The sequence below is a fragment of the Pyxicephalus adspersus genome, chromosome 2 (genome assembly GCF_032062135.1).
Source record: "Pyxicephalus adspersus chromosome 2, UCB_Pads_2.0, whole genome shotgun sequence".
Classification (NCBI taxonomy): domain Eukaryota; kingdom Metazoa; phylum Chordata; class Amphibia; order Anura; family Pyxicephalidae; genus Pyxicephalus; species Pyxicephalus adspersus.
This window is the reverse complement of record NC_092859.1, coordinates 107,440,073-107,512,161: the sequence shown is the minus strand read 5'-3', so window position 1 is coordinate 107,512,161 and position 72,089 is coordinate 107,440,073. Positions and strand designations below refer to the sequence as shown.

The 72,089-nt window shown below is 36.9% G+C and overlaps 1 protein-coding gene and 1 long non-coding RNA gene across 3 annotated transcripts; one reads left to right on the top strand and one right to left on the bottom strand.

Annotated features, from left to right (window-relative positions):
- Window positions 1-30,160: 30,160 nt before the first annotated feature.
- On the bottom strand, window positions 30,161-65,922 carry FAM107B (family with sequence similarity 107 member B). The gene is made up of 4 exons (XM_072401756.1): window positions 65,737-65,922; window positions 37,139-37,322; window positions 35,736-35,886; window positions 30,161-34,842 (listed from the first exon to the last, which is right to left on the bottom strand). Exons 2-4 carry the CDS (start codon window positions 37,264-37,266, stop codon window positions 34,726-34,728), a joined length of 396 nt encoding a protein of 131 aa, XP_072257857.1. The 5' UTR covers window positions 37,267-37,322; window positions 65,737-65,922; the 3' UTR covers window positions 30,161-34,725.
- LOC140324149 (uncharacterized) lies at window positions 39,786-56,632 on the top strand. 2 transcript variants are annotated; one of them, XR_011919497.1, is made up of 3 exons: window positions 39,786-40,008; window positions 52,271-52,515; window positions 56,291-56,632. It is a non-coding gene; the product is annotated as an uncharacterized lncRNA (long non-coding RNA). The 2 variants fall into 2 exon arrangements; XR_011919498.1 differs by lacking the exon at window positions 39,786-40,008 and adding an exon at window positions 41,860-42,028.
- Window positions 65,923-72,089: the final 6,167 nt, after the last annotated feature.

Sequence of the window (72,089 nt, the reverse complement as noted above, 5' to 3'; positions counted from 1 at the left end):
GGTTGTGTGCCCCCCTGCCGTTGATCATTCTATAGCCTGTATGACATTAGTTCTACCGGTTTAATGTCCCGGGGCATTGATGTGCCCAGTATGGTACCCAACCTCATTGTTGGCAGGTAATGACAAGTGTAAGCTTGATTGAATGGTACTTCTATTCACAGAAAATTGGGAGGTATAGGAAAAGTTAGGATTCAGAAAAAAAATTGTACAATGGAAACGATTGACCACATCATCTAAATTCTTACCTGGCTGGAAAACCCACAATGGATTTAAACTAATATTTGATCCTTGGGGTAGGCACAAGGTAACAGATTTTCCACCACCCCAGGAACTACCAAACAATCTAGGAGTTTGAGATTGAAGGTGCCCAAGCCAGGAATAATTTATTTTGGTTTTAGATTATTATTTGCACCTCTAAATTGATCAAAGTAAAAAAAAAAAAAAAAAAAGCAGAAGCTCTTAATTACTTTGTCTACCTGAAAAGAACTTGACTGTCCTATATAGTAGTGGCTAGGTGACTGCAGGGCTTAATACCTGAAAGCCTGCTGCCACCTGCAGGAAATATGAATAATTAAACTGACCAAGTGGAACTATTTACAAAATCATTAAACTTCTGCAATGGAAACTGCAAATAAAATTTGAATTTGGTCTACATTTTAATAATCTGACTACAGAACTCAGTAAACAGAAGTACTATTTACTGAACTCTGTACACAATCATTTAACTTTTTATTAACACAAATATTTGAAAAATGGTATTTACAACATCACTATTTTAATTTTAACACCGCATTATTTTAATGCCACATACATAGGAAAGTGATCCAATTGTTTTTTAGAATGAGTAATTCAGTGTGTAATATAAAGAGATGAATAGTGGGACAATACAGCCACACTTCGCAGAGAAGTAATATTTTCCCATGACAATTACTTAGAGTGGGGGAAGTGACACTTTAATAACGCACTACAACAGAAAACAACCCAGGTTACCTGAGTAAAATGCAATTATCTTCTTATTGCTGTTGTTTTATGGTCTTTGTCTGATAATACATTTAGGAGATGCATGCATTAAAGTAACAATGAATTGCTTTGACAGTAGACAAGAAGCTAAATCCAAATGCAACTATGTTGCCTATAAAATACACTGTTATTTATCTATTCATTTAAAATCACTTTGTTAGCAGTAGTACTGAATGTAGGGGTCTAACACAATTACTTTCAGCTTTTCAATAAGTTCTGCTTTGTGTGTATACAAAGTATCTCTATATATATGTTGCTCATATTATCAACCGCAAGGGCAAAATGCAGGGTCAGTTCTTTGGTATGTTTCTAGTAAAGTATAAATACTCTTTAGGTTCCATGATTGGAGGATTCCCTTGATGACATGGAGTATCCATGTTAGGCCTGTCAATACATAAACAGTATTGATTGCCTGACCTTATAAATGTATGATAATGGCTTGATATGGTTGTCATAAGTCTACATTTTCATACACATGCCTGATATCCAAGACAGGCAGTCAGCAAACAGCCATTAGGTTTTATTACTGTGTCTTTAAACCTCCAAGATCTAGCGGTGTTGTTTGTAACTGTGAGTTATATGGTGTTGGCTATTCCAGTGTGTAGTAGTGGTGTAAATTATGAGGCCTCAACATGTAAAAGGAAGAATGGATGGCTATGAATACACGTGATCTACATTTTAAATATTCATATGTCTAGAAATTTTTCAAGAATACTCTATGAATATGTTTAATCCAGAGACAGCTACCAGTCATTATAGAAATATTATATAAACTGTGAGTACCTGTCACTCTGGGCTTAAAGCGAGTTTTTGTTGATGGTGTTTCTGAAAGAAAATCACATTAGACATGAAAGAATGAGTGGAATTTCAAATTGGAGACAGAGCATAGGTAGGTGGTAAATGTAGCCACCAGTTGTGAATGACCAGAACTACTGATTTTATTTAGAAAAATACTGATTTTTGCATATAAATCACGTTTTTTTTTTGTAATAAATCAGCCAAAAAAAACACCCTCTCTCTCTCTCTGTTTCCTGGTCTTCAATTTGGATTGTTCAAACCCAGGTGTTGACTGGAACACTATAGCAAAAGCCATAATGATAGCCATAAGTGATGGTAATGGTAATAGTGTTACTTTATGAACTCATATTTGGTAAATACGGATATTTCATGCATTTATGTCTAATTTGGATTAACAGTCACCAACAACACAAACATTATATTTATAACTCTGAAAAAAATAAAATTACACTGACGGGGGCTTTGAACAAGCACATTACACCTTTGTTTTAGAATGGCTGTTTATTTGCCATGCTTTGCCTTGAGTAAATATTTCAGTTCATATTTATTGAGGTTTCAGAAGGTTCTGCTATTAAAACTTAAATCACCTTTTAAGGGACCGATAGATAATACACTTTAGTTGTATTTATAAAACACCAACATATTATGCAGGGCTGCACCATTAACAGGAACTACAGATAACAAACCTGCATATATAACAAGTACATCATTGACACAGGAAGGGAATACAATGCTGCTAAATCGAGATCACAGTTTCAGAGTTGGGGGTTATATTGGTTAGTCTCTACTAACTGGTGCAGCGATCGCGGCTCTGCCCGGCGCACCCCCAGCGGGGGGGAATGACCCCACTGGAGGGTGCACTAGCTAGACCTGAGGACCCGTCTCCCGCACGAATTGTAGACCTTAGGGTGGTGGGTCACTGGTGAACTGGTGAGTCACTTATATGGAACTAGCATTGAACTCCTTTTTGATCTCCAAGATACAGCAAATGATTTCGCCACATTTTGCCAGTAGCTTTAACCTGCTTGGATTTAGGGAAACATCCCATATTTGGAATTAACAAATCTGATGATTACTAAGTATTTGTGTATGCACAGCCCAGGATACCAAACGAAAGGAAAAAAATGGCAGTGTCCTTGATGGAACAGGGACAGGTGAGCCTACACAGGGTTTAGATGGATGGATGGCAAACTTGAAATGGATCTGGTCTAGGCTTGAAAACATTTGACTAACTAATAGCAAATGATTTTTAAGAAATCCATTCCAAGTTTGCTGGATCACCCAGGTTCTTCTTCTCCTGTCTTCGAGGGCTTTAATAAATGAAGCCCAGCGGTGTCCTTGACTTTGTGCAAACACAGCTGCTTAATCCATGACTTATGTTCCCAGCATTCACCCAATGCACCCACAATAGAATGAGGCAGCTGTGGGGTGGTTGGCACAGGGCTCCTCCACACTGTCCTGCATGCACATAACATCAGAACACATTCTTTTTGAATGGGATAATATGGCAACTAAAAGGGTCTCTTCTCAATGCTTGTTCTACAGAATTCATCTTCTAAAATTGTAGGTTTTCTATGCATTTTTCAACTGCATGATAATAGGCCTTGTTCTAAATATGGAGTTTTCCAAATGCTTTATCTACTAAATTGTCTGGCAAAAAGACTGCTTCTACTATGATCTTCTAATTGATGATCCAAGGCATTCTTCTTTTTATTTTTAATAAATATATTTTTATTGCAATAACAGAAAGACAACAAAACAAATATAAATTGCATGTAAACCTTACCATGATTGCAAACATCATGCTGGAGGAGAAATGTAAAACAATAACTAGGGATTAGCTAGCAAATTTATTAAATTCAGTCTCACGGCGAATTGGTCCATTCTCGCTTACCAAACATGTAGGCGAGAACGGCCTCTGTAAATTGGGCCAGTGAAACCGAATTTTTGGGACTAGCAAGACCAATCAGGGGAGCGGAGCTGTCAACACCGCTCCCCTGATTGCACTTGCAGCCCCGTACTAATATGTGACAGCCCAACTCCAAAAGGAGCAGAGTGGCATTCTTCTTAATAGGGGCCCTGCCAAAATATTTTCCACAAAATTCTTCTGCCAACAGACTGATAAAACTGTGTCTTTCTATTGGATAATACAGAGTCGTGTCCTAAATATGGCATTCTCCCAAATTTTCAGCTACAAAGTTCTCATGCAAAATTACTAAATTTACTGTGTCCCTCTGCTGAGTCTTTTCCTAAATATGGGGTCCTGGCAACATTTTATATACAAAATTAATCATCAAAAAGACTGATTTTACTATAATCTGATGTGGGGCCTTGTTGTTCTAAATAGAAGGCTCTGTCGTATCTTTATTTATTCACCTATTTTTACACAATTATGCAAAAAAGTTAATTTTACTACATACATCTAGCATGTTTCTACAACATTTTCCTCCAAATGAAATGTTGGACTAGACTCAATTGTGTGAAATAACACTTTTTCAATTCTTTTCAATAAATGATACTCCTTTCTGTGTAATTTCACTAAAGTAAGCTTGGTTTTGCAGGGAACCCTGCCAAAGTATCTTCTTCAAGGTATTCTGCAATAAACACGGATTATCTTGTATACTTCTGTGGGATATAGATAGGCCTTGCAAGCCCTCTTTTTAAAGATGAAATGTGTTGAGGGGTCACTTAGCTCAGGAGAAAACAGACTGGGTAACATTTTCTTCTGATCAAATATTTTCAAGTCCCTGAATTTCTCTAATTAATCAACCCAATCTTTTTTTCCCCTGGTAAGCTTTCTTAAAATTGAGGACCCTTTTGAGAGGATTGCTATAGATCTGGTCAGGCCACTGCCAAAGTCCAAATCAGGGGGCACCAATTTATAATGGTAACTCTTAAGTATGCCGCCGGGTATACAGAAGCAACACTTCTTCTATGAATTTAGCTAAATGTTTTCCCATAAGAAGGCTCATATGGTTGAAAAAACTGACTTCTTAATTATATTCTCTGTTTTCCTGTATGAACCTTTGTATGGTAGATGTTCCATGGACTCTTGGTTATAGCCCAGGAAATGTGGGAGCAAAATACAAAAGTGTAATTTAACATATATAATAATAGAGCAGTTGTGCTCATACTGTATGAACATGCGCATTACATAATGAGAGGAATTTATAAATGATCTGTTCAAATCAGAATCTTTACCTTGGTAGGAAACAGATTCCCAGTGTGGAGAGTAAATATATAGAAAAATGTCAGGGCCTTTCACAGAGAAAAAAATCAGTAAGTTCATCTACCAGAAGTAAAAGCTACTCCAACTAGATCATGTTTTTACTATTTAATATTTTTTTCTTTTACAAAAGGTCTACTTATAGCCTAAGCAAAATGTTGGTATTTGGTATTTGGAACATACCTTACTAATGTTTTTATTTATAGTTCATTTTAAAATGTTAGAAGGTATGAGCAGAAATCTTAATATTTGGAAAAAAATGTCTCAGTCTTCTTGTTCGAGCTTTCTTTAGCTTCACCTATTTGATCAACAAATTCTGTTCCAAGAGAAAAGTATCCAGGGAATTATAATTTATCACAAACGTCAAAAACAGAGCTCACAGAGGAAGCCCCCGCTGGTTTAATCAAGGCTTTAGAAGCAATATATTTGATTCATGCCTGGAGAGAGGAGTCCCAACATTTATGTCTAAATTGGCCAAGACAAAGAGGACCCGAGGACTTCCTTTGTTGCCTGTTTTTCTTAAAAGAATCACTATATTATTCATAATATGTAGCATCCAAATGTATATCTTTCATGTCGTTTCCTTGAGAGCTACTATTTTCAATAGTTTATTTAAAATAAATCCTAAAATGCTTGTTTTCATCTGTGTAATTTCTGTTGGTAAAAAAGTGATATTGTCAGCAGGATTCCCAAAAAAGGATCTTCCTTAGCAACTTCTCAAAAAAGTGCTTATGACAAAAAAACAAGGTTGGTTTGCAATATTAAACTTATGTAAGAAGCTGTTTTTATAATCAGAAATAGTGTTTGCTACATGAACCACTTTTTTATAATTTAATATCCAGTTTTTCTGACAAATTGTCATTTACTTTTCTCTGCAGAATTGGATGTGCCTAAATACCACCTGCCAAATTACTATATTACTTCATATAGCTGCAATTTGTTTGCAGCTTTATTTCTGCATGATTTACACCCCAACCCAGTGCTGCAATAAATTGCCCAAAGAATATACACCCCAGCAACAAGAGAAAATAAAACCTTCCATAAAAAACAAAAGTTCCATATGAATATCACTTTTTTAGATATATAGATATTTAGATATAGATTTAGAAATTTTTAGATAAGTTTTTAGATATGCATTCAGTACTGCATTGGTCCAACCCAATGCCTTTGGGTCTTCCAAATTTTTCTTGCTTCCTGTCACACCTTGGTAAAATTTCAGCACCTATTTTCTCACTGCCATCAATCAGATTCTTCCTTACAAGTATGAATCATGACTTGAGTTTCTGGAAGAACACTGTAAGGCTATGTGCACACGTCAGAAGATTCTCACCCGATATTAATGGTCATGCTCGTGTCAGGTGAGTCTGACATGTGTACATTGGTTGCCCAATGTCATTCATTGATCCACTTAGAACAGCCGGTATCCAAGTCATTGGAGGAGAGCACAGATGTTCCTCACTCTCCATAGAGGAGAACAGGTGCTGTGTGTACAGCGTTCGTTCGTTCATCTGCCAGGTGAACTTATTTGTCTATAGAGCTAAGTAGAGGATTACAAATAACTCAGACCGGTTGTCCACGAGAACAATTTGGGGGTCTGCAGCCCTGGCTAGTGCACCCCTGGGCGGGGTCAGGAGAAGGACCCCGCTGGGAGGGAGCATCGGCACCGTCTCTGGCACGCATCGCATGATCAGGGAAGTGGGCGAGTTGTGTCTCTGGGCACAACCCGCCCACTCAGGCCCATCACAGGCTGTGGGGGGTTCTGGCATCATGACGTTAATAAAAAGAGGAAGTTTCTTCCCCTTTGAGTGACACCCGGCTCCCTGCGCATGCACGGTAAGGAGCCAGTAAATTTAGGGGTCTGTCGGTCCAAAAAGGATGGGGACCACTGACTTGATATAAATAGTAAGGGTAAGGTTTCTGATTCTAACAATAATATGTAGATAGCATCAGTATGTTTCTAGATGTATGATTTCACTTTTTGCTGAAAAACTACAATAAAATTTGCACAAATATAAAAACAGCATTTATTTAAGTACAAATTGAAATAATAATTCTGATTTCTCCGATAAAGCAAGACACTTTCATAAAAAAAATTCTGAAAATAAAGATAAAATATGCTTTTAATAATAAATGCAGTATAAAATAGTTGGTCATTGACTCTTTGCTATTGCCATTTTAAACATGCCTTGATTGGGTGAATGTTTATGAGCGTGGGGAAATTTTAAAAAGGGAACATAGTAGGGATAACCTCCTAGGTTTAAAACTAGCAAACTATTTTTCCCCGCACATTTCTCTTGTGGATTTAAATTATGTTAATTACATAGAGAATTTTATTCAGAGCAGAACTTGAAGCTACAACTGTTTAAACAATTTCCCAAAGGTTGGTGCCAAATGTTTTTGTTTATTCCTTCAACTGACAAGATAAAGCTTATGTTTGATTTTAAAATGAGATGAGAGTTGATTTGATTCATCTGTATTCATAGTAGAAAATAGCGTAGCTACGGGGCAATGCATTCACTTCTAGAAATGCAGGAATGTACAATATATTAAAAATTACTGAAGGTGCTGGTTGAAGATGTGTATGCACAGTTCGCTTTCTCTCTTTTTTATATACTGGTATATATTTACAGACTGAACTATTGCACACTTTAAAGGTAATTAACTGTAACATCATAGGAAATTGGGTTCAGAACTTTAACATGCATTTGAATAGTATATTTTGCTGTGAATCATCATTCACTTTGAACTTAAATGTTTAAACTTTCCACAGGATTGTAGTTAAGGTCATCTATAGCCACCGGGATAAAATAGAATAACACTTTGGTATTTCATATCTGTAAAATATTCTAAACAAAGCTAGTCAGAGTGAAATAGCTTTGAAGTTGGCAGCCAGATTCTTTACACAAATCCTTCACTTTTGGCTATTCTTAGCTTTCACGTTCATTAACGCAAGATTTAAAAAACGGACAAAGAAAAGTGTGATGCTGTCCTAGTTTTAGCTGCAAAGTATTAAAAACGTAATCATGTATTTCAGCACATATAAAATAGCAAAGCTTAGAGTAGCTGCAAGAAAGAACTTTTGGAAGCAGCCATGACAACACGCATTTATTTGCCTTGTCATACAAGATTAATCACCAAACTTTTAAAACATTTTTCTAACTTCACTCAGAGGCAAACCTAATTAGTTCTTCAAAAGAATTGGCATTTAAACACTACAAAATGATCTTACATACAGAAAATAACAAAAGCTTTCAATTTTTTGTGTATGTGTTAGGTCTTTGTGCTTATCTGGCCGGCTGTCTCATGCTGTGCCCCATCACAATATCTGTTTATTCTGTCTAGCGATGTCACTTGCAGCAGCAAGGAGAACTGAGAAATTGGAGCAGCCCCTGGTTCCCTTTAGCCATGCATCCCAAGATGTATTTTGGCATCCCCAGCACACACTCTGAGGCTGTGCACAGCTGAAGGGGATTTTAGAGGATGATTAGTTCCAGACTCGATACTGCGCTGTTATTGGCTGTTAGGGCTTTATAGCCTTTCTGCTTATAGTCCCCAGTGTCTGTAGTAGCATTTAGCTAGGCTGACTTGCTGCTGGCGTGTGAATTCATATTAATTATTATTGCTGACCTTGCCTGTTTCAGACCCTTTTTGCCTGTGACCCCGACTCTGCCTTTGTCTTTTCCTTAAATACCTCAACTGGTGGACTGATGACCTGTGAATGACCTAGCTCTGTATTCTGGACTTGTCCCTGCTAGATTACTTTTGGGCTCCTAGTACTCTCCCAGTCCTTTGCTAGACATCATTCCTTGTGCACTGAAGTCCTGGAAGCAACTGTGTACTGTGACAGCACATCTAGCCTCCTGAGGCTGTGCTGGGGCTTGCTATAGCTTGCATGTGTGTCCCTCACAGGGGAAGAAACTTCCCCCCAGAGTGACCTCATAATGCCAGAACCTGCCCACTCCCCCATTCTGGTCTGAGCCTGAGATGGGAGAGTGGGTGGGTTGTGTTCAGATATAAAACCTGCCCACCGCCCTGAGCCTGCGATCTGTACAGGAGACACGGTCCGCAGCTCTGGCCAGTGCGCCCCCCCCCAACAGAATCCTTCTTCTGACCCAAGCCACAGCCGCGGACCACCCATATTTTCTCAGACCACCACTAGTTGGCGACCACAGCTATAGATGAAGAGTGCAGCGTTAATTTGGGGGACTGGTGTCCAGCCAGTACTGTTGCTGGACCAGGGTTCAGTATGACACTGAAACTATCATATTATTTAATATAACTTTCACTGTCAACATGGCCATGTTAAATGATTCTCTGGAGCTTCAGTCATAGAATACCTTATAAATAGCCCTTAAAAATATCAGAAAACTACAAAGTTTTCACTTCTTGTGACCAGGCAAATACAGCATAATTTATTAAAGTGAGATGGGTTTTACGATTATAATGTGGCTTTGAGTGTCAGTATGGTAAACTCTCCCTCTACACTAGTGTTTCTCAACCAGGGTTCCTCTTTAGGTTTCTAGGGGTTACTTAGGCAATGAGCAATTTGTGCCTCCTAGGTCAGATACCACTGACAGCAATGATCTTTTTTGGCTATCTGACATTCTTTCCATTGGCTAGCAATGTAATGTGAGCTGTTTATCATATTATTGTCAGGGGTTCCCTAAGACCTGAAATTTATTTCAAGGGTTCTACTTTAAGGGTTCTAAAAAGATTCAGAAAGGCTTCTCTACACAAGGAACACCATTATCACATTGCAGTATAAAGTCCATTTTCTCATCACATACAACTTCATCTTCTTTAGATCAACTTTATAATATTTTCATGATCAGGATCAATGATCCAAGACCAGATAATCTGGATAGTGTTCAAAATAAATGGATGTTAATAACAAGATTAACTGTGACACAGGAATAGAACGGATGACTGAGGGGTCCATTAGCCACAATAAGATTACCATATCTTTAAATATTGTATTATTTCTACTTGTGTAGTTAGTTAAAAAATTAAGTACACCACAAGAAAAATATGTTATTAGCAAGTATGGAATCTTTATTTAAATAGTGTCTACAGTTAAGGTCATATAGAGAGGACAAATAATATTGACATGGTGTAATAATATACAAACTCCAAATGAACGAAAATGCAGATTTCTCATTTGGAGAAACGAAGTACACCCCAACAATTAACACAACCACAAATTCATGAAAGTAAAATAGGGTGTTGCAGATTAGTTGTCATCATGTCATGATCAAAAAGCTCTTAAAAATTTGAGCTTTTTGAAACCAGTTAATCTAGCACGAGTTTTAAAAAGTTTTCCAAGTTGTTCACTTTGTTCTGGGATCTATAGAATAACTTGAAAATCCAACAAATATCAGTGTTTGATGTCTATCTTTGACAAATATGGAATCCAATTCTAAATACTGTACCAAAGAAGATGCTTTCTGACCACTATAAGAGAAAAGGCTTGCAGCAGGACTGTCCTCAATGTCACACTTAAAATGCCTGTGATCCAGTGCTGGGTCTCTATCCCAGTGTCCAGTTGTACATACTTTCAGGTTTTGGCCAGAATGCCCACCTGATTGGCTAGGGCGGTTATAGACATAGCAGCACTTTACTTTGCATTTTAGTAACACGTACCTATGGTAATGCCAAACATGCCTACTGTTTCTGCCTTTGCCTCTAGGTGCGATCTGTGGCCCCAAATATCTCTTTTGACCCCAAGTGCTTTCTGTGACCTTTTGTGTTCCCAGTTACCTTTCAGTTGCTTCACCAGTTACTGACCTCTGCTGCTTACTGACTTACCTCTGTTCACTACACATCCTGACCTTTGATTTTGACTCTGACCTCAAGACTGTTTTCTTACTTTGCTGTACTGTACTTTGCAAAATAACTGCCTTAACTGCCTGCTCTGGTGTGTTGTAGGTCCAAAGTAAGAGTGGTCCACAGCAAAGTCCTCCACTGCTTGCTGGGTTGACAATGTGCCTCAGCCACACCTTCTCTGACTTACGATACAGAGGACCTGCAGCCTGGACAAGCCTGATATGTTAGCAGTCTGCCATCAGGAATTTATAAGACAGACCGCCCTAGAATAAGATAAAGAAAAAGGAGTCAAGGAAGAGTACCTACCAGATGACAATATCATTTTTTTTATAGCCAGAATAGCCTTAAAGGTGCTCTATAAAGTATAATATAAGAGCTCAATGCAAACTTTAAAGGAACCGGTTTGCTAAAAGCCCAGAGGTGGTCTAGATAAATAGTGACTTCAAATATTAATATTATTAATATTATTAGTAGTATTTTTAGTTTTCATCCAGTATTTATAAAGCAACAACATATTATGCAGTGCTTTACAAAGGCCATAGTCATGTCACTAAGTGGCCCTACCATAGTCATATGTCAACACAGTCTAGGGTCAATTGTGGGCAGAAGTTAATTAACCTAACTACATGTTTTTGGAATGTGGGGAAAAACTGGAGTACTTGGGGGAAACCCACGCAAACGCGGGAGAACCTGCAAACTCCATGCAGATAGTGTCCTGGCTGAGACTTGAACCTGGGACCTAGATAAATTACATACTACAAATACCATGTTTTTTTAAATAAATACTTATATTACAAACACTGTGCTTTTTATGTTAGCCAGGAGGTAGAGCTACAGTCTACATTTTATGGTTAACAAAAAAATCCTGTTGTTTGCAGAATCTCGGAAACGGAATGAGGTAGAAACATGACTCATATCTAATTAATCAAATCTGTTTAAAGTTCTTGCCACTGCGTATGTCTGTGAAGGTTCTCGTTTATCTAGGTCAATGTAAATCAAGCAGTAATAGGTGACATTCAACTGAACTTGTTCATGTAATGTTGAAAACATTTAGCATTCTTCTAAGCTGATTCAACAGTTCTGTTATGATCAGAACTAATGAAGCAGCTTGGAAGGCTGTGAACTTCAAGAACAAGTTCAGTTGAAGTGACTAATTACTACTAGATATTGCTACTTCCACTTTTTGTATCTTTAGCCATCCCTTGGATCCCTAAAAATTAAAATGTTTATAAATCAATGTTATTGGTATGGGTTTTAAATTCAAACGATATGAGCACTTTCAAGCATTGAAAGAAATGTTTTTGCTTACATGCCACTTCAAAAAGATCATGTTGGAAAATTCTACCAGACATGCTGGAACCAAGGGATTTAGATTGTTTATCTAGTAGGTATCCATTTGGCAAAAAATAGCCTTCCAGGCTAAGGGAGCTTCCAGGCTACATTAATGGATTTCTGAAAAATGTTTGGGGATCAAATGATTTCTAACTCCTTTCAAGATTCTTTTTATATTCCCCAAAGGACAATCTGATGGGACAAGATCTATTACCAACATAAATGAGACCTTTTAAACAGATAATCCTATATACTACAAAATGTTGATAGGCACCACAATTTCTAACCCTACAAACCCTACATTTATCACCTACATTTAAAAAGGAATTAGATGATTGCTACTACTTATTTGAAACTTGGCTTAAAACTTGCTTAGGTCTATGTTTTCCATCCAGTCTCTCTGTCCAGAAGACATGTAATCAGGACCAAATATTCTTTTCAGTTAAAAAAGTATTTTTCATAAGGGCAGCCTAGTTATTAAATTTAGTACAAAAACAAATTTCTCTTCCCTCTTGTTCCTATTTTTAGCTCCATTCTTACATAAATACTGCATCTCTCGCAAATTCTTGTTAAAAGCCTTTTTTAATACCGATATGCCTCCCCTCATATACTTTATATTTTGAATTTAACTTTTAGTGTTTTACTTTGTTTAATAATCCTTAGTTTTAGTTCAAGTGCATTGCAATCTGCAAAAGTGCACTAAAGAGATATTCCATATCCAAATGGATGAAGCTCACTTGAAGACAAGAATTTCCTTAAGTGGTATTGAAATGGGTTCTTGATATAATTTAAGCAAAAAAGAAGTAGGAAAGCAAAGAGCATTCCTCAGGACTTTTTAGGCATCTCAAATAATTTGTAATAATCACAATTTGTAAAAAACCATAAAATTCTAATTTATTTGTAACATTATTAAAAATTTATAAAAGGTATATTTAGCACTGTGCAGCTTTTTCGGGTCTCTATTCTTTTGATGTTAAATACATATTCCACACATTTCGCGGAATGCAGTACGCTTTATCAGGAACATTAAAGACCTACAATGGTAAAATAATTCTTTAAAAAACAAAGAATGCATCAAACATACATATAAATACATGCAAATACATAATTAATTACTTAACAAAAGCCAATCATCAATAAGTTCAATCGAACTCTAACTATTCACATCCATATTGTGACTCATCATATACAGTAGAATAAAACAATAATAACATAAATATAAATCAACAAATAAATGATAAGTTCTTTTCCCTATTAAAAACTACACCAATCCTTACATTAAACATCAAAATCAAGTTAAGTCTATAAGTATTGCAATTTAATTTACCTTTACTATGTTTATGAGACACTGGTAATGTGTTTTCTTGTTGTTTTAATTTTCTGAAATGAATGGCCATGATAGTTATGATGTTGACCAGGCGAGAAATTCCTACTTAGTTGGATGGAGACCAGTGGACTTTTCCACTCCTTTCCGCTTCTTTTTTAGTATGCCTCCTGGGATTTTGTTGACTCACTACTGTAACCTCCATAGTACTTCATGCATACAAGCATTCTGTAAGTGTGTTTAGCATGGTGTTTGCAAATAACAATGTGTTGGTGTGTGAGCATAAAGTTCTTCTTTAGTATTTCAACTAACTGGTATGTTGCGTGTCCATGGATCTTCTCCTACCTTGATTTCTCAACTACACTTGCCTACCTCCTACATTGACCTCTGTTCTAAAATAAACTATATATTTGCCTTTTAATTTGATACTTTGCATGGCTTCCTTCCACAGCTCTGTAAAGTGCTGTGCAATATCTTGCTATATAAATACAAGATCATGATCCTAATATTAATAGTGGGGCAAACTATAGAGGTCATCCCCTCGGAGGTGCCACACAACCAAAATTTTACTTTGCTCAAAAGATGAACATTCAATTCTGTTCATTCATTTAGCAGTGCAACAAAAAAAACATGTACGCTCCTTTAACATTTTCTACCGGTTAGCAAAATAGGACATATCTGCGGGCAGCACAAGCATACTGAAAACATGAATTATGAACATCACTTTGGGTTTTGAAAATAAAATTTGAAAACCAATTTAAATTCTATTCCAGCACTCAGGTTTCACAGTTAGCTTTCATTAAAGTCTCAATTCAAGTGACTCATTCCAATTTATTCACAGAGATAGCAAACTTGTAGAATGTGAAAGACTTCTGGCTGACTTGATAGTATGCCAGGCTCGGTGGAAAGCTGCGTTATTTGCTCTTACTGCACTTCAATATTTGAAGTGACTCTGTGAGCGCAAGTGACATTTAGCACATCAGGTTCCTATTATTGCTACATAAAATGCAGATTGCCCGAAAGGAAAACATTTTGCATACTGAAAGGTCAAATAAGAGCTCAAAAAGATCTTTGTCAAATTCTAATAATGTATTAACTTGATTTTTTGGTACTGGGTAATAAATAGATAATTAACAGATCAGATGTTACTATTCTGATCATACAGTATAAATAACAATAAATCTAAAATACAAGTAAATCCCTTCATATGCATCATTACTTTCAAACTCTGCAAATAGAATGATACCTGCTTTGGATACTAAAAGACGGCTAGGTAGCCAAGATGGATAAACACCTGTTTTTTGCTGTATACGAACAATATCTTTATGAGCTGTAAATAAAGGATTGGTTCCAGTAAAATCACACCCAGGAATAAAATGAGCAAGTGTGCAAGTAGGCATGCAGATTTGCAGAACACTAATTATTGACATAAATGATCTAAAAAACAGTCATCTACCAAACATTACTGCAGGTGATTCTTCCAGGTACATGTGTTTTTAATTACACATTTAGATTCACCTCAAGTGAATGTCTGGTTACATACACTGATTTATAAGTATGCTCCCTAAGGTCCAAAACTTTTCTGTACACAATGAATTTTTTTTTACCATGGTTATGATTACTATTATATAAGGGGTATTTTTTGTCGTATATCATTATTATATTAGTTTTAGGCCTTGGCAATTTTATCATATTTTGAATTTTGCTTAAAGCACTCATTTGTACCTCACTCCAAGCTGCTCACTTAAAAGTGCCAGAAAAGCAGAACGCAACTTCCCTCTATGAAAATCATTTGTTGGGAACAAGATCCCAAGACTGCCAAAATCCACTAATTGGATTTCTTGGTTCTTGTTTCTTCCAGGTGAAAAAGAAAAACATTTCTCTTTCATTAACGACCTACTTAATATTTAATGTATTCAGAAACAATTAACACAGACTTCAAAAATGTACAAAAAGCGCTAAGAACAAAAGACATTTATAATACTTTCTGAAAGTGACCCATTTGATGCAAAATAGTACTGTATAGCAGAGAAGGGTCTAATTTATAGAATAACATACAAATACACATATTAGGATGAAATAAATATTTATGACATTTTGCAAAGGATTTTTAGGTGTTGAAGAGGTAACAGCAGACTAATGCCGTCATCACTCTCTGCTCTCATCCTCTTAACATGTTCCTTCTCCGCATTGGTACACTGTAGCTCAATACCTCTCTCCTAGTACCTGTCTTCTTTGACCAATACAAGAGGATGATTCTAAATTAAATTCAGATGTTAGGATACAGATTTTTTTTAATTGAAAGTGGTATTAATTTGTGTTTTCCTTTTGCGCTAGGCAATTTCTAAGAAAGTATCTCGTGTCTTCCCATGGCCCTTTCCTAAATTGTTTTAAAGGCGATGAAGAAGTAAGCTCTTTCAAAAATATCTGCAGCAAGAACTAAAATATGCACTCATGTAATAATAAATAAAAAATTCTAAATATTGATATTTCCTAATCTATAAACAAATGGAGTTTCTTTGTTCTTTTGACAGTTGTTTGTTTTGTTGTGTTGCTCTATTATACTTTGCAAGTTGGCCAACACTGTTGTATATTTTCCAGGGTCCTACTGATTTACTGGGTACGCATGGACATGAAGTCTCTGGGAAGGATATTTTCAAGTACGTATAAGCTCAATGCATATGCATATGCTCAAACTTATGAGTTAATGCAACACATAGACTTGATCATAGGTCATAGACTTGAAATGCTCTGGGGTATTCCACATGCCTAATTGAACCCCAACATGCACCTTACAATCACTCAACATTTAAAAGTGCGGCATACATTACATTTCTGTGAGCTGGGGTGCATTTGGCTGCCCTTTCAAATAAATGGGCTGCCGAAAACAAAGCATGGCTCCACGCACAGAAAAGCACATGTGTTTTGGAAATCCAAGCACACAGTCATAGTGGGAACAGACCCTTAATAAACATTATATTCTTAGCAGTTTTGCAATGGTTTAATGTAAACCTTGTGACACAATAGTTATGCTTTAAGCCATATTGGTACAATTTTACAGAACTACAACTCAACTAAGAGGTTCAATAAACCATTGCCTACTGTCAACTTTAATCTCAATTCTGAATAACACCTTCAAATTAGAACCTTTACTGCTAGGTGCAGTACCATGGTCAGTCAGTCTGAATCAGCAATCCTCCAATCTTCATTTTAATCAAATATTAAACATAATTCACAATATAAGGCTAATGGTTAGATGAATGATAATGTATGTTAAATGATTCATTGCTATTGCTTTTGAAAAATGTATTTTAAAATGCAGCAAATGTAAACTATTAAATTATGAATTATACAGTTTGTGAATACTCAAACAATCTATATATATGAAATTGGATGTTTGTGCGTATGCATGTATGTATGTATCTGTGTATGTTCCACCATCACTCGAAACCGAATGGAGACATTTCAACCAAACTTGCCTTACATATGACTGAGACTCATGTGAGTGCACCAGTCATCTTTGTACAGCGCTGTGCTATATGTCAGAGCTATATTTGGATGTATGTATGTATGTGTGTATGTCATCACTAGGAAACACATGGAAACATTTCAACCAAACTTGGTAGACATATGACTCAGACTCATGTGAGTGCACCTCTAATCTTTGTGCAGCACTGTGGTATATGTCAGAGGTATATTTGGTAATCACTAGGAAACGCAAGGAGACATTTAAACCAAACTTGCTAGACATATGGCAAAGCTGATCTTTGTACAGTGCTGTGTTATATGTTAGAGGTATATAAATGTATAATATTAGTGTGTGATTCTGGGGGGACATTAGAGTGTCAGCTCCTATGTACAGAGACTGATGGGTCTAGCTCAGTGTTTCATTGTACAGCACTTTGGTATATGTCAGAACTATATAAATCTATATATATAAAATTGTATGTATGTATGTATGTGTGTGTGTGTGTGTGTGTGTGTGAGACATTCCAACCAAACTTGCCATACATTTATATAATGGTTTATTCTGCTAACAAAAAGAGTTTGTTCTTGAGTCAGTGTGTTTTATTTGGCACAAATCTTTTCTATTACAAAAGCAGGACTTCCATGTCAAAATTTCATACTGAGCTTTGAATGTGCCCCTAGGAGATCAATTTTCTGCACAGACTTGAATGCAGATTGCAAAGCAGGGACCCTCAGGGGACAGTGTAAGCTGCGCCTTTCATTCATGAGGAACAAGGGACATGCAGCATTGTGTATGAAGTGTTATCAGTCAGTCCCAATAAATGCTATTATACGCTTTGTAAGAAACAAGGCCAGCATGAGAAAAGAATTTTAATCAAAAGAAAACACTTTTTAACATTCTTGGTATAATCCACGTTATATATTTAACTCAAATAAGCAGACATGAGGAAGTTTATAGTGTGCATACAACCAATGTATAATGTGATTTGGCAGTTGTTAGTTAAATTACACTAAAGTAATTTTGGTGGTACTTAAAGCATTATGTTGTGCATAGAATATGACACAAATAATAAAACTTGTGGGCCAAAAGCAAATTGTTTGCATGTATGAGAGAAAAATAATATTAGAGGATTGAGACATCAGGATCGTTAGTCTGCACAGCAGGCAATAAAGTAAATGGCAAGCAAAGGAAAACTGTATTCATTTTCATTATGGAATAATTACAAAGTATTACAGGTTATTTATTTACACCTAATTAACTGTAGTTTTTCTGTTTTTTGTTTGACTTTTAAACATCATACAAAAATCTAGTAATACAAAGCACACATTTTCACAATTTAAGTAAATGTTATCTATGCATTATTGAAATGATCATACACTGGCCAACAGGGTAGAGAGATTGATGGCCTTGCTATAAAGGGAGCAATTCACTCAGCAAATCTCTTAGTGACACTGACAAAAAAACACCACCAGTAAAGACTGCCCATATGATACTATCATTATTAAACAGCATTTATATAGCACCAACATATTACGCAGGGCTGTACATTAAAAAGGGGTTGCAGGCGCATACAGACAAAAAGGGACACAGGAGGAGGAGAGGACCCTGCCCAGCAGAGCCTAAGAGGTGGGTGAAGTAGCACACAGTAGGAGGGGGATATGGAATAGTGGGTAGGTAGTGGGGATTTTAAGAGACAGAAGAAAATGGGTAGTATATTTTGAAAAATCGGTAGTTGAGTGTACTTTTAAATGAGCAGAAAGTAGGAGCAAGCTGATCTAAAAAAGTCTTGGATAAGGTTATGAGTGAGGAGGTCAGTAGTAGGTCATTGGAGGAGCAAAGAGAGCGGCTAGGGAAGTATTTTTCTACCAGAAGTCAGAAAGTCAGAAAGTGGGACAAGAACTGTGGAGGGATTTGAAGGCAAAGCACAGGAGCCTCAGGTGAAATGGAAACCAATGAAGAGAACTACAAAGAGATGCAACATAAGAGGAGCGGTGGGAAGGATGGATGCAACATTCATATCAGATTCTAGAGGAGAGAGTCGGGTTAATGGAATACCAGAGAGGTTACCGTATGTTACCGTAGACGAGAGATAAGAGCATGTACAAGGAGTTTGGTGGTCTCTGGGGACAGGTAGGGGCGGATTTTGGAGATGTTGTGGAGGTGAAAGTGACAAAACCGAGAAATGTTCTAAATATGGGGGGAGAAAGAAGGTAGGGAGGGGTCTAGTGAGGGTTTCTTCAGGATAGAGAGAATACTGACATGTTTGAAAGTGGAGAGGTAGATACCAATAGGTCATTGCCGTTGCCAGGATAGAGAAGTGGGCACAGAGTACATTAGGGGGAATGGGGTCAAGCTGACAGGTAGTAGATGGACATAATGAGAGAAGAGAGGAGACTTTATCCAGGGTAACAGGGCTGAGAGATGTTAGTGATGATTTACAGGTGGAAGGGGTGGACAGCACTGTGAACAGAGACAACAACTCTGAGTGTGACAGTTTCATCCCTAAAGTAGTTGGCCATATCTTGGGCAGATGTAGTTGTAGGGGGAGTAGGTGTGGAGTTTAGGAAGGAGTCAATTGTTATGAAGAGATAGAGAGAAGACAGAAGAAGATGTGTAAAGGGCAAGCAGCACTTTTGGTACTCCACTGTGATAGATCATAGTGGTCACTTTGGTATGATCAGCAAACTTTTGAATCTAACCTGAGTGTTGAAAGAGTTTTTTTCAAGCAAGCTTAAAAGTGTGCTCAGGTTCCCTTATGTATTGCTATTTACAAGTTAGACTTTTATCTGCCCAGGGCCCCCATATCACTTTCCATAATATACAGGTGTACACAAAATGGCCAACCTTTTTTTCCTAGTGTTCCTTCTTCAGCAGCGCAGTCCATAAAGTCCACAATGCTGATAGTAACTTATGCCAAATGTTGCCATGTTCTACCAGTTTTGGGTCAAGATTCTTCACCTACTTGTCAGCCATGGATGACATAACTACTGCATATGTACATGGGTGTTAAATCATTCTAATAAGGGGTCAGCAAACTTTTTTGGCTACTAGGCCATTTTGGGAGCTCATTAAGGCACACTAGGCCAGACTCTCTCTCTCGCTGATGTCTCCGCCCCCCACCAGGAATCTGAAGGGAAATCTCTCTCCTCCCCAATGCATACTGAGGAGAGGGTAAGCCCCTGAAGGGAAATCCCTCTCCTCGGCATATGGAGGAGAGGGAATGTCCCCTTACCCCAGTGGCGGAAGTGTTAACACTGGCCGCGGTAAACAAGGAAAGGAGGCATAACAAGGAGGCTCTGGAGCTACGCATGCGCTCTGCATGCGGCTCTGGAGCTACGGGTCGCCAACCCCTGCCGGCCGGGAATAGGCCTATCGACGAGGGGGGCGTTAGGCCCGGAAGGACTACTGGCTAGGCCTTATCTGGCCTAAAGCCTGGAGTTTACTGACCCCTGTTCTAACACATGGTTTGCACTCCTGCCAATAGGCCAGGCATTCACCAGGTACAGCTCATTAGAAGTCACCATGGAGGTAATATCTAAATTCCATCAATCTGGGGGAAAATGGCACAGTTTGCGATGATTGAGGTTGTTAAATATGCCTCCTCTGTGAAATGAAAGAGGGGAGGATGAGTTAATTGTCCTTCATATAGAGTAAGTTGCTTAAAAGAATATGTTTTTATGATATTCTGGATCATGATGTTAGAACAATGCTCCAACTTTGAAATCAAGTATTAGCTTTGTTCACCTGGCACAGACTAATGTTCCATGCAAAAAAAGTTCAAAGGTTTACTACATGAGGTTCTGTCCATCCCATACGAAAGCAAAGTCAGGAACACCAGGGAGGGATGTGGCCCTATAGTGTGAGACTCATTTGCAATGCTTTTGGGGGTGTGATTATTGGTTTATATACTTTTTAATGTGATCTTTATCTTGAAAAAGTTATATCTCTGCTGTGTGGTCATCTTATACCTCTTCTGTAAACTACAAGTGGTATGTGCTAGACCAGGGGTCAGCAACCTTTAATATGAAAAGAGCCATTTTGCGCCCTCTTCCACTAAAGAAAAATATTCTGGAGCTGCAAAACATAATACAGCTCATAAACTTTTAAAAGTTTTAATCTTTTTTTAATTTTACGTGCTACAACAACAGAATACAAAAAAACAGAAGTGCAGTGTGCATGTGTAGGCCTAGTTTGAAATAAATTAAACACTGATATATGCAGGCCTTTTTGAGTTCTTCCCATGTTTGTGTAAAATTTAAATAAAACGTGACACACTTTAATATAAAAAAACATATAGTTGCAGCTAAGCAGTTTTAAAAAAGTAAACATAAAATTAGGAACGTTTTTTGACAAGTTCATTTCAGTATGCTCTCATCCTCGTCGGGTTTCTTTCTCAGCCAGCAATCAACCGAAGCACTTGAACATATAATAAAAAATTACATCAGCTCTGGGACTCTATTGCTTGCAAATTCAATATATGAAGTGTTAATAATGTGGAGCTTTACTTAAGTGGGATAGTTCATCTTATTTTATTATCAATTATTTTAATTAAATTCACTATGATCATAATCAAATTAATCCAATTCATATGATAATATACTTGTTTAAATGTATGTTTATCATGATTCATTATCCCAAGATCAAAGCATAATTTATCAGATGGCTAATATATGATTAGTTAAAATATAACTGAAAAGTCCATAATGTCAAATTTAAATAAAAATAAATAAATTCATGAGGATTGTAACAGCTGGCCAACAAAAACACATCGTTGTATCCAGGACGATAGGTACATTTGTCCAAGATACAGACATTATGCAGAATACTTTTCTGTTTGAGCAGGCAGTTTTCTTTCTGGCCAAGTGGTGGTGCTGAAGTACCAGGCTGAATGTCAATGGGCTTCTTGGCCAGGTGGGGGAGCTGAAGAGGCTTGGGGGATGAATAAATGTAAATTATCCCAGCTGAAACACAACCTTTGCAATTAGGCTGTGGATATAAACTCCCAGTCTGCGCTTTCCTGGGCTCCAGTTCTTGGCCTGTGAGCTGGGAGGAGTTCAGGCAGAAACTGTGAGTAAAAACAGAGTGTTTGCGAAAAACTGTACTGCTAGCCAGTAGGTTGGCCAGGACTGTTAGCAAGGGGGCTAACAGTCAGTTAGAGGCCAAGTGGCCAGGTTTTGTTTTATTGTTCTGTTTATTTTGCCTGTTTTGGTGTGTATAGGCTTAGTAAATAAACCCAAACTGAACTGCTCATTGCTGTGCCTTGTTCCTGTCTACTATACCTGTCCAGTGAAGTCACTCAAACCCCCCCTTGCTATGGGCGATCCCACAGGATTTATTATAAAATTCAGATAATAAGTAATTAAATTGAGGTGCATGATCAAATTCCTATACCTAAAGACATTTATAAAAAACAATTAATGCATTATGATATTGAAAACTTGCTTTTAAAATATTTGTTCCCATCATGAGCTCCTGGTTGTCTGTTAAAGAGCCATGCATCTTCACTCAATGAGCAGCTGCCCTGAAATGCATCTAGTCCCGTGTCCTACATGGTGCTGTGATGCGCCTCAATGTTAGTTTTTGGGTAAGCGCCCAGGAACACGGGACTCCTATCAGCGAGGGACTCTCTCGAGTCCCGTGCCGATAGCTCTCCCCCCCCACCAGGGACGCCCTGAAGGGAAATCCCTCTCTTCTGCAATGCATACGAAGAAGAAGGGGTGTCCCTAATTTACCCCGCCGGCCGCGGTAAATACCTGTTATTCTTTTTTTTTTCTTTTGTCTAGGCCGAAGGGAGCCACAACAAGGAGGCTGAAGAGACGTGGGTTGCAGACCCCTGTGCTAGACCCTCTACATAGAAATAAATGTGTGTGTGTTAGTAGAACTGGCATTATTCAGCTCGTATCAAGTATGGCAAACTTTGAAACATAGCTGTAAAAGGACAGATTAGGTCCCCAGCATTGACTGCAAATTCTGTCTTGCATGTAGCAGTCTAATTACTGCAAGGATCTATAAGCATCAAACTTTCCCCCTTGAGCCTGCTCAACCCACACAGACTTAGGATTCATATCTTTTGGGAAACAGATAAAATGAGCAATTCTACTCAAAAAGCTTATAGTATAAAAGTATTAAAAAAGAGCAGTCAGTTAAAGTAAAGAAGAAAAACAAGCTTATGTATTTGCATAACTTATTGTTCATGGCTAGAAATGTTTCTTCTCTACGGAATAGCTTCACAAATACATAAAAGAGCACAGATATAATAGTCTATAGATAAATGCATGCACAAAAGGGCTAACCACAAAAAAGTTACCAAATGCTAAAAAACATAAGGTTGTATTCAATCCTTTACTTGGTAATATCAGTTTCAAATATTAAATTAAATGAGAATAGAGCCTAATCCATCAAACATATGGGAATGGTACTTTGATTGTTTCCATCTCATTTTCAGAACTTAATACAGAATGTGAATTGTACTGCACATTTTAGGCTTCATGAATACCAATATGTGTTTGTATAAATTGCAGGTAAGATTATTGACACACAAGGGAAATAGTAATACCAGGTGCATCAAAGCAAATCTAATGACCATATGTACCAGAACAACACTTTTGCCTAGGGTAGCACAGTTTAGGAGACAGCTCTTGTTTATATTTTTGTACCCCTCTGGATACTTGTGGCTGAAATTGGACCTAAAATTGGGCATGTGCTATTTTTTCCAATGCACAGCACAACAATACTTGCTAGTGAGTGGCCATGTATTTTGGTTCTCTGCATTGCAAATAAGTTGGGGATGCATTCCTTTACTGCTCCCAAGGTGTCATTTAAGATTGATGTATGTGGCCAATCTTGTAATGAGGTGCAGTGCTATAAATCTATAAACCCTATAGATCTCTGTATCATTTAGTGATGCTGAAAGCCTTAGGCTTTCTACTTGGGAAAGGTCCTGCTAGAACTTTTTGACATTGGAATTGATTGGTACTTTTGGCAAACCCCACTTTAGAGGGAACCAGTCTATTTTTCTGAAGTTCTGATTTGAGAAAAATATTTTGCTCATTACTGCTTTAAAATTATGCAAGATATTTTCTCTGCCAATTTATATTTGATGAGCTGTTATTAACCACTTGAGCCATTTTTCGCAAATCCCTCTGATTTGCTCATAATATTACATACTCTGGCAGAATTTGTAAGATGTGTACCATTCTTTAAAGAAAACATTTATGATCAGACAAAACAGATTTCACTAACTTTTATTATGATCCAAATTAAACTGTAAGTCATCACAGTATGGCAGAAGAATACAAAAAAAAAAACTTAGCAATAAGGAAAAAAATGAGATGGTCCCTGTAGAAAAGATTTCATATCCTTAGTTAATATCACCATGTATTTAGCATGTACCCTTTAGCATCAATGATACACAACTGTACCTTGTATATTTCAATATTTAGATTCTACCTTAAAGCCTATCCAAACCCCATTTAAAATATTCCAGTTTATCAGTCTATAGATGTTTTGGCTAAAATTGTGTTCTTTTTCCGGAAACGTTTTCCTTTATTTTCACCTGTTGACACTGTTAGTACCACACCTAGGGCTTGTAGCTGGAGCCAACTAGGGCATATGGACAGCTGTACTGTAACATAACTGCATGCTTCATTGTGCGATGGCACTTAGTGTACTTTATTTATAGAAGAATACCGTTGTCATCCTGGGGCAGGATTTTAGAACTACATGACACTCCTCTTCTTATCTCCATAGCATTAATATGTTTTGTAGTTCAGAGAGTTAGGAACCAGGAGAAAGCACTGGACGCTATCAGATGAGATTAACAGTTAGTTTTTGCATGTGTTGAACCAAAGCAATTTCAGAGGATTTCTTCAGTTGAAGATCTTTGTGGGTTTTCCTGATTGAACTGCCAATTTCAAATTATCCCATAACACTTTACCAGAATGTAACTCAGGGCTTGGCCTTTAAGATGTATTTTCATGTGGGTACACATGAAACTTTTTTTCATCCACCCTCTTAAAGCTCATTCATAAAGTATAAAATACCTAAAGTACAACTTCTATTTCTCTTATAACAAGTTTTCTTCGTAAGACAATAGGTTTAAATCAGAGGTCAGCCAGGTCTAGCTAGTATTCCAGTCTGGCCTAACGCCCCCCTAGTAATTTATTGTTGGATCCAGCCTAATTGAATTGACGTGTTATCCCGAGTTCACGCGATATCATCAATATCATCGAGTTCCTGCACAGTAACCCCAATTACTATGCCTAACGCGCAGCTACCAGTCCTTGGAAGGTTGTCCTCTAACGTCGGGTCTTGAACCCCCAATGGACGGAAGAATTATTCTTTGTCCAATGCGACAACAAAGCCTTGTTTAGTGTGCAACAACACCAACAGCACTTTCAAGGGGTTAAATCTCAAGGGGCATTTTGATGCCAAGCACACGCACACGTACAGAGACTTTCATTGACTTCTACAGTCAGCTGCCACATGCTCAGTTTCCAAAGTTGTTAGCCCGTGCCAAGCGTGTGATCGCAGCACTTTTTCGTGCGAGCAGCTGTTCTCCAAGATGACGTTTTGTAACAACAAGCTGCGCTCTCAGCTCACTGACAATTACCTTAATGACATTCTGTTGCTGAACTCCTCATCATTAGAACCCGATATTGTATCTGTCTTTAAGAACATGCAAAATCATGTTTCCCATTGATCGTACTGTTTTTTTTAAATAAAAATCCTTTCCTTGGACACCTTGTTTCTTCTGGCCTAGTGTGCCTTCTTGACTTCCTGAAATGGCCTAGTAGTCCAAAAAGTTTGCCGACCCCTGGTTTAAATCAAGATAAAAAAATACAGATGTCATTATATTTTATTTTCACTAGATGGCAGCATTGTTCTTATCTAATTTCTGCCCACTGCTTCTGGAAGCAAATGTGATAATAAGGTTCAGATCAAACCACAAACATTATTTAAAAAATATTTGGAATATAGATTAGACACACGCAGGTCTCCACTGTTATAAACTAAATACCAAATATAACAATAGGTCTTTTTCCCTCTTTGCATGTTTTATGAAAATTCCGACAAAGTTAACAAAAATGTATGGCCATACATTGAACATAGTATTACTGAGGTCACACAATTCACTTTTCTAACTATATTTAAACTTAGATTTATAGAAAAACTACTTGCTTTGCCATTGCTTTTCTTACAAGTCCCCCTGACCACCCAGCACGTTTGGTGACAGGGGATTTGCAATTTTCTTGAACATTTGCTGCTTAAGGGTTTAACAACATTTGATCATCCCTACTCTGAAGATATCCTTGTGTTATGATATGCATTTTCCGCCATGGAAACAGGGCCTCCATCAATGGAGGGTGGCAAGGGGTACTTCTGTACTGGGTCCTATTAAAAGAGCTTTACTTTTTCAATGTTGCAATTTAGACATGGGAGTACATTTTACACTGGCAGTGGCAGTATATTTTGCATTTCTTACCATCAGGTGAATATCTTGCTGTTTCATCCTTCATTGTCCTTCTTTCCTGTTCTCGTTCCATTATATACAATTACATATTTGTCAAGATTTTAAAAGTACCTAATATATAAACATATATAATATGTGCTTAATTCGATTCCTGGTGCAGAGGGTATTTCATATACTGTCCAGTATACACCCAAATAAACATATTTCCACAAATAATGTATTATTCTAGACTTTTAAAGCATTGGTCAAAGTATATCTTCCGACTTGGTCAGTAGTATGTAACAGACAGTAAAGCTTTCAAAATGGTGAGGACAGGAATATGTAATATACAACACAGAATATAGAGCTCAAACGTTTGACCTATATAACATACAAAATACCATACAAAACGCAGTTGTCAAAGTAACATACTGCCCCTTACATTGCTAGTCAATGGCAGAAAATATATCCTGAGGTCAACAGTGTTAGATATAATATAGTTTATGATAAGGTGTTGATGTTCAATAGGTGAGAAAAATGCTGTGGCATCAGACAAAAAAAAATGGGACAGCCTCAGTGGATAGAGAGAATGTTTAGCATTATTAAAAAGTAAAAAGAAAATTGCCCCAGTGTTCCTGGACAGCAGGGGGAAGAATGACACTTTGGTTGTTTGGACGTCCTACAAGAGCAGCGTGATGTCCTTCAGTACATGAAAATGTAGCTATCTGAGCCAAGCTCTCCACCAAAGAATTCATAAGGGGTCCTGTCAGGCCCAGAAGCCTTCCTTAGAAATTAACAAGCAGTGATGTCTGGTGTGGGATTAGAACTTTTAGAGAAAACCGAGTTTTCCAAATTTATTTAGGGACTTTTTGAGATATGTCATAAATGCTGCTCATTTTCATACAACTGTTCAAAACAATAAAGTTTTAGTTCAAGACGTTCTTAAAATACATTCATTTAAAAAACAAGTAACTTAAAAGACCTCTGTTGTGCAAATAAGTAACATAAACCCCTCATTACATACATACATACAAGATTAAATTTGACCTTCTAGGACAAATTACAGTTATACTTATATGTAGTTTCTTTATTTCCGATGCGTTTCACAGAACAAAGTCTGCTTCATCAGGAGAGAGGAGGTAAGCATTCTAGGTCACAAAAAAAAAAAAAAAAAACTTTTACAAGGTAAAATAAATTATATTATTGAATGAATACTTTTATCAAAAAACAAGTGAGTCCATAACTTACATGCATCAGCATAAGTTCGTACATGGTATTCTATCAAGGAGACAGCAAACACAAAATAGAGGACAGAGAGGGGAGAAGGAAGGACACACTTCATCAAAAGAGAACCATACATCAGCTGGGCTTGTTATAGAATTACCAAGGTCACTTTATCCAAAATTGTATGAGGATCCTTAGTTTTCTCACGGCTATATAAACATATTGTAGATCAAATTATAACTGTTTTTAAAAGCCAGAGATTATCAAGTTATATTCTTTCTTTTCTATTAGGTATACATTGTATATTAGCACCAACTTAACCAAGACATCAATTATCCCACTTATTATCCTCATTATATACGCTTTAACTGTAGTGTCCATACACAATCAAGTTGCTCTCACATTTATATTTATAGCAACCAAACAGAGCATGATGTTGCCCAATTATAAACAATGGATAATTATGCTTCATAATAAAGCACATAATCTTTTGCAGAATGATATTCATTAGTCTACCTATAAGTATACCTGCATTACTTGATTTTATCCAATGTCTTCCCTATTGGTCTGTTCATTAAATAATTGTTATGATCCAAAATACCAGATAAAAGAGAGATTAGTTAGGTACATACATAGGAAGTAGGGGGATAGAAGACTAGTTTTCGGATAATTATTGAACACAACTACCAGCTCGAAGTTACATGCAGGTTCCTGAAAGTACGTCCCTGCCACTCACCCCACCAAACCTCCACTTATATGTCTGCCAACTCCATGCAGGGACTCGTGGGACAAACCAGGCCTAACCCACCACCATCCTTTCATCCTTCAAAAACCTCCAACACACCTTCCCACAGGTAAGCCACTAGAAAGTCCATGGAATTATGGTAAAATCAACAGGGATGACCTCTTTGTCAGAAAGAGAGTCTGTGTTTCATGGATGGAAGCGAATGGCTGCAATGACTTCTGGGAAGCTTTGCCTACATCCCCTGCAACTGGAAAATGAGGAATACAATATCTGGTAGAGAATATTCTATACCAGCCTCCCCAAACAGAAGCCGGAAATCCAGGCAGTTCAGGTTCTGACTGAGCATGGAAGGGGAGGAGGGTTCCAGACACAAGTGTTGAGCATCACAGAGGATGTCTGCAACTTGCACCTGTTGTGGTTAGCAGGTTTCGAACCATTAAGTTACTGCTAACCACCACTTAAACTGTAAGTCATATCAATCATAATATATACATATATATAAGTCATTATGGAATCCCAGCTGACTCCAGTTTGTAATGTTTTATTATAACTAGGTTGTATGTAAGTGTGAACAGTAATTATACAGTGTGTAAACAGTATTTCCTTGCGTGTGATTGGAAATCAGAAAAAAATACCTCTTATTCAGTAAATATATTAATTTTCTCTTACCTTATCTGATATGAAGTTGTGTTGACTCCAAGCATCCTATCATTTTTTCCTTGAACACGATTGAGTATCCTTTACAAAATTACTTTGCTTTACCTCAGTGAAGTATCTTTAAATTTACCATGCTCTGTTTATTTAGTGAATCAACTCCATATACTTGTCTAGTTATAAACCAGCTAAAATGGGTTGATTTACTAAGGTGAAGAGTTGTTTGCTTACTAACATATATATTTGGTTTGAAAAGTGATGTTAATACACAAGGTGAATTTTTTTTTTTACTGTGAATACCCAAACATGCAGGAGGTAAAAAGCAGAATATTTGCTAGCGCGATTAGTTTATGGGGAAAAAAAGCACAGCTTTACTTCATTTACTAAGCTCAGTGAATGATCATTTTGAAATGTCTCTATTCCTCTAGTAAATGAACCCCAATAAGTAATGACAGAGAAATAAAAGTTCTGATTAGGGAGGAGTGGAGGTTGGAAGAGTTTCAGCTTCTAAGCTGAAGGACCAGATTGGTTTATTGACTGTTGTATTGATTCTAAATACAGTTGTCCAATGGCCGTTAGGGGATTGTTGCTGGAAACTATCTTTCATGAATGTTTGCAGTGACAGGTTAACAAACGAGCAGAGTACACATAATGCTGTTCTGTTCCATAAAGAAGGGAAAGGAAAGGCTAGTGGCAAATCTCTGTACTCTCCTCTGTACAAGAAAACCACTGTTCCCAATTGATTGCCCATCAACCTGCCATAGGATGATTGACTGATCAACAGGATCTGTACAAGTCAGATTTTTGTCCAAGACCAGCATAGCCCTTTATCTCAGGTGACCAGGTGACTATTATCTGCGTGCTGGTAGAAGTTAAAAGACCTGTAAATTGTCCTACTGTGTTGTTAACAATATTTGCAGTGCAGATTTACTTTGTTGGTTCTTCCAAACAGGGTCATCGTTTAACTTTATGTAGCCAGTTAGTGCGCAAAAAGCACATTGTAGTACTTAAAATGTTTAAAGAATCTTTAGATGAAAAACTTCATGGTCCAATATTTCTAAATATTTATAAAACACACAACTGCAGACATAATGTGCATAGCTTAGCATACAGATTTATTAAGCACAAATTTTGGTTTAAGTATTTCGACCCTCATTTCAAAACACAGTAAAATTATACATAACAGCAAATACAAAACTGTATAATCATAAAAACAAAATAGGCTCCCTTTATATAAACTTTAACGAACATTTTCTTAGAATGCAATGAAAAAATAGATTGCTATCAAAGGACAAGGCAAACATTCAAACAGAAAAGACAAAATAGTACATATTTGCTCATGTCTATGAATAAAAAATATTCCTAATTGACCTGCTTGGTGGGAGTCCCACAAATGTGTGTATACATTTTCCTAAAGGAATGTAACAATCAGAAGCTGTTCTGCTTTTTCTAATAATTCAAATTGGTACGCTTTATTACCAAACTCCTCAAATGTCAAAGAATTGTTAATAACAGAAGAAAGAAAACTTTGTTAAAAGAATTTAAAATAATATCCTTGTTTTGCTGGGAATAAAAGCTTCAAGCCAAGTGCAGCGGAAACACGTTTTACCTTTTTTATTAGGTTTCCCTTTGAAAGTCCTGGGTATATTTAAAGTAAAAAAACATGTGACCTTGAAGGATTTATGAAGCATTTGTGTATCTTCAAGCATTGCTCTTGGGCAGTATTTAATTAGAGGATATCTGCGAAATAAGTAGGATGCCAGTATTGCTGGCCGTTTAATATGCTAGATGGCTGACTGATGCCCTTATGCTGATATATATGCTGGGTAAAAAATACCTATAATGAAAAATTTTTCTGGGTCAGTGACACAAAAAAAAAAAAAAAAATCAAAGCAATTGTATTAGTATGAAAGTCAGGGAACACGTGTAATCAGGATCTCAGAAATGGCATTGTACATCTATCTTTCAGCACAGGCTCATTCACTGCAAAGGCATGAAGTATAATTTAAGACAAGAACCTAGGAATGAGCACGACACAATGATATAGGTAGGCTCGGTGATTTTTTCTATTAGTAATTTTTTTTTTTTTATGTAGTTGTACACATTGACTTGGTTAATAAAAATCGGGAAGTTACAGTTTGTCCACTGTGAATTAACTGATGTGCCCATACTATACTGTGTATGGGCACATCAGTTAATTCACAATCTGTCAAAATATAAATATTGGAGCTGCCATGTTTCCTAGAATTGGAAGGCTCATATCCCAATGCCATCTTTACCCTCGGAAAGTTACTGACCTGATACGGACAAATTTATTCCATGTCCACGAATGCCAAGGTGAGAGTGAAAGTCTTGGAACATTCACCTTCAAAATTACAATGAGGGCAGCAACCATATTTTTATTTCTGCTTCAAATAATGGACAGTCCCTAATAGGTGATCAGCTATTTGTTAGCAGATAGCCAACATAAATGCAATATAATTATATGGCTATATCACCCATTATTTGCCTTTTTGTAAGATCTCCGGGATTTTTACAATTTTAAACACAGGTTAGGCATCAGACTTTGTGCCATACTTCATACTAGACAGACAGAATTCTTTAGGGTATCCTGCAGTATTAATAATTTATTAGTATAAATGAGAACAACCAGCTGTGATTGCTGCAAGAAACACCAGTGCGAACATGTTTCTTAGACTAACCTTCCCCAGTGCCACCAAACTGGGATTCCTTAACATGGATACCTCACTGGATGAAGAAGTTCACAGAGAAGATTTGTGTAGAATTAAGTGACTGGTATTTCACTTTTCTGTCATTTGATAAAGTGTTAATACATAGGGTAACTAAGATTACTCTGTAGCAGAACTAAACTTTAATGAAAACTGTACAATACAACAAATCAAAATATAAAAAGTCAGATACTGCCCTTTAACTTCAGAAATTACCTAGCAATTATAAATATATTTGACACACAAACAGGCATACTATATTAAGCCAATTTAAAAGCATGACAACAAAATTAACTTTCTGGAACAATGAGAAATTGATTATATTTTCAGAAGTTCTTCAAAAATTGGTTTCAATGACTTCTTTGCTATAGACATGAAGATGGCACAGAAAGTTACAGGAAGTACTAACCCGAAACATAAACAAAGATAAATGAGTACATGTATGTGGACAAATATGGCACATGGAAAATGTGGAGTTTGGTGCCAGTTTAAAGAATTTTAGATTTTATTGATCTTTTCACAAATTGCAAGAAGCTTAGCTGAGAATGTTCAAGTTTACAAGGATAAGTTAACACATTCCTAATCGAGTAAGACCTTTTAATACCTTGGTAACATTAGCAAAAATATTGGATTTCTCCAAAATTATTTGAAGACATTTATTAAACTTGTGTATATGGGGTCTTTCAATGTCTCTCAAAGAACATTTCTCCCCCCTCCCCATAGTTTTTACAACTCAAGCACACAGCAAAGGAAAGAGCAATAAGCAAAGTGCAGTGACCAGTTAGGAACAGCTAAGATCTTGAAGTCTTGGTGCTTTGCATTTTTGTGCGTCAACATGCCTATTCTAGTGAAAAGGCTGGCAAGACATTAGAAGACCAAGAAAACACCCATTAAGCATATTTAATGAAGTGCAGCAATAGATGGGATTATGATACCATTCCTAATAAATGTTACTTAAAAGAGCTAATGCATGTAATGTAACAAAGCTCTTCAGAGAAATCTGTTTTGGCCCTTAAAATGGATCAGTCTTCAAATGCCTATTTGTTCTGATCACTGCAGTTTTGCACATACTCAATGTTTAGGCAGCCTTATAAAACTATCCTTTCCTGTTTTACTAGAAATACTGGTCAAAAACTATCTTTGCTTATAGGAATGCTGGTGACTAAAGTCTTACAGAGTTCCTTTATGCATTAAATGTGAACTACTGTGCTAGTCCAGGGGCAGTGCATTTACTGTATAAAGAAAAATGGAGACTGCAATTTCGTAGGACCATATTCCTGAAACAAGCCCAAACCTAATTTACCAATATTTCTGAAATATCTATTGTCTCTAGGATGCCACAATTCAGATTCCAACTGTATAACTGACTTTTCTCTCTACAGGAGAAATATGAATAATTCAACAAAGCAGTACACCCAGTTCTAAATTAGGATTAAGCTTGATAAATGAGACCCTTATGGACATTACACCATACCTGTAAAATATTAGTCTTGTACAAGTGTTGTTCAAGTGGAATGCAATCAAAATCTGTCACTTGTATTGGCTGGAGTTCAGCAGACTGATTTCTGATTGGTTACCCCAGAATTCAGCACTTCTTAGATCTCTTTATCAGACAGGAACCATAGTTGCTAATGGATCACCATTACAGAAATATTAGTCCATGGAGAGGGTGGATGTTTAAAGCTGCTCACATATGAAAATTGGTCACTTAATAGTAAAAAAATACCTTTTGTTGGTTATGGAGCAGAGCAGATAAAGCATTGAACAAGTGGTTGTGTGAAAGCATATGGTAAGGAAACATTATGAAAATACTGAGCTTGGCCATGTTTGCCACAGATATGATTTCCATTGATCTGGTCAATTGTCTGTAAGACTTTGATTTGTATTCAAGCACAGAATAATAATAATAAAAAAAAAGATTGTTATGACTTCTGGTTGTCTTTATACCTGAAAAGCATAAACAAAAATGGCAACTTACTAATGTCACCACTTTTATCAGTAAACTAAATGGCGTTCAATTCACAGTTTTAGGTGAAAGAATTATTTGGTTATATTAATAGAATAAAGGCATATTCTTAATACAACAGAACTAGAACAAATACAAATAAGTATCAAGAATGATCAAAAGCCTGCCATGCTGAAAACAAATCCTGGAGGACCAAAAGCTTTATAAAGAGTTCATGAAATCAGCTTTATGTGAAGTAATACAGTCTCACTATCCCACAAGTTCTATGAAGAAAGAAAAATGTATCCAGCAAGGACTTCAAGGGCGAAAGTAACTGAAATTTAATCAAAACATATATAGATGCCCTTCAGTTGCTCAAGGTAATCTTCTCCACATACTGGCTTTTAATTGAGATGTACCTTGCTGGGCAACTATATTTGCAGTTCAGGCATACTGTATTACTAGTCCTATGTAACGGTTATTTGTACATCACGCTTACTCCTACAGCATGAAACCAGTGTAGCAAAACTACCTAAATCCTAAATTCCAGCACTTCAGAAAGGACAGGGAAGGGTTCTCAGAGAATTCTCTTGTATCTTCCCAATGTACATAAAATAAAAAAGCAACCATTTTAATCCAGTCTAATATCATATTACCCTGCAAAATAGCTTAAAAACAAAGAGGTTGCACAAAACCTGCATGTCATCAATGCATCACATAACCAAAATATGTGTCAACCCAATATTAAAAAACAAAACAAAACAGAAAGGCCACTTAGTCAGCAGACAGCTCTGATTCCAGATCCTGTAATTTAACAGTCTTATCTCTGCTCTTGCAAGATGCCTGTTATATTAGGCCTTAATTGCATCTATGGTGAAAATTCAACCTGAAATTGTCCATTAAGGCAAATCTCCAACAAAATGTTCATCTCCAGTCCAGTAAAAATATCTTTCTACAAGAAATAATGCCCTTTACATGCTGGTGTCTATGAATTGTTGGCACTAGATATTTCCTGATTCATTCTTCTGAGGTTGCCTTTGACTTTCAGAAACTCAGGCTTGTTTTCCTGTTCTTCCCCAATCCTATGTTTTTCCATTTCCATCTGTTTGACAAAGACAAATGATTAGCTAAGGAGAACTTGGGTAACAAAACATTATGTTTAGTGAAATCAATCACCATGCATCAACACAAAATCTACTTCCCAAGAGTAAAGCATAGTAGAGAATGAGAGGGAAATAATTGGTGTGCTCTGTATCATCTATGTCTGGATAACTTACAATCACTCGGGAAACCAATGGCTGGGATGAGTCAAGACTAAAAAAAATCTCCAGTATTTTAGAAAGCCAGTTAGTTTCTAATCTTGATCTAAGGCAAGTAGATTCAAGCAAGACACTTCAAAAAAGAACTGATCAGTATTATTGGCATAAGCCTAAACATCCTCTTACAGTCTGGTACGGGGGTGATCAACAATTATATTATAGAAACAGAGTGCATGTTGATTTCATTATTACTTATAGAAGTGTATATGCCTTTAATAAAACATAAGCAGACATACCCTGATCTGTGCGCTTTTTGAATGTAGTTTTACATTTGCTGAAGAGTGATATTACAAACTTCAAAAGTTGAAGCTCCCCAATTGCCATTTCACTATCTAATGAAAGCACTTTGTTGGAGCATGTTTCTTACTGGGCAGTGGCATGGCAGATGATGGGTTTAGCCTTGAAGGGAAAAAAAAAGCAGCTGATAACCCATTCCTAGAAATTGCAAGTGTTTTGAAAAGGAAGCTCAAATGGGGATAAAATGAATGATAGAAAATCAACACCTGGCTCGATATGCAACATTCTAAAGAAAGCAGGAATGGGTGGAAACTGTACACAGCACTATGCATGCAAATGAATTAACAAAATGCGGTAGTAGTTACATTATTTTTTTAGCCAAAGAAAAAAAAAAAACTTCCAGTTTTATAAAGCTCCACTAACACAATAATTCACTCACTTCCTCAAGTCTTTGATGTCTTTTCTGAAGCTCTATCTCAAAGTCTGTCTTTTTTTGTTCAGCTTCTTCTTTCTGTTGTTTGATAACTTGATCCCTTTTCCTCTTTTCCATGACTTTTTGTAATTCGGGTTTGTTCTGGGGGGAAAGGCCTCTACAAAGAACAACATCACAAGATCAATCAACAAATGTTTTAACAGTTATTAATATAAAAGCTACAAGCAGTCCTGTGTTATGTAAATTGGTAGTAATACATCTTCACTATTTGAACATCTTACAATGTCCTTTATTGCGCTGTTGGTACCCCAATCAATAGTGATCTATTTATACAAGCATGACTGGAGTAGCTTTCAGAACCCATTGCTTTGCCTTTATACTGGACTGGGCAGATTGGGCTAAACTCCCAAACTTCTAGGTAGTGCCAATACTTACACTTTTGCATTCATACTTGCACATTACTGAGAAATCTCATTGGCCAATAGTAATATATAAGGAAGGCAAGAAGGGGCAGACAAGCCTCAGTACTACCAGTAAGTGCTAAAGCTTTGGCTAATACATTTTTTCAATTTTTGGTGGAATCAGAGAATAAATTAAACTGTTGCATGGGTGTACAATATGCCTTTCTGCAACTTTTCAGTTTTCCTCATAGAACATTTAATGCAGTAGAACAGCTATTAAAAAAACTATACTTAAAAAATAAAAAACTAAACACAGGCATGAACAGGCTATGTCTCTTCTACAACAAAACCTAACCTGCCTGTTTGCAATCTTTTTCATACTGTACACTGAGCCATAAATGCGCAGCTCACTGTACATTGCCAGGGTTGCCCCTTGCCTAAATTAATATACTCATGTAACGTGCTGAATAACATCTTTCCAGTTTAGCCAGTAAAGATGGCCTAAGATTCTAATCCCTGAAAAGGACTGGGTGAAAATTCCAGTAAGTTTATTTAAAAAATTGCGAACAGGCAGGAAAGTTTATTTTATTGCAGAAGGGATATCACTAGACATCAATTTTATTTTTAGGTTTAATTCCGCCTTAAAGGAATTCCCTACAACAAAGGGCTGTGACCAGGCTGTGTTATATACAAAACATTCAAAACAAAACTTGCTGGCATTTACCAGTAAAACTGTCCATCAGTCAGCAAACTAGTGTAATGTGTACATTACACCTTGCGTGACACTGCATTCACCTTACAAGTGACAGCTGGTTAGCACAGGTAGGGTCAGATGAAGGTGAGGTCGGCAAATAAACTCCGTGAACACAAAACCAAAAGAATGACTAATTAGAAAGAAATATATAAACGTTATTAACACAGATCAGGAAAACTTTATTGTATGGCTTGTTTTCAGTTTTTTACCAGAGTGGATTAGCTATAGTATCACTAGATACACCAAAATCTCACCTTTTTTGGTTCATTAATAATTCTCGATGAAGATCTTGATGGTTTCTGGAGGTTTTCACTGGATTGACCAGCTTGTGGGGCTTTATTAGTTCTGGATTGTCGGACTCGATATAGTCTGGTTCAGCCATGATGCTGCTCACAATCGAAAAGGTTTCCCCAAACACAGAATCAGAGGGAGAATTAGCTGTGGGAAAGAAAATAATTCTCATTAAAGTAACATTATAAACACCTGATAAATGGCTTTCGGAAGCTTAAGCTCACTTCCTAAAACAGTATGTTTGCTGAGTAAGTTTTGTACAACTGGATATACCAAAAGATTAAAAGTATATCTTAAATATAAAGTTAAAAAAAAGGCAAACACTAGCAGTACAATACATTTGTTTAATGTTCCTGTCTATTACAAAATAGCCAAAAGGTAAAAATTCTGGTCTAATGTCTCCTCCCTCGATATTCAGAATCACAATACTCATGAGATGGTCCAAAGCATCCAGTGAGGTTTTACAGTATTAGGAAATAGAGCAGCAGTTAGAACAAATATCAATTGTTGCATTGTGTGCTGCAGTGCTAATACATGTTAGATTGTGAATGAAGAAAAATACATTATCCCATGTGATTATATAACAAAATATACAACCTGTTAGGTTTTCTGTGTTCTTAAATAAATTATCTGTCCTGTTTGCTGGTTTTAACTTACTAAGAGCACATTGCATTGCAAAACTTTTAAGAAAAAGTTACAAAGAGCTACACACACAGGTAAAATACTAAACTGAACTGCCAATGATTTGCAAATTTGCCCACTATATTTTGTGATTACTCTCCTGAACAATACTACAAACACCTCCTGCTCCTAATAGTTCACAAAGTAGCTGGGACAACCAATAATAATATAAAATTAGTTCTTGCACATAAAAATAAAAAATACATAGGAATTCAGAAACAATAAACATGTATATTTACTTGGCTTGGCATTCGTATTGTACAGCTGGTTGCCCTGTCCATTAAAACCTAAATATGCACCATGAATCTTTATTTAGGAATGGCCCCAAATTCAAATGTACAGGGAGCCAATGATGGTGTTCCAGAATTCATTCTCTGCATTTCACAATGTGGCAGGTTGTTCATGTGACAAAAATACTGTGAAAGGTCTGCTGGATCTGGTGGCCATGTGTTATACCCGGGAGGGTTGTCGAGTTAGTACGTTTTTCTGACTCCACTTCCAGGTACACAATAATTGCTCTGACTCCACAGCCCTGGTTATACCAGATTTAGGATAAACTGAATAAACTTTCCAACTTTAGAACAGCTGCAGTGTTTTACTGATAATATTCAGTTTGGAGAATATTAATTCAATCTGGAAGGTCATACGGTTTATTTTAGAGTTAGAACCTGGTATTTTTTATTGTCTGTCTTCACAATTTTCTTAAAGTAGATTCACATTTATATTTCCTTTAAAAAAGCATTCTCCTAAGAATCAGATAATCATTAATGACTTTGGAGATGGGAATCCTAAATTGTCCAAGTTCCCAATACATTAGGCTCGGAAACACATTGTAACTCTATACCCAAATAACAGACATGACAGTTTGTTGCAAAGCCTGCAGGAATAAAACTCAATCAAGCATATTCAAGAACCAGATGTTTGTAATTATAGAAACAGGAAGAGAAAATGCTCTAAACAAAAGATGAAGCGCATACCCAGGAAAAACAAGCTCTCATTAAATAAATATATTTTAGATATTTATTGACAAAACCCTTTGCTGCAATACAGGAAATACATAGTTTGAGCTGTAATCAGGGAAATATGGTTCAATCATGATACTGTAAACAGCTGATCATTTTTTAAACGGATACATAATAGAATATGAAAAAAATAAATTAAAAAAATGATCACTGAAGACAAAAATTAACAATCATGTTTTTTTTTTCTTTTATTCAAGTTGAATTTGTAACAAAGTATCTCAAATCCTTCAATTTCCTTATTTCAAAATGTAAAAAAAATGCCCTGATTGCTTTGTAACATTTTTCTTAGTCTGCATTGGCACAATATTGGACAAATTTATAAAAAGTGGACTTACTTGCACACATTACATTTTTGCCAATTAGGTACTGATGATATAATTTACTTTTCATTGTTCTTGTATTTATATTTTTAAATATTCTACACAAAACTGTGATGCACATAATTACCAACACATTTAGTAAAGTTCTATAGTTGGATCAACACAGAAGCCAACAGAAGTTTGAATCAACCCATCATTATCTTTAGTGACAACAGCTGTCAATATAAACTGACCAAATGCTGGACACCCCTAAAGAAAGGAATTTGTGACTTACACTGACAAGACCTATGAGTACTGACAGCAGCTGTCACTGCAGACATAAATGATGAATTAAATCAACCCCGGAAGTCAGGTTGCCATGATCACTCAACACATGTAAGAAGCAGCTCATGTGTACGTGGCCTGAAGACCAACATTATTTATGGATAAATTAGTGTGATTTACCAAGTAGTGCATTTAATCCATCAACAGAATAATTTTACCAACAGCAAAAAAGGAAATGGTACAGATTAAGCTTTTACCTAAGGATGTTACAAAGTCCTAAGTGAAGGAAGGAAACTGTTGCCACACATTTTCAAGTCTGTTCAAAACCTCACAAAAGCATCCTACTTTCTACATCGTAAACGTAACCACACAAATGAATGAAATACATAAAAAGTAGACAACAACACTGATCAGTCAACAAGTTTATAGAGCAAATCCTAAAGCACTGCAAGAAATAAGAAATCTATGACCAAGTGAAAAACGCCGGGAATCCCAGCAACAGTCCAAACAAATCTTTCGCCACAATTTGGCCTCAGGAGCACACAGGTCAGTGCAACTACTGACCTATCAAGAAGGTTGTAGAAAATGTCATTATTTCAAATTTGTCATTTATTTAGATGCTATTAATATTTTTTTTTTTAACCAAGCATTCCATCCTTATTTTTGCCAAACTAGGGCACTTGTGGAATGCGTTTTTTTAAATATATTTTAGAATTTTTCCCCCAGTTTCCTACTCTAAATTTATGATGTGAAAATTCTTTCCCCTTAGCTTCTTACCCAATTGGCTTTGTTCTTACAAAAAAATAAAATAAAATGTTTAAAACTATTTATCAAACAGCAATAGATCACTACTATGGTGATGTGTCACTAAGCAAAAGGGCAGAGCTGGATCAGCTTTTTTGGTTGAGTGTGTATGCCAAAATCACAGGAAGAGCCTATAATATTACATATGACTTCACAAGACGTCCTTAAAGAAAATGTGAAAGCATTTCCTTGCAATAGGCTGTAATAAGATATACAGAGCATTCCTACGGAGCACTTGCAGAGTTACAAGTTGATCAGTCAGTTTCTAGGCTTGCTGGATGGGATGTCACTGAGCAATGCTGCCGACAACATCTATATCCAATGTCAAAAGATACCATTTATCAATCCGCCACACAATCTATTGCCCATAATATAAAAAAATCCAAAAACTGGAGATCACTCAACTGACATTGAAAAAAAATGATGACTACACAAAAAAAATATTCCTTTTCAGGCATTCGGAAACAGTGTTAACTTTTTTTATAACCTCTATAATCTCTAATTATATATCAAATCATTACCACTGGGCGAAAACCATCAAAAGACTTAATTCAGAGACATTTTCCCTCTGTGCTAACCAGACTGTAGAAAAATGCTTAGAATGGCATTGCCCTTGCCAAAAGTAATACAGCCAACTATTCAAATCAGAATTAAAACTGATGTGACAAGCCAAGGAATAGATTATGTATAATTAAAAGTTATTTAAAAGCATTAGCAAAGTGACAATACACCAAATAAACTTTCAGTATATAAAATGAAAAGGCAAATACAGCAGTTACGTATTTCTACTGAAATCATAACAGGGTCTCTGGCTAGCAAGCATCCAACATATACATTCAAAAACAGCATCTCTAATTGCAAGATACAAATTTAATTTAGATATGTTATGCAATCCTGTGGATTTTTTTTAATGTTGACGGATATTGTGCTGCATGGTAAAATCATTATCAAGTCACTAAGCCAGCACGTCATATGGACTCCTTTTGAATTTCAGAATTCCATTCAAAGGTTTCACCTCTGGAATGGAATTTAAAAATGACAGAACATAATCTCATAGAAATGGACTTTGCATCAGTTCCCAGTTAGCAAATAAAAGTTAAATGCACTTTTGCCAGAGGAAACTACAAACTGATTTTCTCACAGTAACTTCAAGTCTCCAATAATGACTTCCTGTTTGTAAGGACAAATAGGTCATTAAAAAAAACACCCTGAACTAGAAAGAAGTCTTACAAAAACAAAGAGATGGCATACAGATGCTATGTGTGCACAAAGTAATATCATTAGCAGGAATGGACAGCAGATACTATTAATAAGTATATTTAATAGAAAGACAATATAAAACAACTTGGAAAACATTTTTTTTTTTTTACTGTTCCTCAAAGAATGAGTTTGCCATATTTTTTTTTAAACTAACCACACAACAAACAAGCCCAAATTACTGCACAGAGCATGGCTTCAACCGACACCCATAACTGACTCAACCTGAATGGAGATGTTCTAAAAACAGGGCATTATAGGTCTAATCTCTAAGAAAGGTGGTGCACTTCATTTACTGTATATTACCCTAAATGACACTCTCTGGATTATCCAGGACTGACTAACACCTAAAGAAGAAGACTAGAAAAAGACCCCGAGCCTAAAGACCCAGAACATCCAGAGTGGAACATTGGTTGAGGGTGGGTTGAGCCCCAATTCCCACTGAGGCTTCCCATTAACACTAATGGGTTAATACTATGGCCCGGAGACTTCCTCTACACCAAAAGTAAGTTCATCTCCGAGACCCTGGGCAGAATTTCGGGGCATGGAAAGCGTCACTTCAAGAAAAGCCATGCCATGCAGAAACCCAGAGGCTTTTTTATGTGCTGAGTGCAGGTAAAGCTTGACTGCAGTTACAGACTGACAAATGTATCAAAATAAAATGCCCTTATTTCATAATCTATAGACAGTTGTGATGAACATAGCCTTACAAAACATCAGCTTAAGAAGTTTGTCAGACAATAAAGAAACTCTGGCTGCTCTAAATTACCTCAATTAACACTAGCTCAAATTTTTCTTGCTATTTAATAAACATACATTTCATTGAGTTTGTAAGTACTAAAAATTGCATAATCATAAAAAATAGGTTCAATCTAACTTCTTAAAGTAACCAATAAATCCTAAATCCTAAAAGGCACTCAGCTCACAGGATAAGCATATATCCAAGTAACAAAGACCTGCTTTGCTCATTAAAATCCACTGAGTGAGTCACTGTAAAGCCAAAGAAAGGTTAATTAAGCCTCATAATACAAAACATCAAAGACATTTCCCCCAGCATTAGGCCTATATGCTCTGCTGAAAGACTCTGAGGAGGATATCAAAATGAAACACAGATCCCAGGTAGGATATAAAATCTGGGAAGGAAAGGTGATAATCTAGTCTTGCCAAACCTAAAAGCAGTCATATCAAGTTATAAATGCATACAATATTAATTAATTGCTCCTAAAAAAAACATGCTTTAGATGTACCACTTAGAAACAAAAAGGTCTAGCTTGGAAATTAGTGCAGATTATTGAATAATTTTCACACTGTGCATTACGCTGTCACTTTGGAGCCATAATGCATCTTACATTTTGAGGTTTCCCGTATCTAAATTACTATATATGCAATAAATAGCATTTACTGTAATACTTCACAGCACTTTGTCCTAACGTCCAGTTTCAAGTATCTGCTTAAAAAATAAACATTATTGAAAAGAAACCTTTGCTAGTTAGGTTGTTGAGGAAAATTATGAAAATACGCTCAGTAATTCTACTTTGTACAAATACAGATGTCCATATTTTGCAGTTGTGCCTTCAAGAGGACACTTTGCAATGCCTCATTTATGCTGGTCTTTACTCCTATTTGACCATCAGGCAATTCTATTTGTATTTTCCATATATTTACCAACACTTATATTTCAATAAAATCATCCAAGAACCCAGTACCCCTCTATATCCCCCTTACTGCATCTGCCAGCCTGCAAAATCTGCCATTGCATCCACCGCCTCTCCCTGCCTACCCCATGCCACTGCTCCCCTCGTCACCTTTTCAAAGATATATTCTCTTCTGACTAACCTTCGACCTCATCTCCTCCCCAGGACAGAGAGTAGATGCAAACCATATCCCAGAGAATCTAAAGGATTGGCTCCAACTGTCAAGACACCTGGTAAAGGACCCTCTAAACTAGGTATCTCCCATGTTTTCTGGGTAAATTAAAACCTAATGCTTGCCAACTATGCGTCTATGGTCAGGAAGTCAGTCCTCCAGTGCTTTGCACATTGTATGTATTCCAAGGGGAAAGGGAAAGAAGTGCACACTTCCTGGCTAAGAGGAAAAAGAAAGCCAAACATGAAATTAAAAAGAGGCCCAACACCACCAATACAGGAGCTAGCTTGAAAAAAAAAATCCAAAATGTAATTTTTTTGTATTATTTCTTTTACTTTAAAAAAAGTAGTGGTAATATATATTTATATTATTATATATTAATAAATAACATACATGTATGTATTTCACCTATGTTGTCTTAGGCAAGAAATGCTCGCTTACCTACAACCCTTGTCTGAATAAGATACAAGGATAATTGCTTCTAGGAAAAGCAAAAAGGGAACACAAAGGCTGGCCAGTTTCCTGCCTTGTACAATGACATCTAAACTGGTGTGTCACAAACGATTCTCACATTTTATTGCAATGACCATTCCACGTCCTTTGGCGCACTTTACTATAGCTACCCTATGAATCACACAAGCAGTTTATTATCCCTTCTCTAAATCCTGCATTGCCGAGTCAGAGGAGGATGACTTATGCGGCAACATCTGGCCCTTTTGGCACAGTATGATGTAAAGCAGATCACGTATATCTGTCACTCATTGCACTCCACGTTCCTCTATATACAGCTGAGCCTTTGAAACAAGCACTACCCAGCAACATGAGGAACAACACATGGCCTCGATTGAGGTTTTATCATTAATAGAGGGGGGCAAATTGTGGTCCCAGAATCCGAGGCATTTGGTGCCTAAAATTTATATTTACAAGGATTTCAGGGGCAAGAGAAGGTAAATACCATCATGTAATTTAAATCTGGAAACAGATATAGAAAGCTATCGTAGGATAGACATGTTGGCGCTATATAAATCCTATTCAATAATAATAGCAATCACAGACAACCAAAACAATCAGAAGGCCTTTTAAACAGGCGCGCTGGAATAATATAAACAAGTGTGCCTGCTCGACATGGGGCACATAACATACACATAACATACACACATTACTCTTTCTTCCACTATGGCACTGGAGTCATAAAGGCCCCTGCACATGCCCATTTAGTCCATTTCACTCCGTCTATTGCTCCCCCCCGCCCAACTAACTACCCCCAGCTTCTCTTATGGATATTTGTAAATTGTGTTTTAAAAAGATGTGAGCACAGACCTTTGAGCATTATTTTGTGTTTTGTTTGTGTTTTACACAGGCATGGTGGTAGAATAAAATGAGCATAGTATGCACCTAGTAGACATCTCCAACACCTGTCTATTGTGTAGGATTAGCAGTCTTCCAGCTAAAGCCATTACATTCTTTTTCAAAGTTTAAAGGGGAGTCATGCCATTGACTGATCTGGGGTCATCTGAGCAGCAGTTACCTTGATTTAACAATTTTAAGTTAAGTACACGGTCAGATGATTGTCATCCCAGCCGAACACTCATGCTCATCTTGGGCAAAAATCTAACATCTGTAAAATAGTCCCATGACGGTTCCAATTTGACCGATTTAGAGTGATCAAATGCCACTTACACATCCTCCCACCTCCCTTGTCCACAGAAGAGCAGTCGTTTGTTAATCTGTCACTTGAAATGTTAACAAAGGATTGTGATCTGACTTCTGTACAAGGTTTTCTTTGGATTACCCTATTGCAAATTGTTGGAAAGACACCAAAACTATGCCTACATTTACTCATACTGGATATGTGGATATCTACATACTGGATATGCGGATAACTAAAATGAAGTTTTGTTGATAAAGCACACCCTCACGGTCTATATCAATATACACAGGAGTGCCTAAATAAACATTTTGGTATTACTTGCTTTTCTTCTGTTGATATAAAGATATTTTTTTTTAGTGCACTTGCTAAATAGGATTACTTATTAGAAGGTCAGCCTGCTTCCCACCTATGCTGCACATTGTTGCTCTTTCTGAAGCACTGTTACCCTACCTCTGCCCTATGTTGATGTGTGTACCCCTGCAGACCTTCTGCACAGCACCACGCTGAACATGCTGCAATCTTGCTATCTCTTCTGGCATGTTGCACTCCTGTCATCCCTTCTGCTGTGCACAAAGTAAGTAGGCTCAACCGACACCACATGCTTCGGATCTCAGGGATGTGTTTTATGTCAAAGAGAAAGGTAGAACACTTTTCCATCATGTATTTATCTGTACTTGCAGCATGTTATAGGTAGAAAAGAAAAAAAATACAGCAACAGAATTGTAATTGCTAATCATTCACACTGCAGATAAAAACAGCAGGGAAGACCTTTTCAATGTTACAGAAAAACTATATTCAAAATCCTCACTTCACTTTTTTAAAATGACTATTATATTGAGTAAAAAAAAAGTACCTCTTTGCTATGAATAATAAAAAAAAAAGGCTTTCCTATGCAGCTTAGAACACACAATCACTGGCATCAAATCATTACTACACAATTTATTTAAATTAAACCAAGTAAAGCTCAGATTTTTATTTTTAAGTTTTGGATAAGAAACATTTAAAATACTTCTGCAATATACATCCCCATAGGACCACTTGATTAATAGAGATATAGAATTAAACCGATACAGAATTCAGATTACAGATCGGGCAGATAGGAAGCATCTCAAACTTCAACTTCTTCTGGAAAAGGGATTGTCGCATTAAGTGGATGTGAATACACCATTTTGATAGGTCATGTAAAGCAGGCAGGGAAATCAGGCTGACCTTTAAGCCTCTACTTTTTCCTCTCCCCATTACATGGAAGTCTCAGAACATGTCATTGTGTGTCCACAGCCCTGTATGGAGGAAAATGGATGTGTGATCAGTCCCAAGGCACACATTACAAGGCCCTACTCACACAAAAAAACAGATTGCTCAGACTAAATTGATGAGAACTCAAGAGATGATTCTAAGTCATAAATCCGAGAGGCTAAATGTCACCAGTCACAAATATCTTATTTCCCTAAGATTTTGCACTTAAGAGTTTATTACATAAATTGTAAACTTGAAAAATAATCTCTACACAGTGCATTCTTATTCTTTCCAGAAGAATATAAAAATATGCTGAATATTAGGTATTAAAGAAGGGTCCTAAGCAAATAATTGTTAAAAATGTCAGCTATATATTTAATATAAAAAAGTTTTTTGTTTTTTTTTTTTTTTTACAAAACCAGAAGTAGCAAAACGTATCTGGTTGATTAGATATTAGCCTTATGTGTTTCCATTCACAGCAGCCCACAGGGGGAAAACCGTCCTAAACTTACAAGGGATCTCCTGCTCTGCATATGGCTTGATAGCTAAATAGTAGACATACAGTTAGGGGAAAAAGTATTTGATCCCCTGCTGATTTTGTAGGTTTGCCCTCTGACAAAGAAATGACCAGTCTATAATTGTAATGGTAGGTTTATTGTAAGAGACAGAACAACAAAAAAACACTTAAATACCCAGTGCTCAAAAGACAGAGCTTGGTGTGCATTGTAATGGGTGAAATAAGTATTTGATCCCCTATCAACCAAGCTGGAGACTGGCTAGGCCACTCCAGGACCTTCATCTGCTTTTTCTTGAGCCACTCCTTTGTTGCCTTGGCCGTGTGTTTTGGGTCATTGTCATGCTGGAATACCCACCCAAGACCCATCTTCAATGGGAAGGAGGTACTCAACCAAGATTTGACGGTATATGGCCCGTCCATTGTCTCTTCGATGCGGTGAAGTTGTCCCTTTCCCCTTAGCAGAAAAACACCTCCAAACCATAATGTGTCCACCATGTTTGACGGTGGGGATGGTGTTCTTGGGGTCATAGGCAGCATTCCTCCTCCTCCAAACATGGCGAGTTGAGCCAAAGAGCTAAATTTTGGTCTCATCTGACCACAACACTTTTTTGATATTCAGATGTTCATTGGCAAACTGCAGACGGGTCTGTACATGTGCTGTCTTGAGCAGGGGGACCTTGCCGGCTCTGCAAGATTTCAGGCCTTCACGGTGCAGTGTGTTACCAATTGTTTTCTTGTTGACTATGGTCCCAGCTGCCCTGAGATCATTGTTCCCCCCTGTAGTTCTGGGCTGCTTTGTCACCATTCTCATGATCATTGCAATTCCACGAGGGGAGATCTTGCATGGAGCCCATGGAGGTATACAATCTTGTCCCTGACATGTATAGACAGCTCTTTGGTCTTGGCTATGGTGGCTAGGAATCTGATTGATTGCTTCTATGGGTTCTGAGGGTGCTCCTAATCTCAGCTCCTTAGACACCTGGGAGCCTGAAATCCTACTGGTTGATAGGGGACCAAATACTTATTTCACTGATTACAATGCTCAGCACTGGGTTTTTGAGGATTCTTTTGTTGTTATTCTGTCTCTCACAGCTACAATAAACCTACCATTACAATTATAGACTGGTAATTTCTTTGTTAGAGGCCAAACAAACAAAATCTGCAGGGGATCAAATACTTCTTTAACTCACTGTATACTATTAGATGTATGCCAGATACAGCAAGCAACTAATATAGCCATGATCAAAAATGAACTGGGGAATATGAATTGTTTTTTGTGCCTTGTAAAATTGATCAGGATGCCAGAATAAATTTCATTCCCTCTATTATTGGACTTTAAACCATTACAAAAACACCTAAACAATTATTGACACACAACAGCTTAAAAGTAATTGCTTGCTCAACCCACCCCAAAATGGACTCAATGCTAAACTGTAAAAGTCCATATTGCATAGTGCATAGTACACAGCCTGATGCCATGAAGTGGTTAAAATTCTACAAAGCAATCGGGAAAAGTCCAGAGCTTTCAAGCACGTCCATTTCAAGGTCACTGGAAATCAATTCTATCAAACAAACACAAGCTGCCTGCTAACAAATCCAATTAGCTAAAAACAAGCTCAAAAACATAGACTTGCTCTCAACACACACCAACATGCTAAGCGTTATTAAAAGAAGCCAATAAGATACAAGATGAACAACAATCATATCTATGGTTTACAAATCCAAACAAATTTTCATTTAAAATATAACAGTGATGCATGGAGAGTACAATGTTCAAAGCAACTCAAAAAATAGATTTTTGTAGGTTGATGAAAAGACCCACCCCTTTCTATATATCAATACATACATAAGCTTTAAACAGGATAGGTATTCTTTGCACTAAAGGCTAAAATCAGATTTTTATATTAAAACAAAATGCCACACTTTACTCTGTGCACATACTTAGTGATACTTCAAACTCCTTGCACTCTCTGGCACAAGAGCACAACACCCTTACAAATCAACCCCAGAAACTCCCAGAAGTGTTAACATACAACAATTAATTTACTTTTCATTTCAATTTGGCATTTTTGAACAGTGGGTTTCTTTGTTGAGTTGAAGCTTAGGACTTTTTTCCCCCACAAATTCCAACCTTTCTTGCTTTCTACCTGCCTTACATTTACGCCTAATGGGAGCCTACTATTGTAATTTTTTGGTTCTTACAAATTCATTGGTCACCACCATTTTGTACTGTCAACTAGAAGCAGAACTCCAGGTAAAAGATGTAGAGTGTAAAGTATAGCGTTAAATATGCTCCTTAATAGTAGTTTTGGTCAAAACCTGGATGGTAAACCTGGCCAAATTCTGGATGGTAGCATGTGAAGCAAATAGACTACCCAGCCATTCTCCACACACACGTTGATCAACAGTACTATTAAGGAGCATATTAAACTTTAGGAATTCTTCATCACCAAGGCTTCTGATATTTAAACACTTCATTTCTTTCCCTCATCAAGTCAAGCTTACTTTAAACTACTAATTAGGTGTGTGAAACATCCAACTCCATTTGTTAATTATTTTCATCACCTACCATAGACCATAACTCTGCTCTACGATTGCTTTGATACCCCTGAAAAAGCCCAAAGGGCGAAACGTGTTGGTTAGAAACCGTGGAAAAACATTTACTTAAGCTCCACCCATACTCTACATGGGTAGGAAGGTAAATATATATACTGTTTCACCAAGTCACTCAGAGAATAATCTGTCTAGACACTGGCCTTCAACTCCCATCACGAGTAATGGGACAAGGCACCATTCAATATATGTATTTTGTTTGTATTGCTAAGTGTAATTGTATACAATATTATCACCATTGCTTTTTAATAAATATTTGATATTACAGGCCAAAACAATTTTTTCAATTTGTAGACTATAGTACTATAGTAGGAACATTAAATTGTGAGCCCATATGAGGGGACAGCTAGTGACATAACTATGGACTTTGTAAAGCACTGCGTAATATGTTGGCACCATATAAATACTGGATAATAATAATGCCAGAAATAGTTTCAATTGGATATTTATCCAAGGATACATAATCACAGCTCTTATAAATTATATCCCAACAGAATATATTGCAACTAACTAGAATATTGGTTATAAATCCTCAAATACAGTACAAAAAAAAAAAAAAAGCATAGGGTTTTCATATCACATGGTTGCTTGCATGGGACAAAAAGTGACTATAGCCTTGCTTTTTTCTAACCTAGCAGGAAAAAAGTAACTTTAATATTAAACTAGTAAGCACCACGGAAATAATAACTTGTAATAGTTAAATCCACCCAAAATAATCAATATCCTTCCCAGCAGTCTCCGGGAAGCATTTCAAGAAGAATGGAAAAAGTTAGTCATGACAGAAAAAACAATAAAATATGAACAAACTCTTACTCAGAAAAATTAACAGGAAACTCTCTGTATCTGCATTGTGTTAGATTAGCCTGAACTTCAAAAAGAAAGTGGAAAAAGTTGCTTTGCTGTTGCTATAATAAACTTGTGGGTAAAAAAATGGCATCTGCTAGTAATCTTTCTACACCCAAATTTTATGCTATCTATACACAAATACTGGGATATCTATCTATAAGATACATAGATAGATAGATACACACACACATATATATACACAGACACATTTATACACACACACACATAAAACTTTTAGATAAAATGTGTGCATTTTCCTAAATATTTAATAATATATATTTGTGACTAATTTACTAGAATAAATTCCAAATTACTTATTGAATTTCATCTTGTTTTTAAATGCCCATAGAAACTTGATGCTAGTATTGGGTATGAGCCAAATGACTATTGTCTGGTATGCTTAGGGAAGTGCTAAGTAGCAGAGATGCTCAGGGATGAAATGATTCTGCATATATTCAACTGTCTGTGCAAGTATGGATGGGGACTACAAGAGCCGATGTTTCTGCACAGGTGAACCCATGTTGGTGTGCAGGGAGAATTTCAGGAGTGATAAGCAGCTAAACAATAGACAGGTGGTCCAAAAATACCCTTAGAGGCAATTTATAAGGACAATTTAGACCACAGTCTTCATAACATGGTCGTTACTGAAATGCACATTAGTACATAGCTCTATGTTGTGTCGTCCTATGTGAATTATACCCCAACACACATTGAATTAGCACACCGTTACACACAGTGTGTTGGGGTATGTGTTGGTGTGTTGGTGTGTAACGGTGTGCTACTTCAATGTGTGTCAATGCATGGCTTTATTTAGGATTTATTGTAGTAACTGTAGTAATTCATTGTAGTAATTATTGTGAAGGGAATCCCAGTGTACTGTACAGAAGTAGACTATGCACAACACAGAAAATTCTCAAGGTGATCTCAAACACCAGATGAATATAGGAAAGTATATGTTTAGCTTGTTCCTCTACACAATGCCTTAGTATGTCAACAGTCTATATGGATATATTAGCTGCCTTTATTATACGTATTAGTAATTAGCACTTATAGAAATATACTTGACGACTATTTACCTATGATACCGTGCAATCCTAATTAGGACAACCCTAGGTTACACCATCGCACCCCACTTCACTTTAATAAAATACATTTTATTAGGACTCATGCAAAGTTTTATGCCCTCAAATATTACATTTCTGGGAAAGAAGATAGGGTTTAAACAGTTATTTGCAGAACACTAAGCCTATGTTCAGTCTGGTGGGGAGGTTGTGGTGTGGTTATCGCTGCCTTACAACCCTGAATTGCACCCTTGGTAGTAGCAGATGAAATACCGCATGTAGCACTTTAGTGCTACATGCGGTATTTCATCTGCTACTACCCACAGGAAACAAATAGGGGTAGAAGTTGCTGGGACCTGCTGTTCCCACCACCAGTTTGAACATATCTAGGAGGTGTTTTTTTTGTTTTTGTTTTTTTAGGCAAAAAACATTTGTTGGGCCTTTACTTTGGCTGAACTAAGCAAAGGCATTACAGGTCATATACCTCTCAAATACTTTCTAATGCTGGGCCTGAATCACAAACACATCTGAAAATGTAACTAGAAAAAAAATGGCAAATAACTTAAGCACATAATCTCTCATTTACATTCGGTACACTTTGCCTTGCTACTGACACCTCATATGACAAATCAGCATGGGGAATTACTGTCTTCCTGATGCTAATGTAAACTTTAAAAGCCTAGCCAGCATGCTAATAAATAATGACCTGGGATATACATTCATTTGAATGCATTACAGTGGGTGACAGAGCAGATTCAAAACAAATCATTTCAATAGAGTTGCTTTAGATGTATGAGATATTCAGACACTTGCTTAGAAAGCAATTTCAGGAAAACAACAAGGGAGTGCAGATACAATGGTGTTGCAGGCACATGATTTTCATGCTGCATATAATTTCAGAGGGTGTTGGATTTCGAATTGTAAAAACTCCTATCAATTTATTTTTTCCATTTACAGATTCTCCTTACTTAAGGACCATGTTCTGTTCCAACAACTTGCTTGTCAATTGAGGAGCATAGTAAAGATCTGGCCTGCAGCACTGCAATCATGCAGAGTGTGCCAGGTTCATCATCAGCCTGCAGACCAGGATCTAGGAAGATCTGTATTCATGACAGAGGATGGCACCAGAAAACATTGTCGCACCCTATACAGTTCTTGTACAGTGTACCCATTGGAGAGCTGGTTGTAAGTGCAAGTCTTCGGTAAGCAAGTAAATTGTTAAATGAGGAATACCTGTAGTTTAAAATATATGACATAAATTCCCTTTACAAGTAACATAAAGCTCCCTTGATAAATGTTGTTGTAAATGAACAAATTTTTTAAAAATATATTAATAGCAAAAAGAACAGATCTGAGCATGTAGGCCCCTTAAAGGATGTCGGTGGGTTGGTAACTGGGGATAATGAAAAGGCAGATTTACTAACACTATTTTTTTAGCTCTGTGAACACAAAGAAAATGGCGGAGCTCAAGTCCAAAAGCATATTAGCAATGTCACTGCCTTAAATGAGTCACAATGGCTCAGAATTGATATGATTGAGAAACAGCTGGGAAAACTTAAGGTTGATAAAGCACCAGGACCTGATGGATTATATCCGCATGTCCTCAGAGAGCTGAGCTCAGTTATTTCAAAGCCATTATTTCTAATTTTTAGGGGACTCTTTAGTCACTGGCAAGGTACCAATGGATTGGAGTAAGGCCAATGTGGTTCCTATCTTCAAAAAGGGACCAAAGTCATTACCAGGTAACTACAGACTGGTTAGTTTACAGTCCATAGTTGGAAAGGTCCTAGAGAGTTTGATAAAGAACCACATAGAGGAGTATCTGATAGAAAATATATATTAAAAGTGATAGTCAGCATGGCTTCAAGAAAGTTGTCAAACAAATTTACTCTCTTTTTATGAGGAAGTAAGTAAACAGGTAGACGGTGGAGTAGCAGTTGACATAGTGTACTTGGACTTTGCTAAAACATTTGACACTGTACCCCACAGTTGGTTAATATGCAAGTTAGGGTCAATAGTTTTAGAAAAGTCAATCTGTAAATGGATAGAAAACTGGCTTAAAGACCGCATCCAGAGAGTTGTAATTAATGATTCATACTCTGAATGGTCTAAGGGTTTTAGTGGTGTACCCCAGGGTTCAATGTTGGGTCCTTTACGGTTTAACATCTTTATAAATGATATAGAGTTTGGGATTAAAAGTACCATTTCTGTGTTTGAAGATGACACCAAACTATGTAATGGAATACAGGATGTCTATAATCTACAAGCAGACATGGATGTACTGTTTGATTGGGCAGCCAAGTGGCAAATGACATTTATTATAGATAAATGTAAAACTTTGCACTTGGGAGCAAACAATATGCATGCTTCATCCTGTCTAGGGGGAATACATTTGGGGGAGTCAGAAATGGAAAAGGATCGGGGGGTTCTGGTAGATCATAGACCTAAAAACAGCATGCAATGCCAAGCTGCAATATATAAAGCTAGCAAAGTACTTTTTTTGTATTAAAACAGGAATAGACTGCAGAGATAGAGACACAATCCTGTCCCTGTAAGAAGCATTGGTCAAACCACATCTGGAATATGCAGCCCAGTTTTGGGCACCAGTTTACAAAAAGAACAGTGGAGAGAGTGCAGAGAAGGGTAACTAAACTAATAAAAGGAAAGGAGGAGCTCAGCAATGAGGAGTGATTAGCTGAACTGAATCTAGTCTCCCTTGAGACACAAACTCTATTAAAGGGGGATATGATCACCCTGTAAAAACATATAAACGGTCTATATAGAGAAGTCCCTTCCCCATTATTCACTGTAAGATCATTAAAAAGAACAAGAGGACACTCTGAGTCTGGAGGAAAAGAAGTTTAATTGGCGGCTAAGGAAGGGATTCTTCACTGTAAGGTCTGTGAAAATGTGGAATCGGCTCCCTCAGGAAGTAGTTTCAGCAACTACTATAGATTGCTTTACGAAAAAGCTGGATGTTTTTCTGGAAGCACAGAATGTAACTGGGTATTAAGGCTTTAAAGTAAAAATAACAGTGACGGCTGATCCAGGGAACATCTGATTGCCTCATGGAATCAGGAAGGATTTTCTTTCCCCTGCTAAAGCAAATTGTACCAGGGTTTGTGTTTGCCTTCCTCTGGACCAGCTATGGGGTTTTATATCTGGGATATGTTTATTTCCCTAGTGTTTGAACTTGGATAGCTCATCAGTGATCTGTTGTTATTTAACACATGTACACATGGCTAACAATCAGGATCTCAGAGCAGAATTAACTTGTTTTCCCATAAACAAAAAGATTTAATTTCCTGCAAGCCATTTTCACATCTACTTCACTACTCACTAATCTATTACCATATCGTTTAGCTGTGTTGTACTTCAGGAAGATAGGTATTGAAATCCTTGGTCCAATCAGAAAAAATGTAATTCATCATCAAATGACATTTCTCTTTTCTTTGCCTACAAAGAAACCAAACCATTACCAAATAAACCAAAAAGGCCATACCATATAGGGGAAAGTAATGGTGAAAGCCTATCCCAAGATCAATTCACTTTCCTTGCACTAATGACTTCACAGTATATGGGAGCAAGTTATCTCTCCTATATGACAATGTCTCAGCTAGAGACATCATTTACGCAGGTAAGCAACCTTTTGCAGTCCTAAACAGCACACACTTAGGATTTGGAAAAAAAAAAATTGGACCATAAAAAGTTCATACATATTTCAGGATCTGCAAAATATATGGCTTCAATAGCTGTAGTAGTTGATGGATACATGAGAATATTATATAGCTCTGCCATTCAGTTGAAGAGATAGAACAAGCAACTCCCAAAAATCAATGAATGTATTTTTAAACTACGATAATCCACAATGCTCTGTAATACATCATAAAAATATCTTTTGTTTCATTATAAAAGCATTTATGCCCCAGAACAAGGTGTTATTGATTGTAAATGATATGCATCCTTCAAACATAAAAGGTTCTACATGATCAATAGATATTTTGGTGACAAGTCATCACGGAGAAAACATAGTTTTCGATTATTATTTAATAGATAAATTATATTGTTGGGAAAGGGAAATGGGTTTATTTCTGGAGGATAAAATGTCATTAAAAGATTTCATTTTTGACCTGTCAAAAATTCAAAATGATTGAATCATCAATGTTAACAGAGTCACATAAAAATGCACCATAAAGAAAACAGTACACGTCCCTTTTTTTATAAAACTAGTAACATAACAGGAAAATCCTCTAGAACAGAGGGTCATTGTGACCTTCTCTTAACATTGAAAGCTCAGCAATTTGTCTTCTGGCCTGAAGCTGTTTATTAAACCACCTCATCTAAAATGCATTCAATTAATGGATGTCAGGGGTCATAATAAATAACCAGGTTAAGTCAACTAAATACATCTAGTCAGCTGTTTAGGTCACGTTAAGGCATTTAATACTTTTTATTTAGTAGCCTAAATTAATATGTGTCACTATCATATACATGAGATTAACACTTAAAGGCCTGCTTTTGTGATGTGTTTATAGGTTAATGATCTGAACAGATCTATCCAGTGTCCAGTTTTTTACTTCTGCATGGGTTATTCATTCATATAGAATAAACAGCAGCTGCCTGTCCACTGCCCAACAGTTGCTGCACATCCATTAATACAGTCACTACACATATTATACATCACAACTGAACAGCTGACACTTATATTCAACCAAAAGTAAATGTTACATTAAATGCTCCTAAAAGTAAACCACTCAGAGAATTATTTAGATCTCAAACTCTGATTTCCTTCTGAAAACTCTATTTTTTTGCCTGGCTGTCTCTTTCTTCAATATTTTCATTGACCTTAAAAAAGCCTTTATGGGAGCATACATATAATCGCACCTAGAGCCCTACTTTTTATATCAGTAGTAAAATGCCAAACTCTTTTTTTTTATTTGGAATGGAATAATCTACTGTGATTTTCTTACACCACAGATTTCGATAATGAAAAGTAAAGAGGAATTAGATAAGAAGAGAAGAGACCTTTTATTGGCTGTGATGGGCTTTACCAATATTTTTGCATACAAACGTCTGTTAAAAACAATCATATTTAATTTGCATATAATATATAAATGTAATTTTTTTGCTTTACAAAACATTTATCTTCAAATATGTAATCTGCCATTTTTTTTACAACAATCTTGTGTAACAGCCTCTTTGGACTTTGCTGCAATGTCATTTCCAACATGTGACGTTGGCCAATTTTTTGAGAAAGTCACGTACTCTTGAGCAAACATCACAAGATCCTATATCACCCCATGTACAAGTAAACAGTAAAATGGTTTCTCCTCTCTTGTAGCCCGTAAGGATTTTAAACACCTAAAGCAAACGTGTAAGACTCAGAAACCGAATGAGGTCTTATTTATTCTTTATTTGATGGTGTTCTTTTTCCATTTATGTTACTGTGCTACTAAATACTTAAAAAAACTTTTATTACAGTTTATTTTCTAGAATAAAAAATGTTGTTATTATTGCTATATTGTTAAATCGCCAAAAAGCTGTAATCTGTTTTCTTAAATTTGAAGCCCTCAGTAGACTGTTGAAAAAGTATTCACTTCCATTCATACAATTTAAATTTGGCATGCCTAATCTCAAGGATTGTATGGTTATACACCCACTTCTACTTTATAACTAGCAGCCTGATCTGCAACATAATTTCACATAGCTGAAGGCCAAATCTGACAGATATGGGAGTTCCAGGCATGTGTGAACTGCTCGCATCATAATGCCATAAGAAGTGATTGTGCAAAAAATACTGGTACAGCCTTCACAACTTTATTATCCATTTAAAAGAAAATAAAACATTTTCAGATAAGCTCATCCTACTGTGACAAGATAACATATGTTGCAATAAAGCAGTCCTCTTATTTTGAAAAAGCTGCTAATGCATAGAATAGATTAAAAAAAAATGCAGTTATGTAATAAGTTGTGCATTACCCTGCATTGTAGTGTGCTGCAAAATGTGCAGCAGAGCCAATTGACAACAAAGTTGTGTGTTATTATTATTATTATTAAACAGGATTTATATAGCGCCAACATATCACGCAGCGCTGTACATTAAATAGGGATTGCAAATGACAGACTAATACAGACAGTGATACAGGAGGAGAGGACCCTGCCCCGAAGAGCTTACAATCTAGTAGGTGGGGGAATTTCACACACAAAGGATGTGAGATATGTAGTGTGGGAAGTAGTGATGGTTTCAAATGACAGAAGAAGCCGGGTAGGCAAGTTTGAAAAAATGGGTTTTGAGTGCTCTTTTAAATGAGCAGAAAGTAGGAGCAAGCCGAATAGGACGAGGAAGACCATTCCAGAGAGTTGGAGCAGCTCTAGAGAAGTCTTGTATCCGTGCGCGTGATGAGGTTATGAGTGAGGAAGTCATTAGTAGGTCATTGGAGGAGCGGAGAGAGCGGCAGGGGGAGTATTTTTTAACCATGTCAGAGATGTAAGTGGGACAATAGCTGTGTAGGGATTTGAAGGCAAAGCACAGGAGCTTAAATTTGTGTTGGGGAGCTATTCAAAGTCAACAGCATTGCAGTACGCAAACATAACAGGCATTCATAAAAATATACATACTATCACACCATATTCAATTACATTAAAAATTGCAACCTGTGCACTTTATGTAACACTACAGCTCCTACCTTCAAAAGGGCAGAAGGTGAAACCTGGAGAACTTTGTTTTTGGAGAAAAGAAAAGTGAAAGAAAAGCACAGCTTAAAGACAGCTGTGTAAATTACATGGGTATCATGCTGCTGGATCTTATGTTGCCAGGCAGCATGATTTTGATTTTCTAAGCCAATTTACTATGCAGAATGCCATTCCAGACATAGCGGGACAGAGTGGAACGCATTCTTAAGACCAGCAATTAATATGGCTTGTGGTCAGGCCGATGGCCAGACACGAGCAACTCTCCAGAGAACAAATCTTATACAAATTCCTGTTCTGCAGCATTTGAGAACAACACAATAAAATCCTTAATATAGTAAATGAATGGCCTCTTTGGACCCCCAATATTAGAATTCTACATACTGTGTAGGTCTGCTGGGAAATGATCACACATATGCAAACCCTTCTTCAAGGAAAACAGAAGTACAGGGAATTCATATTTTAATGATCTGACTTAATAAGAATCTAAAAGGGAAAAAAATCAAAGTATGAAAAATTGGCAGGCTGCTCAACTTTCTGCTTTAGCTCTTTTCCTGTACCGCTTTAACAAACAAGTTTAAAAACCCACAAGCAAATCACAGATTTCCCCTTATCTTCCTTAAGTGTAACATACTGACAACTTGTTTTTGAGGAAAACATTTGTCAAATGATAAAGGTTAACAGCATTCCCAAAGGCATCACTAAAGGTGGCAGACGGTATCAAATGGGTGCACGTCCAGTTTTTTTCTCCAGTCACCCATTATGAGCAGACCAACACAGATGGGAGTTGTACCCGGTTGTCAATGTCAAAGAGAGCATTGGTAAAGCAAGAGAACAGGCAGCATTTTTGCCCATTAAACCAGTTTCAAAAGCCATTCCATAGAATGTTTAAGGGAAAGAAAAGGGTATACATTAATACCCATGTGAACACCAGATTTCTTTCAGTGGGAGTCTAGTTTAAACCTTAAGAAAGGTTCCATTTTAGTGGAACTATTTATGGGATACAAAAAGCCAGAGCAGGTTATCTCTGGGGCAAGACTGTCCAAATCTTGTCTACACAAACATGCCAGGAAATTACAGCTGTCAGAGAAATATTAGGATTGGTGCAGATCCTGGCCCTGGACATCCCTGACTAGAGAGTGATGATGGTTTTAGGAACCAAATGTGGTCATTTGAAAATGTTCCTGTGTTTTCTTATCAATATGTGGGTCCTTCCCAGCAAAGAGTAATGTTAATGTCGGGCTGTCTGCCTGCTCAGGAACAAATGTTTCTGCAAAGTCTGTTCCTGAACAAATGAGATTGCGTATTTGTTTACTTAACTCATTACTGCAACCCAAACCAAACATCTGCATTTACCTTTTTAAGATATTCAGCCAATAAACATTAATCCACTGGCTATGGATTTCCTTTTGGCAGAAGAGACTTTGAACGTGTTTTCTGAAAAAAAGCTCCTTCTGCACCACAGAACCTGTGGCACGCATGCGCTGCACGGTACACTCTGAGCCTATTCTTGACAACGTTTAAATGATGAATTTTAAAGCCAAGTCTGGGGACAATGTAACATTAGTGAGCAAGTCGCCATTAGCAGATGACCAAAGGAAAGAGGACAAACAAGGATTGTGGTGTGGAAAAAGCTGCAGTTAACTTGGGGGTGTTGATGGAGTTCATGGAGATGGCAGTGCTGGAAGAAAAGGGCAAGTCTGGAGGTAAATTTGCCAATATGTGCCATCAGCCAATGGTGCCATCACTCTCCATGCATTAAAATGAAATCTACATTAAAGGACCTGAAACAAGTATACAGTTTATAAATATTAAAGCCAAGGTCAACCAGGCAACTAGCATTAAAGGTCAGCACACACAGTGGTATTAGTACTACAAGTTTCCCAATAAAATACACAGACAGAATATTTCAGCTCCTACATTATATAAATATCCAAATAAGCAACTGCTTCATGAACTCTGCCAGCACAGAAGTTAAATATTATCCTATGCTGCAAGGATCATAAGTGCAGTTTGCTTTTCTTGCTGAGCACATTGCAAGAGCACAGCCAAAAGCAGAATGGATTTTGCAGAGAAAGGCAATCCAGGATCAGATGTATGGGTATAGCAGGCCCATTTGTTAACCATTCACAACTTGCCGACATTTTTATTTTCCAAATCACCTAGAAATAATTCTTAAGTAAAGTCATCAGTGTTCATAGGTCTTCGCTAACATTTCTTTTATTTGTAATCCTATTTTTCCTGCTCACATAAAATCTGGAGCTGCATAATCTAAATTAAGTGTGCATAAACTGCATGTGTAATAGAAAAGGCACTTAAATCCCAGTATCAACATTTCTATTTTCTAATATGATCAACATTTAAAGTCCAGGGTGGAAACAGTGCATTTCATCTAGTCAACATCAGCTTACGGGAACTTTCCACTGCAGTGTTGGCATTCTGGAGCCTGCACAAAGTTTGACTATTAGAACAGCCTGGAAAAGTATTTTAGTGTTACATAAAAGCAGAAAATTGACTAAATGAAACCCTCAGATATCAAATACCTTTATCCACCATTCATTAACATCAAGCCATGTCATAAAACCAGAGAATACCATGACATGCTCTGACACATAATTTAAAGTAAATAGACATTTTTTGTGTTTTATTGAATGTGGAATAGTTAGTTACAACCTCCATCATAGGTATTATTAATTGATATCAGTGCTTTTTGAAGATATTAACCTTCTTTGTTGGTCCTAGTGACCATTGTCTCCAAAACAGAAAGTGAAGGAAATCCAAAAGGTTTCAGCTGTCACAGGAAATTGAAGACAGAACTTCCAATAGGGACACCTTCTCTGGTGACATCTGTTCAAAGCTAGGTACACACTTCCAATAATTATCGTTAGAAAACGAGCGATTACGACCGATCAACGATTATGCACAATTATAATTGAACGAATGTAATGTGCACAATTCTGTACATGCTGTAACGATACGAACAATATGATCGTTCAAATATAGTCCACCAATAGTGTACACACCCTAGATACAATCGTTTGAACGATGCAGGAAGTGACATGTAAAGGAGAAAGTGTACTGCAGAAACATGCATGATCCCTGAACGACTGTACACAAGATAGATAGCGAACGATCGTCGGCTAATCAGATGGTCATTTCCAACAACAATCCTCGTTCGTCTGCGTCCTTGGTCACCATTTTTGTAAACAATTTTGGCAATTTTGGTTTCTTCTCCAACGATAATTATTGGAAGTGTGTAAGCTGCATAAGAAGTGACTACCCTTTGCTTAGAGAGATCTTCTCAAACTTCCTGCTGTGTCTTTGGAATCAAAGGGAAATTACCAAGACATATGAGTTATGACTTATATCTATAATCAGCATTTGTTATACAGTTCCCATGACTCTACCAGAGTCCTTTGTGTCTACAGCAAAATGCATGCAGCAAAACAGCACTGCAGCCACAAGCACAACCGGTGCCAATGAATCCATTTCATCAAATAATTAGACAATGCATAGAGATATACCTGTCTGCAGACCTTTATCTTTGGATATTTTCACTTGAACAATGTAAGATTTTCAAGCAAAGATTACAGAATACAGGAATCTCCTGGCTAAGCAAAATGTCTTTATGCCTTTATTAGATACCCAGAGATGCGAGATCCAGTGAAACTTTTATACCCCAACGTTCTCCTTGATGCCTCCTAAAGAACTGGATAGGTCCATGGTTATAGAACTGTAAAATGCTGAATATTTTAGCCTATACAAGTGAAAGATCAGCACAAAGTAAACATTTGTATATTTTGCATTAATCCACATAAAACGTGCACTTTTAGTGGAAATCAAAAAGGATTGTGTTGAAGCTTGCACTCATACTATGAAGTACTGGTATGTTCTGAAAACCTAAAGTCATGTTCATTTCCAAGTGAGCTACACCTACAACAAATGTAAAACAGCTGTTCATCTAGCATTAGGAAAAAGAATAGCAACAGATGCATCACACTTCGCCCATCCCTTTCAAGGACTCCATTGGAATGTGTATTGTTTACTTTTACTGGATGATTTTATGACAAAAGTCAAAAGGCAGAAAAACACACCTACATACTGTACAGTGTAAATCATATCTTCACTCACCAAACATGCTCAACATACTACACTTGCATGAACAAGTTTTGGGAGTTTTTTAAATTATTTATAAAGTACCCTAGGCAGTTCTTTATTAGTATCAAAAACGGCTTCAGCATAGGGTTCATTTTTTGCAGTCTTGGAGCTCCTAACCACAAGTTATTGTAATGTGTAAGATTCGACACTTTTTGGTAGTGTTCTGGCTCCTGCACATCCCTATCGGCCCTACTATGACTAACGACCACAGACGAACACGTGACAGGCAGGATGAGGTGAGGCCCCTGACTGATACTATGAAGAAGTAGTGAGCCGTGCACATAACAGACAGAAAACAACTTACATTTTTGTAACAAGCATCTCTCTTTTTTTGAACTTGTTTAATGCTGAACTAAACCTAATAAAAAATGTAATACATTGCAGGTTACCAGTCCCATCATTTTTGTTTTTGGGTTAAAATACACTTCAGAAATCCTTGAACAAATGGGTTTAATGTTTTTCCTATTATGGTGCAGGTGTAAAGAAAAAATACTGCACCATTTTGTTATTGCAGCCACCTATTCCATGGTAGATAGGCATTTTCTTGTCCATTGTCCTTGGGGAGATAAATGCCCATCTACAACTACCTGTATTCTCTTACAAACATTTGCAATACTGATAAAGAACAGGAAGCAAAACTGATGATTTAAAAAAGTTTACAGTTTTATTTAAAGCAAAACCATTCAGTAAACAAACCAAAGATAACAATCTAATGATGGGGGAGAAGGCACCAGCACAAAGTTTTTCTTCTTGATCATAAGGGGAGCCCCCCAAATAAGAGGCTCTCAGTATACCAATTGTACCCTCTGGCTTCAAACTTTTGTAATGTCCCACAATATACCTAAACTTTTCTAACCAAAGAAGCTTTTATTACAGGGGGAGTCCCAATCTTAGCATCCACTTTGTGGCATCTTTATAGTTTGAACCCACCAAGTCAAATTAGAGTAGGAAGAGTCAAACTATGATCTGAACTTACTTCCGCACATTAAAAGACCTGATAAAAAAACGTCACATTCCAGCTGTGTCCTCATTATCAACTGATACACTAAAAAACAGAACCAATGTAGATAGAAGAAAACACTTTATCAAGGGAATGTCTTATAGTGTCCACATTTATCCATGGCATAGAGGGTGTGTTCTGTAGTCCTCAGAGAGCAAAATTTGTGTTTAGAACAGACAGACAGTACAGGAAGTTATCAGCGAACAAGATGTCTGAACTTATCAAGCACAAAAAACTGATAAATATTTAATAGACCAAAAGGAACCGAATAACAGAAGTTCATGGTTAAAAACACTTTATTGAACTCATTCTTATTATGGCCCTGTAAACTGTATTCATGAATACAAGACCAATATGCAAACTTTTCTTTAATATGCTATTCGTTATAGAGGAATGCCAGTCAATGTTACAAAATCTATATTGTTGTGAAACACTCCTGTTAGAAGTAACATTTGTTGGCTAACCCGCAGTCAAACTTTCAGGCTCACACAGGTTTACACACATTAAAAAGTTACAAGAAGTCAGACAGAGCACACTTCATTTCCTTGCTGACGCAATATCTGACCCTTTTCTTTACAAACCTGACTGTCCCTGATCAACATCTTTCATTCTTTAGATTTCAATCACAGAGGCTCAGAGTCACGCCTATGGTTTACCTAGGACAGGCTGCAGGCCTATTGCCCCAGATTGACATCTACCCATCAAGGTATTTTAATAATTAAATAACTCCCAGCAAGAAGGTTAAGTGCTGTAATGTCCCCAGGAAGCTTTGTACAGTCATATATGAAACCAGAAAGGGAAAATATAGGCAGATGAAACTTCAACTGTAAAAATGATTTCTCATATATATAATAAATGGTTTTACAGGTTTTTTTCTGTTCAGTAAATTTGCATCAGTGACATTTACAGAATGACAAAGATTGATTTATGAATACTATACACTTTGGCAAGACTTACACATGAGATCAGACAGATCCAACTGCTGAAACATGTTTGAAACAATCAGCAATCATGAGCCCATATAGTAAGTATGTTTTGGTGAATGCTGGATAACCCATAATCAGAACACTGACATATAACAAACTTTGGGGCAATTATGAATTTTCACCAAGGACTGAGGGTTGGGGGGCCAACAATACATTGCACATAGGCACTGCAACCTTCAATCGCAGGCATCAGATTATCTAATCAAGGCTTTTTATTATTTTTTTTTTTACCACTCTTGCCTTAAGCTTTTAAGAATATTCATTATAATATAATGCAGCCTATAATATATTCTGTAGCTGATTGATGTGGGAATCACATTTTTTCCATACTCAGAACAGATTACTTACAACATTCCCACAATGTTAACAATTAGAACAATAGGGTATATGTTTAGGAAAACCTTCATCAAACATGTCACATAAAGCTTAAACAAAATCAAGTGAAGAGGACAGATTGGCTACAAATGGTGAGCTGTGTTTATGTTAGTGCACATGGCATAACATAGGAAAACCTTGTAGCTTTTATTTATTAAGCGCCAACATATTGTGCAGCGCTGTACAATAAACAGAGACATTCTTGTTTGTATGCAGCATGCAGCAAGGTTTAGTCACACAAGACACTATTTAACTGTTCTCACTGCTGGAAATATTTTTCAAGTATTCCCCTATATATAAAACAGATCTGAGCATTTAATTCACTTATTTTCCATCTTTTGCTAAGAAATTGAATCTTCTGCTGAAGTTGATATTTACAGATTTTTTTTTCCCACTGAAAACATTATCAAGAATATACACCACTCTGAATAAAAATAACCTGTTTTTAGGATTTGAAACCTTTAAAAGTGGGCATTTGTTGACGTTCTTTATTATAAGATACAAGAGCAGCAACTGGTAGACCTGTCAATGGACTGTCACTTACACAGACTATTTCCTATATTGTGAAAGATTACAGTTACTGACATGAGAACAATGGCAGGGTGCTGCATGGAATTTACTGCACTGCCACTAAAAACTGCACATGCAGATAATATAAGTGACCCTGGGGGGTTCATTACAGGGTCTGCAGACATGGTGTAGGACCCACCTCCCTAAACCCCTGGAGGGATCAGAAGGTGACCCAGATGGCAGCAGCCCTCCCTGCTAGTCTCCCCTGATAACATCAACACATCACAAAGTTAGGCACAATCACACAACAGGCCACAAGTCTACACAACAGTTTCCCACCATGAGAAGCACAACACATTACACACACTGTGCTCCCATATGTTACCAGCATGCTTCACCCTACTCCATGTCTGATCACAGATCTATAGACAAGAAAGTGCATGGCTCATACTGGAAATGCACACACACTCATTGTCAGATACACAATCACAGCATGCCATACAGCTGGAAAGCCCAATAACCCATTCTCTTCCTTGATCTCATCCAAGTCATGCACAAATCAATGATCCCAAGACTCCAACACAAAGAGACTTGTCATCCAGCAGAATCTGATGAACTTGATGGGCATGCTATAAAGACTCAGGGATCAGGAAGCTGATGACTTGGGATGTAGCATGTGCTGAGAAAGTTGCAGCCAGACCTACCTTGCTTGCAGCCAGCGCCCTATGGATGCCTGTGTTAGTCCAATGTCAGGCAGTTGTTGTGTGTAGCCTGCCCTGTGTGCCTGGACAGCTCTGTGTGTCTGCAGATCCCTGTGTGCCTGGACAGCTCTGTGTGTCTGCAGATCTCTGTGTGCCTGCAGATCTGTGTGCCTTCCAATAACCTCAATGAGCAGCAGAGGGGTGGAGAGGGAAGTCCATAGCTCCCACACCAAGCCCCTCCTCTGATCATCACACAGCTTCTACTGCTTCCCATCATCTGCCTGTGTTGTTTGCTGAGATGGACTGGAACTAATTTAGTTCCTTGTAATCTGTACACATGCTTTCATTTGATCAGACACAAGCCTCAGAGTTGTATATTTTGGGGCAATCCAAGCTGTACTGCTGAGAATTGTCACTTGTGTGCATGTAAATGTGTAACCAGATTTCATTCAATTGTGCAGTGCTGCTCCCATAACTTCCAAAATGTGCTTACATTCACTTTTCTGTCATTCTCAGCTATATATCAAAATATTGAATGTTGTTCAGATAATGTTACACTGGATTGTTTTCTTTTTGAGTGTATTTATTTTCATATAATGGATTTAAATATTCTCTATTGTTTACTTTCTTTAATAAAATATTGAGAATAAAATAAAAATATAGGTGGTAAAACACTTGGATATTGCATACCCCCAAATGTCTCTTATTAGGAGGGTGCTCTCTCTTTCAGATCCAAGTCTCTGTCCTCCTTAGTTTTCCTTTTTAGGTGGATATTTACTTATTTAGTGTACTTCTAGAAAATGTATTTTTTAGCTTAAGAAAAGTGTTATTTGGCTTTAAACCTTTCATTCAGTCTCTAAAATAATCAAAGCTAAAAGAAAGAAAAAGTACGTGGAACGGTAAAAATTTTACCAATCTTTTTTTTTTAGGGTACACAAAATGAGGGAATTGCAGGATGTGGCATCTTCCCACATAGCTTTGGGGCACTTTTACAAGTTTGGTGTGAAACCGTGCCCTTGATAGCTCTTGGGTGCTCAGAAAGCTACTTGTGTGCTCCCGGGGGTAAAAAAAACCACACTACGGGTTACCAGATTTGCCCAAGGTTGTAGTGCAAATATTCAAACAACAACCACATGGGCACACCACAGAAAGGTCTGCTGAATTGAGAGTGGTTCTCAACCTCTCCTATTTACTTGAATGGGAGAGGCAGAATGCTGTGGCTCACTGCAGGTCTGAAATGGACAATAGAAGTAGGCTTTTACCTATCTATCCAAGCAAAATAGAAGTGCCAGCATTTTGTGTATACTGTAATATACTCAGTGCAGATATAAAAAAAAGAAAAGCACCAAAAGCACTTTGTATTTGTTTACAATTATTATATTTTATTTTAACATACATATATACTTGGAGAATTTTTCTTTTTTAAGGCTGAAAATCAGGCAAAAATAATAAAAATAGGAAGTTGGTAAAAGGTAAACTAAAAAATGCTACTTCTACTGCAATATTTTGCTTCAATCCAAAGACTTCCCTAGGACATTTTTTCTGTGGATAGAAGATCAGCACATTAATTGGTTGGATTGTTGTGCTGCTTCTTCTCCTCCTCCTCCTGATCTCTGTACAGGGGCTGCTAGGGACTACCCACAGGTCACATTCAGGTGCTTACATTTTAAATTGCATTGAGTGATGATTACTGATTACAGAGCTGAAATATTCTTTTTGTTTTTTAAATATATATAGCATTTACCTTTTATTGCTATGCATGTTAGGCATAGAAGAGATTTACTCTCTGGTTTTGTTCTGTCACCTAGCTAGAAAGTGTTGGGTATTTCCATCATAAAGACTGCAAAAAAATCCCATCAGAGTTTTGAGACATTTCTTACTCTAAAATTTGAAATAAAAATGTGTGATGATTGCTGGCTAAGTTCCTATGGGGGATTTTCTTAGTTTACTGTTTGCCTGAAACCCATGAAATGGAGAGGGAGCGAGAGCTTCCTTTCTTCCTGTTCTGTCTGATACTAGTCAAACAGAAAGTTAAACAGGGAATCCCCCAGAGTTCCCTGGCATAAGGAAGCAGCAACTGCACCGCAACTTTACTGCAAGTCTGAACATTTTTAAGTAACAATAACCATAATTATAACCATAGCAAGCCATGAGAGGTCCAGTTCTGTGTATGAGAGTCACCCAGGTTAAGTGCAAGATATCTTAGTAACTCATAATTGAGAAGTTGTCAGCTTTACATATAGTTATGTGGGAGTTGTGTGGGACGCAATAGCCTCTTATAAGCTCTTTTGGGCAGGGTCCTTTCCCCCTTCTGTGTCATTGATTGTATCTATCTGTCATTTGCAAACCCTATTTAAGTACAGAGCTGCATAATATGTTAGGGCTTTGTAAATACAATTAACACTTATTAATAATAATAATTATAGCCAAGCCCTTACTACAACAATGGCTCATTAATTTAGTCCCAATCCCTCCCCTTGCCAATTTTTCTGTCTCTCACTTCTATACTTTCCTGCTTTCTGTGGTCAGTTTTGGCTCCTTGCTTACTGCATTCTTTCATTCCTTTTCTACTCCACCTTTCTTTTTCTCTAATCCTTTGACTACACGGTTGTTTGACATTTGTATGGACTTTATTTTAGATAAGTGGATACCCAAAATCTAGCCATATGAGTGTTATCTAAGGGAGTTTATGGCCCACAACATTCAAATGCCCTAATTTATTTGATAATAACATAAACATGCTTTGTACCATAAAAATAATTTTACAACATGCTAAAAAGGCATATTTAAGTGGAATGCACTGAAAAACATGTTTTACCTTCGAAATATGGAAGGCTATTTTATGTGTTCAGTGCGTAATAAAAGATCTAATTTACACACGGCCTATCGCATATAAATAGATTCTGTAGGCTGCAGTTTTAGTACAGCAGAAATACTGTAAACTTTTTGCTATCTATTACAATAATCTGTTACTTTGGAATATTTTAGTTGTTGGCATGAGGCAGACAGGGAAATCACAAAGCTAGATGTACTTTAATGTGGATTGATGGTGAAAGAGGATCTCAAAGAACCAAAGGGAGCTACCTACCAGGGCAGAAAATATATCCCTTCTGTCTATCTCTAGTCTTCATACAAATTATAGTCATGTTTCCCATGACCAGGGTACAGTATACGAAGCCATCGCTGCCACCCCCACAACCAGTCTTTTCCACCATCCCCCAGCATCTATTCATAATTAAAACCAAGACTCCATTTTTGGAAAAACTGGCCACGGCAGCCCTTTATTAACACCAATATTTTAACAATATATATTTTTTATAATAAAACGAACTTTTATTTTATATCACCCAACATCTAAATATAACAGTAAAACCACTTTCTTGTAAGTCCATGAAAGTCACCAAAATCTTGCTCCCTTATCCAGCTGCTTCCGATCCACAGCTAGGCCCCCAGACGCTCATACACTGCCTCGGGGACATTTAATATTTTTTCCTTCTCACCAAACCTAGCCTCCACAACAACCAAGTGTCATTCAAGGCGACCCTTATCACCCCAAAACCCAATCCTTTTTTGGGTCCCAACTCCCCTACATTCTCCATTACCCCAATTCTAACTTTCATGGACCCCAAAAAACCATGTCCTTTTGCTGCCATGACAATTGCCTTACCCAAACCTCACAACATCAGGGAGGGAGGGTGGGAAAGCTCCTTCCAGTGATTCTTTAAAACTGCTTCTCCTCCCCCTCAACCCCCTCTTTTAAACCCATTCCTCCAGCCCTCCCCTGTACCAATAGCCCCCAATCATATTCTCCTATTTTCCCGCACTTTTTTCCCACATTTTTTTTTTTTTTATATATAATTTTAACCCTTACTCCTCAGTCTTCTCTACTCCCCCTGTCATGAGGCCCTACGCTTAATTTTTGCTTCAGGCCTGCTTTCCCTTGCTTCAGGCATAAGATTTACTATAATGTTAATACACGTCTCATTCTTTTGTTACATATTCTGAATATCCGGGAATATTTATCTACTATCTACTAGTCATCTAGTAATACATGGATTATTGTTCTTTTCACATACCTGCGGCAAATATGTATGTATGATATATCTACAAGATAGATGAAGGATTTTTCAACTGTTGGAGGAAAACTGAATTCCTCTCCAAAGTATGCAGCATTGTTCATTCATTGATAAGCAGTGTGCTGCTTGTACATGCTCATTGGCAGCATTTACAGGTTTATATCTGCAAACTTGGGTTGTATACATACAGTATTCTATTTTCGTGATATGTTTCCCTGACATAAAACCAACATAAAGCCACATAGCCAGAAGAAGCATAGTAAAATAAAGAACAAACCACATGGTTTCATATTGCTGGATTGTGTTTCGACAGGTATTCTTATGAACATGATACAGCCAAGTCTCTATCTCTATCGAGAAAGCCTTTAATAGCAATATTCTTTATCCGGACTTTGGATCTTTGCCAGTATTGCATTACAGTGATTGTCTTGAACACATCTAAGTAGATTTATGATGTCAGAGGTAAATTATTCTTGTACATTACTGAATTGCTTGCTTGGGTTGGATTTTATTGTATTATCCTAACTAGTATTAAAAGATAGTGCAGGACTAGAGGTTTGCTAGAACACTTCATTTATTAATCACAGCAATACAATAACATGAAGGTTAAAATACGTTTTGTATGCCTGCTTCTCGGTCAGCAACTCAAGAAGTTAAGTGGTCAGCATTAGAATAATATTTAATAATGTACTACTATAGCTTATGAACCACCATAAATAATCACATACAAGAATAATCACATACTGACTACATTTTCCTGCCGGATAAAGGCTAGTGTATACATGCTTTTGAGATTAGTCAAGGTTAGTTTGTGCTTTCCTTTTATTCTTTTCTACATGTCAATGTGAATGCATTCTATATTCATGGTATAACCATGGTTAACAAATGGTAATGCATTTCAGATACTCATGTTAACTAGACAATATTAGCTATATAGAGGAACATTTGTATACTGTTTCTGTATTCCTTTACCTACAGCCCCACGCCAAGCTTTTTTGGATGGGGAGTAGAAAAATAATTTGCATGGTTATTTAATGAAAATATGCATTCCTGCACATTGTTCATTGGAATATTACCAAATCCCCAAAGTGATTTTTAGCTAAATGCGGCTTACCAAAGTATAGAAAAGCGTTAGGTGTTAAAGTTTCCTGCCCATGGAGGAAATCAACATCAAATAAATCCCACTATTCACAATACTAGAAAAAACGATATTACATCACCAAGTAGATTGGGCATAATATATTCATCAACAACATAATTATGGTATTAAAATGCCAATAGTTTATTTGAATTGTATCAATAAAATAATCCATTAAAAGTCCATCAATGAGGTAAGTGTATATCTGTCCTATATCTGTCGCCTATCTGCAGAATAGGCAACAGAGACCTATAAAGTGCTGCAGTGCCAAAAATTTGTATCTCTGTCACAATACCATCCTATGAAATTCTACAGATCTTATATACACTTACCTCACTGATGGACTTTTAAAGGAGTATTTTATTCATGCAAAATGTTAGTCGACTGAACTTATGCTTTATGATTCTGTAAATATTACATCTGTCCAGTGAAAGAGGCTTGATGTAGGATGTAGATGTAGACCATGTGCTACCTAAACCAGGAATAGGAAATTCTAGGAAGGTCAATATGTCATTACAGGTATCAATACACTGCAGTCACGAAACAGACCAAGATCAATAGGACACATACATATATACATTCAATTTAAATGAATTAGTTCTGTGTCATTAAAGCTGTATTCTGGAATGATAGGCTTCAGTGATGAGATTGATACAACTCAAGTAGACCTAATGTTCTGAAGAGGTTGTGTATAAATTAGAATGAAGTGGACTATTGCAGTAGCAATATACAATACAATTGCTTTCTTTTTGTTTTTAACCAACATTGAAATTTGATGCTATAAGGTTGCTATATGCTAAGTGCTTATAGCATATATGCTTGATGCTATATGCTATAAGGTACATATACTATATACATTACTTTAAGGACAAAACAAGTACAATAGAAGGAGAATACCCAATAAATATTGTGGAATTGCAAAAATAGTATGAAGCAGATAAAACAATCCCACTGTTAGCTTTTACACTATAGGCCTGACTTATTAAAGCTCTCCAAAGATGGACTTTCATCAGTGAACCTAGGTAATCCAGCAAACCTGGATTGGATTTCATAAAAATAATTTGCTATTTGTAAGCAAATGTTTTTAATTATGGGCCAGATCCACTTCAGGTATGCTGGATCTTCCAGGTACCCTGATGGAA

What these genes read in the sequence shown, in the direction of transcription:
- FAM107B (XM_072401756.1), bottom strand. Translation starts at nt 37,266, where the DNA reads ATGGCTGAACCAGACTATATCGAGTCCGACAATCCAGAACTAATAAAG. An exon ending in TTATTAATGAACCAAAAAAG is followed by an intron (nt 35,887 to 37,138) that starts GTGAGATTTTGG and finishes TGTTCTTTGTAG; the next exon opens with AGGCCTTTCCCCCCAGAACA. An exon ending in GACATCAAAGACTTGAGGAA is followed by an intron (nt 34,843 to 35,735) that starts GTGAGTGAATTA and finishes TTTGTCAAACAG; the next exon opens with ATGGAAATGGAAAAACATAG.